Source organism: Populus alba, chromosome 3 (genome assembly GCF_005239225.2).
Source record: "Populus alba chromosome 3, ASM523922v2, whole genome shotgun sequence".
In the NCBI taxonomy this organism is placed as follows: domain Eukaryota; kingdom Viridiplantae; phylum Streptophyta; class Magnoliopsida; order Malpighiales; family Salicaceae; genus Populus; species Populus alba.
The window spans coordinates 8144961-8217049 of NC_133286.1; the positions used below are offsets into that span (position 1 = coordinate 8144961).

The 72089-nt window shown below is 33.5% G+C and overlaps 1 long non-coding RNA gene across 1 annotated transcript; it reads left to right on the forward strand.

Moving 5' to 3' along the window:
• The first annotated feature begins 12818 nt into the window (after positions 1-12818).
• Positions 12819-16456, forward strand: LOC118033824 (uncharacterized). The gene is made up of 3 exons (XR_004684930.2): positions 12819-12884; positions 12995-13087; positions 16381-16456. It is a non-coding gene; the product is annotated as an uncharacterized lncRNA (long non-coding RNA).
• Positions 16457-72089: the final 55633 nt, after the last annotated feature.

Here is a 72089-nt window from a genome sequence, read left to right on the forward strand (position 1 = left end):
TTCAGAATGACAAAGTTTAATGACATTACTTACCTCATTGTTGGGAATGCATTTTTGAAATATTTGATTAGGACAATTTTTGAATAAGTAAGGGTCATCTAAGTAAAAGTTCTTCACTTCGTTCAAAAACTTTCCTTTGTCTTCGGTACTCCAGTGAGCTGGCAAATCTCCTGTTGCAAGAAAATTGATATTTTTAGCAAACCAAGGCATTGAACTGAGAGAAAGTAAGGATTCTTCAGGAAAGTAATCATCGATTGGTGGGATGTCAAATGTCAAATCTGTTGTCACTTTTGACACAAGATCAACATCAATATTTTTGGTGCCTTTTTCATCCGTGATTTCTTCCTGAGAATAAATCATTTGCAAATCTTCAGATTCATCCAACTCAGTTTTACTCAAAGTAGATTCAAGTTGATCATGAACTAATTCTTCAATAAGATCTACTTCTTGTAAATCATTATCATCTCCAGGTTGCTTGCAAATGTTGAAAATATTCATCTCCAATGTCATGTTTCCAAAAGATAACTTCATGAGTCCATTCCTACAATTAATCAATGCATTAGAAGTTGCAAGAAACGGATGTCCTAAAATAATAGGAAATGAATTACATGCTTCAACAAGTTGCGTGTCCAAGACAATAAAATCCACAGGATAAATGAATTTATCGACTTGTACTAACACATCTTCGATTATTCCTCTAGGCACTTTTACAGATCTATCGGCAAGTAAAAGAGTTACTGAAGTTGGTTTTAACTCACCTAGATTGAGACTTTGAAAAACTGAATATGGAAGTAAATTCACACTAGCTCCAAGATCAAGTAAAGCTCTTTCAATTTTATGTTCTCCAATAAAGCAAGAAATTGTAGGACAACCAGGGTCTTTATATTTCAAAGCATTATTGTTCTGAAGAATGGCACTTACTTGTTCGGCTAAAAAGGCTTTCTTTTTCACATTCAATTTTCTCTTCATAATGCACAAATCTTTCAAAAATTTAGCATAGGAAGGAACCTGTTTAATAGCATCCAACAAAGGTATATTGATCCTTACCTGTTTGAAAATTTCAAAAATTTCAGAGTTGTGATTGACTTTCCTTTGTTTGGTCATGGCATGAGGAAATGGAAGTGCTGGCGGGGAATCAATCTTTTCTTTGCAATGTTCAGGTTCAACCCCTTCCTTACCCTCAGAGATAGACTCATCATCTTTCTCACAAGGTTTAAGAATGGGTTTTTCAATAACCTTACCACTACGAAGAGTGATGACTGATTTGACTTGATCCATGTGTTGGTTTCCAGAACCACTTGCATTTGCATTGTATTGCCCCTTTGGATTTTGTTGTGGTTGAGATGGAAACTTACCTTTTTCTTGGAAACTGAGAGCAGATGTTAACTTTGCAAGAGTATCTTTAAAATCTGTCATGCCTTGAGCAAGTTGAGTGTTGATTGTCTCTTGCTTTTGAATGAATGCATGCAATGTTTCCTCAAGATTTCTTCTAGGAGGTGGAGCATAAGGAGGTGCATATCCATGAGAATTTTGAAAATTATGGTGTGCTTGAAACGGTGGCTATGAAGTTTGTGCATTGTTGCTATCACTCTTCCAACTAAAATTTGGGTGATTTCTCCAACCAGGGTTATACGTTTGTGAGTATGGGTTATGGTTGGGCCTTTGAAAACTGTTTAAAGCATGGGCTTGTTCATGGAGGCATTCCTTAAAAGAAGGCAAAGTTGGACAATCATTTGTTGAGTGTTCCTTGGTTTCACAGATTTGACACACAATGTCTTGAACAGATTTTAATTGACCATTCTTTTTCAATTCTAGTGCCTCGACTTTTCTAGCTAAAGATGCAAACTTGGCTTGGAGATCATGATCTTCCCTAAGGTTGTGCATACCTCCACTAGATGTATGAGGTTGAGTTTTACTTAGTGCCTCATAAGTACCTGTGGTGTCCCAATTTTAAGCATTTTCGGCTAGCAAGTCTAGGTACTCCATTGCTTCATTAGGGTCTTTATCTTCAAAGGTTCCATTGCACATCAATTCAACCATTTGCCTATCTCTAGGTGTTAAACCTTCATAAAAATGTGAAACCAATCTGCATGTTTCAAAACCATGATGAGGGCAAGTATTAAGCAAATCTCGATACCTATCCTAACATTGGTAAAATGTTTCTCCTGGTTTTTGAGTGAAAGTGATGATTTGTCTTTTGAAAGAGTTTGTTCTGTGAGACGGAAAAAACTTCTTTAAAAATTGTTGTTGCATTTCATCCCAAGCACGAATGGATCCTGGTCTCAAATTTTGTAGCCATGTTTTAGCTTTATCTTTTAATGAAAAAGGAAAAAGCTTTAATCGAATGGTGTTCATTCTACAATTTGAGTCATTATATGTATTACAGACCTCCTCAAATTCCCTTAAATACAAGTATGGATTTTCTAAGTCTAAGCCATGAAAAGATGGTAAAAGTTGAATAATGCCTGGCTTAAAATTAAAATGAGATGCATCAGGAGGGAAAACTATGCATGAGGGTGCACTTGTTCTTGTGGGATTCATGTGGTCTCTAAGTGTTCTCATACGGTTATTCTCATTATTCTCATTATGAAGCGATTGATTATCTTCTTCGACCATATTTTCTGAAAATGATGAGGATACCCTACAAAGTCGACCACTTAATGTACGTGACCAAACTCGCATGCACGTGTAAAAAGAGAATAAAAAGAAGAAAAGAAAATAGAAGACAAAGAAAACAAAAGTTAGATAAAATGAAAAGTGAAAAGAGAAAATAAATTAAATATTATAATTTATACAAGAATTTACCTCCCCGGCAACGGCGCCAAAAACTTGACACGATCAAAAGCTTGATGTCTTCTCCCAAGTGCAGGAGTGTCGAAGTAATAAATAACCCGGCAAGACCGGGGTCGAACCACAGAGAGGTTAATTGTATAAATTATACACAACAATAACAACAATAACAATAATAATAACAATAGTAGTACTAGTAATAGTAATAATAATAATAATACTCAGTACGTGGCGTTGTTATACCTGAGAATGATCTAAAAGATCGGGTCACAGGTTTCCAGCCTATATACTGAGTTTATGAACAGATAATAATAATAATAATAACAACAACAACAACAACAATAATAAAGAAGAGAAGGAAGAAATTAATGAGAACTTTGAGTTGAAAGATTAATGTAAGGATTAAACAACGATAAAAATAAATGTCAAGGTTAGAGGATCCACTAATGGTACTTCAAACAAGTATAGTATAAACTCTTATTACTCAATTGGAAACCACACATAAAGGAAGTTCCAATCAGATTATAAATTGTTAACATGATTACATTAGTTATCTTATTCGAATAAAGCTAATACTTGTAAATGTTGGCAGGCATTCATGATTATAACTTATGTTAACAACAAATCAAGTTCCTTTCATAGCTCAGGTGTCGGTTATACCATACAGTATGGGCTATGAAAGTACCAAGTATTTGTTGTACCAAGTGTTATACAACATAAATCTAGATTAACCATTTAACAAGCAAAGTATTAAAAGTGAACAAGATAACAAATATAAAACATGTTAGTATCCAACGTTAAGGTCCATGTTAAGTTTATATTATACTTATTCTTACACCATTAGTGTACCCTTTTCACCTTGACATAATTAACTTAGCTAAACATAATGAAAGAAAGAAACATAAATGAACAAGATAAGAACATAAATGAGAAAGAAGTTAACTAAGTAAAGGAAAGGAAATGAAGTGCATAAACTTGATATTAATGAAAGCAAAACATAAGCAATACAAAGCATGATCTTGATCTGGAAACCAAGATGCCTCAATACATGGTAAGTGCCTCCTTTTATAGGCCAAAATTTGGAACTATTGATTTGTTAATTAATTGATGAGTGGGTGGCCACATCTTGACTTGGTGACAATCCTTATCTTCTTGTCTGAACAAGACGTCATTGCTAACATCATAATTTGCCCAGAATCCTCAGGAATGTTCTAGGAAATTGTCTCAGCTTTCCAACAAAAAAAAAGATGAGGTCATTTGGACTTCTAGAACTCAAGATATGGGCTGAACACTAAATAGTGTCTAGGTTGCAGGACAGCTTCGGACTTCTTTGTTGTTCCTTCAGTTTGGACTTCAAAACGGCCTTTTTAAATCTTGGGCTCCCATGAAAGTTGTAGGCCTTTGTCTTACCTTTCCATCCATATAAAATGGACCTAAATCCGAGATCTAGAACTCCAGATATGATCCAATTACCGAGCAATGTTCCAGTTTGGACTGCACCGGCATCTCTTTTCTAAGTTTGGCCATCTCTTTGTCCTTTCACTTTCAATACTTAAACTCATCAATCAATCCTTTTATTTATGTGATAGGCCTGCATTTAAGATGAGCATTTACCATAAATTAAGGTATCTTATAGTATCAAACTTGTTATTATAAAACATGCTTTAGTTAAGGAGTTATTGATACTTCAAGTGCAAAATGATGATATAAAACCTTGATAAACATGCACTTTTAAGTACTAATCAAATACCTTTGGTTTTTTGGTATATAGTTATCTCTGAGTTATGGTTTCAGACTTTATATTTAGTTTTTAAATTGATTTTTAATTTTATTATGGATTGTGTGACCACATAATCAAGATATTCTCATGGAATGGATAATTAAGACCTTATTCTTTTATTGTGTAGGAGAGGATAGTAATTGAAAAGGCTAACCACAAATGAAAATCTACTTTCATTTGCTACAGAGAAGCAACTTATAAAAGTAGCGGAATGAATTTAGAGGCTGGTAAATAAAATTTGAAAAAAAAGAAGAAAAAGCCCCCATAACTTTTGAAAATTTATAGGGTATTTTTACAAAATAGTCTCCCCACAATCAAAGTTATAGGTGTTGCTCTCCCGTTATGACAAGTTTGGATTCATCCTTACCAAAGAGAGCATGGATTGTTACAAGTACATATTTTCTGATAAGAAAAAAACTTTTATAGTTTTGCATGCAAAGCTAGTTCTTCAAAAGATAATTAAATATTTTATAACAATGTGTAAACATCTCCTAGCAAAACAAGGGTACCAATTAGTTAATATTATTTAGTGTATTGAGTAACTCGTTGAAATGATTAACAACCTTATTTGTAATTATGTTCAAGATTGATATAATAATGTTTGGTATTTTATCTTTTGAGATGCCTAACTGCCTATTTAAATTAAAGTGTATTTTGGGGATTAATGATATGCATATTTTTAAATATTTTTCTAAAATATAATTGTCAGGAATAAGATATTTGTATGTAGTTAAATTTTTTTTCTTCTGATAATGTGTTTTTATTATGTTTGATTTATACATACTACTTCACGAGTAATTTAATCAAAATATTACTTTACTCCTAAAACTTAAAATATTTAATTTAACAATATGATGTTTTTTTTTCCAAGTAATTATGCTCCTAAGAAGATGCATATTACATTAATAATTTTTTTATTAAGTCTACAACACTTTTTTTATTATTAGAAAAAAGTAAGGATATGTTAATTCATTTAATGTGAAAAGTGAAGATATTGTAATCATTTTATTCTATTTTTTCACATTTTAGAAGGAAATTACATTTATTGGTTTGTGGGATGTCTCAAAGAATATTAAATTTATGAAAAATCTATAAATTTTAGCAAACCAAACATACTGTAGAGGAAATTTTTAATATGCAGATTCTTAAAAAATCTTTCTAGACTGTGATTGTCGAGAATATAAGTGATGTAATAGCTGAAAAAGTGATATTTGTGTTTAGTTGAAAACAAAAGGTCTAAGTAAAATGTTTTTATTTTGTTTGATTTATTCTTGAGAATTTCATGAGAAATTCAAACAAAATTATTTATTTTTTAATTTAAAATATTTAATTTGAAAATAACATATTTATTTTTTAATATAAATACTTATATTACTTGATTTTTAAAACTAATATATTGAAATAAATCCGACAATGAGTTTAATTTTATAAAATCATAATTATTGAATAAAATAATATATCTATAAACAAATTACATAACATACATAATATATTAATTATTTTGGTATTGAATTAAATTCTCCAATGTCATATCGTGATGAATACAAGATTCTCAAAATTTTTTTTTTAAAAAAAAAACTAAAAATAATAGACTCGTTACCTGGCAATTAAAAAAAACTAAAAATTCTAAAATAGATGCTAGTTTTAGAGATTCTGATATTGGTTTTGTTATATTTAAAAAAGATCAATGTCACTCTTATTGCATCATTTCGAATGAAAGATTACATTCGCTATATGTTTTCTTCAAAATTTATTCTAGGAAAGCTATTAATTGTATAAATCTATTTCTGAGCATATTTCTTTTTTATTTTATGATTTATATTTTTAAAAGGAATGTTGAAAGCTCATCAAGAAATTTGGTGTTAGTCCCTAAAAATAAAAGATTTAATCTATCTTTTTTTTTAATGAACACTTTGACATTAATCCTTAAAATAAGAGATTTCATCATTTTTTTTGAATTTCAACGAAAATCTTGAAGTTAATCTCTAAAAGTAGAAGATTTCATTGATTTTGAATTTTTAACAAAAAACATTTTGAAGTTAATCTCTAAAATAGAAGATTTCATCAATTTTAGATTTTTTTTTAAAACATGATATTAATATCTAAAAATAGGAGATTTTATCGATTTAGAAGATTTAATGAAAAAATTTGACATTAATCCATAAAAATAGGAGATTTTATAGATTTTTGGATTTTGACAAAAAAATTATGGTGTTAATCTCTAAAAAGAGAAGATCTCATCGATTTTTGACTTCGACAAAAGTTTTTCACATTATTTCCTAAAAATAAAAGATTGTTTTCTATTTGGACTTGAATGAAAAAAAAATTGATGTTAATCTCTAAAAATACAAGATTTCATTGATTTGAAGAAAACTTTGATTTGTTTCTTTTAAACAAAACATTTAATTTTGATATGGACTAAAATTAACTTAAAAACACAAATCTTAATTAAGCTAATTTTTTAATCAACAAACTCTCAATAAACAAATTTAAACCCTAATATAAAAAGTTCCAAGCCTCTTGTTATTCATTCATTCATTATTTAAGAAAACAAAAAACATGCATTTAGCTCATGATTTTCACATTTATTATAATAAAGGATACTTAGCCTAAACTCTAACAAACTAAGCAAAGAAAACATGTAACATTAAAATTAAAGCACAAAGAAACTTTAAAGAATTGAAGTTTTTAAAACATCTATTTTCAAGTTAAGTAACTTAAATTAGATTATAAAAACCCTAGATTGGAAGAACCCTAAATTGTCATGTTCTCCAAATCGAAGGACACGCATGCCTTCTAACCACAACAATAGATTGGAACCCTAGAAAAACAACATCTTTAGGATTCAAGTGACATCCCCACACCTAATATTTCATGTCCAAACCAATTCAAAAAAGAAAAGAAAAGAAAAGAAACTTCACATGCCATGTAACAACATTTCATGTTTGAATGGGATCAACTTTCTCTATTCAAAAACCATACATTGCTTCCAAAAGAGTTCTATGAACCCTAATAATCCTTGTTTCTTAATTTTTATAGTAATAAAAAAAATATGGAAAGGTCTTCATTGCTAACCATAATGACAAAAACCTAGTTCAGATCACCTAACAAAATTTAAAATACATCTTTTCTATGGTTTTCATAAAAAAAAAAAAAAAAAACAAATTGTAAGGATCTCTCATTTTTCATGATTATTTGTTCCCAACTAGATTTCTTTTGCTTATATTAATAGAAAACATGAACTAAGAATAATAAAAACACAATCATGGAACAACCTTCCAACAAATGTTCATTTTGGTGGATTTTTTTTTTATCATAGATAACTAATGTTTTGCATTTCATATCTTAAAAAATTATTAAATCGAATTACACTGACACTAGAACTAGGAAAGGACCAAATGATATATATTTAGCATAAAAAAAAAAGCTCAGAAACTCACTTGATGTTGTTATGGTTGTTATTGCTAGTGTTCCTTGGGTATGTTTAGAAAACCAATTGTTGCAACTATTTTTAATGATATTAAAGCCTTTTGAAGTCTCTACTATTTTCCAGGACTCTTTGCATTGTCCTAGAACTCCTCCAACTTGATAAGTATGCTAAAAGAAGCCTTAATCAAAAGACATTTTTCACTATACCTGGTTTCTGCTTTTTCAAAACAAGGACTATTTTGCTGACTGGAAATGATGTTGTGGTGTGCAAACTACTACCAAGGCCTTTTGGGTATGCCTTTAGAGTCAATAATTGTCTTAATAAGGTCTATAAGAGATGTTATGATAGGTTTCCCTTGTAGCAAAAGATGAAGGTCCAAAGTTCCTATTTTACAAGAGGTTTTTTCTTATATGTTATGATAGGTTTCCCTTGTAGTAGAAGATGAAGGTCCAAGTTTCTATTTTACAAGAGGGTGAAAATCAATTACACGAAATGATCTAAAATAAAAAAAATAGCAATTACAAGAATGATGGTGAAAATTAAGATAAAAAATAAATTAGAGAGCAAAGAACAATCCTTTCATTGGAGGGTTTAACTGAAAAAAGAAAAAGATAAAGGACAAATAAATCAAAAAGTATAATGTCTAAATTAGAAAAAAAAAAACAACAAACTTGGATTAAAGGGTGAAATTAAAAACAACCAAAATCTTGATAAAAGGGTCAAAGTAAAAAAATAGAAAGAAGAAGGACCAAATTAAAAAAACATTATACATGACAAACTAGAATTGAGGATTAAATTGAAAATAAATAAAATTTTACAAAAGGGTGAAAGAAAAAATTTAGAAATTAAAGCAATAGGAACCAAACTAGAAATAATGAAATATTGCTTTTACAAAAGGATAAAAAAATAATTGAAAATTAAAAGAATAAGAATTAAAATTGAAATACAAAAAGAAGAAGAAGAACAAACCTGTATTTTTAGGGGGAGGAGAGAGAAAAGAAGGAAAAGAAAGTCCACCAACGATAAACTATCTCACCGCTACTGACATGCACCCTACTAAAAGGAAGGGGAGGCGACGACGCATCCAATGACACAATAAAAGTTCTGGTTTGACCATCGGGAAGCGCCCACAGGCCAATAACTTTTAATTTTTTTTTAAATTTATTAATCAACATTTAAAGATCATATTGCCCTTAGTTGTCATGAAATTAACATGAAAGTTATAATGAAAAGACCAAAATAACCTTGGATGAATATTTTAATTTTATGAAGCCAATGAAAAACTTGTTTTTTATCGGTCTTTCAGAATTGAAAAGAAAAACACACCCTCGATGCAAGCTAAAAAAATATATCTTGAAGAGTAATGAGATTATTTTACAAAGCAAAAATACATCAAATAAATGTTAAATAATTAACAAACCATATAAAAAAATAAAAATATCTCCAATACCAAGTTATATGGTTTTTTTAAGGATGAAAACATAATTATATTATTGTAGTGAATAATGATTATGTGTGAGTGTACAGTGAAAAAACCTGGTGTTTATTTGTTTTATCTTTGGATTCGTGTAATAAATTTGGAGTAGTTTCCTAACATTTGAACAGGAGAAAGGGACGTTATTAAGGAATAAAAAGAAAGATTAAACATAAATGGACTTCTAATTAACAATTATGCCGCTTCTGATTCAAGCATTGAAAGATTTGAACAGGAGAAAGGGACGTTATTAAGGAATAAAAAGAAAGATTAAACATAAATGGACTTCTAATTAACAATTATGCCTCTTCTGATTCAAGCATTGAAAGATTTGAGTTTTATATGCCTTTAGTTGTCTTTAAATGAGTCTCTTCATTCCTACCAGGCCATAGAGCTGCCATGTGTAATGGTTCATTACATCGGGTTTTTTTTTTTTTAATCTAACACTTGCAATATATTGAGTTATTACTATTGTAATTCTCTTTTACTTTATAATTTTAAAAATTACACAACCAAATATAGAAATGTAATATTCTAATTTGTTTTATTATGATTGTAATTATTATATGATACATTACATCCAACCAATGTTGCTAACACTTAACTTTCTTTTTCTGAGATAATCATCATCCCTCTTTTAATCATGTAGGTTTTATTTATTTATTTATTTATCTAGCACTTGCAATATAGTGAGTTATTACTATTGCAATCTTTTATATTATAATTTTAAAAATTACACAACCAAATATAAAAATGTAATAATTTACTTTTTTTTTTTTATTATTATGATTGTAATTATTATATGATTCATTCTGAGATAATCATTATCCCTCTATTAAAATTGTAGGGTAACGAATGAATTAACATTTTAATGTACAAAATATTCCTAAAATTAATTGACATAAATCAAACAATATTTTTATTTTATAATATGATGGTAAGATATTTTCTTATAGTCACTAAAGTTTAAATTAATCTCATAATAAATTGGGAGAAATAAAATTTTGAGAAACCTCTTAATTTTGAATCATTTATTTATGATTGGATTAAACAGATGAACTAAGTCTAGATATATGAGAGATGACCCAAAAATACCTTTGGTCATAAGGGATAAAAAGAAGAACAAAAGGATTTCTTAGAGCAAGTAACCTTTCAGGAAACGGCATCTTCATAAACTAAGTATTAATCCAGGATGATGTCCGGCTGCAGTTCAAATGTAATCTAGTTCTTGCTGCTGGGTCTTTTTTAATTGGATACTTTGAATCTTTGAAAGAAGTGCACGTGGATTTGGTCACAATAGAATTTGAAAGTGTTGTTCAAGTAGTCAAATTAGAACATTAATCCAAGTGCTACTACGAGTTTCCATTCTTTTGGCATCGTTCCCATGACATTATCGTTGTTTTGGAGGGAAAAAATTCGAACAACACTAATTGGAAAGTCCCATTTTGACCTTCTCGGAATGTGGCTTCGGACACTTTGAGGATGGCCTTTACTGGAGTTTTCTTTGATCACAATATTGGACTTGTTGGACACCTTCTTCCTCACGTGATAAGCACTAAATAAGACTAAAGCAATAATATAATCACTCTCCCCGTCACAGGGTTTTTTTCTTTTCTTTTATCATAAACACCCTCTGTTTTGTCAAAGGTTTGGTTTTTTAAAAAAGTTGCGAGAATAACAATATTTTAAAGAAATTATAAAATATTTTATTGAATGAAAAAAAGATTGAATCTAAATAAAGTAAAAATTTCTAAACATAGCAACTGAAGGATGAGAATTTAAAATATTATAATTTAAAATAGATTTAAATTTAAATTTGAAAAGATATTAGCTATTTTGACTGAAGACTTGATAATGGCTTTAACCTTGAAATGTTGCTGTGCTACATGTTGAAGTCTCATGGATCAGTGAACATCCTAAACATTATCCTTACCATAATTCACTTGGTTTTTTTTAGTTATTTTTTCATCCATGGTAAAAAACCAAACCCCAGATCCATTACACTCCCTTCTCATTTAAAAAAACCTTGTCTTTAAGGTGAGGGCAGCAGAATATCATCCTTCATCTTCCTCACCAACTTCTTCAATTACGAACAATTTTGGACCTCCATTTTTATGGCGTAGGATCCACTTTTTGTTGCATTTAAAAAACAAACCGTTCTCCCTCTTTTCCTTCAACTGGATCGACGATAATTTCTGAAGTGATAAGTTGGTTTCGAAATCAGTTCTAGGTAGGCTTTCAACTTCTTCTTACCACCAAAATGTTCTCCCTTTGCATCCAAGAAAGCCCATAAACAACCACTAGATTTTAAGGATTTAGCATCCTAACCTCAAATCTTTTATCTCCTCATTTAGTCTTCACAGGAAACAACTTAAATGGTAAGAATTTGAAAGACCTCTAACTCCGTTTGAAAATTTTCAAAGTGAGTAATTTTTTCTGTCTTAAGTTAATAAGAGCTTCCATAAAATCATTATAGGTAGATGTCCCAAATCCAATTTGTAAGGCATTCACGAATGATTCCTAGCTGGTGATAGTTCCAATTTTCTCTATCTCCTGAAACCATACAACGGCCTACCTTTCCATATGAAAACTAGCCATGAATATATTTGTGTTACGAGGGAGTGTTGTGATGATTAAAAAATTAATTTTCTTTGTATACCTAACTAATTAGGTCATCCCTATTGAATAAGAGAAAATCCAATTTCATTCCTCTTAATTCAGTATGTTAATCCCCAATGTAATCTGGTTTTGCACAGTGATGGTTATTAACCAAAATTATAAGGATGTTTGGGGTGAGACTCAATAGACCTTTTTTCTAGTAGCATAGCTAACGAGCCCACCTTGCTAGATATGTTTTGTAATTGTTAGGGGTGTGCAAAAAAACTGAAAAACCAAGTAAACCGATAAAACCGACAAAAAATTAACCGAAAAAACCGAACCGAATAATAAAACCGAGTAAACCGATTAGATTATATAGAAAAAACCCCGGTTCGGTTCGGTTTTTGGTTTTGCAATGCAAAAACCGGGTAACCGGACCGGACCGAACCGATTTAAAAAAAAGGGGTCTGTACTCTGTAGCCCTGATTTAAATAGAAAAATTTGTTCATTTGTTGCACGCTGCTCCCCTCTCTGGCTCTCTTCTCTCCGCTAAGTCTAACCCTAAACAGCGAACAGTAATCTTCAATTTCAATTTTCAATCTCTCAATTCTCTTTCTCTCCTCTCAGGTCTCAGACTCTCCTCTTCTCAGACACAGAGTAAACGGCTAAACGCCCCCCGTCCCCTCACCCCCCGTCCCCCTCGCCCCCTCGCCTCTCCTCTCCCTCTCCACTCTCCACTCTCCACTCTCCTTAGATCAACCACTGGCGACCGACGTTTCCTCAACGGCTCAACCTCTCAAAAGTCAAAACCAGTGAGTTTTAGTTTTTTTTCCCCTTTTCTAATTAATTAATTCGGTTAAGGTTATTGTTAATTTTAATACTATTAACTGTTAAGCTAATTTTTTTGACGTTTCTTCCTTAGTCTCCAGACTCTCCACTGGATCACGATCAACACAGTCGGTGACTCGGTGTTTGAGTGTTTCTTCCTGATCAGCCTCTCAAAACCATTAAACCAGTGAGTTTTAATTTTTTTTCTCCTTTCTAATTAATTCATACAGTTAAGCTTATTGTTAGTTTTAATAAATTTTGTTGGGTGTTAAGCTTATTGTTTGTTTGAATTCTGGTTTAGGTTTAAATTAGAATTTAGAGTAATTTATTCAATGTTGTTTGCTATTTGCTCGATTGACTTCTACCTTCTGGTTTGGGGAGAAAATTGAAAAAAAGGAAGGAAAAAAGGTTCCGTGCTTTCATTGGATTAGCTATTCAATTATTAGTTTTTTAAGCTAACACTTTGAATTACATATCCTTAAAATGTGAATTTCCAATTGATTAGATTAGACTGCAGGCTTCTGCAGTGACCCAGTGTCTTTTATTGCCCATTTCCTTTCTTGTTTATGCATGTCCATTTCCAGTGGCTTCCCAGCCTTCTATTGTCCATTTCCTTTCTTGTTTATGCATGTGAATGCTCCTTTAAGGCCTGGAAACAAAATGAAAAATTATTACTTATACTAGTTTCACAACAGCACCCTTAAGGCCATAAATTAAACTCCTAAGCATATTTATTATAACATTTGTGTCATTTTACATGCACCTAAAAAGAGATGTCTATCTATTTCAAATTGTTATAATAAAACTGTGTCAAATACCTATGTCCTGATTTTGGGTTAAAATCTTATTGATTTCTGTCTCGGGGGATTTTATTATGAATTTGTGTTTGCTCTGGTTCCTTGTTTTGGGGGCTGCATGTTTAGGACCTATCCTTTTATTTGAAAAAACATTGTCTAATCTGTAATGTGGAGTTAAAGAAAGCAGAATAAAAGGTTGTTTTAATACTGAATTCTCAACTTTAATGCCTTGGTGTTTGTGATTTTGGCTCTTGGACAATTCTATTCTGTCTTGGTTTCATGTCTACTGAATTTTGCAGCCATGGAACATCATTCCAAGATGGCATTTTGCTGTCTTGTTTATCATGAGATTATTTGATTTGAATTTGATTTGGGTAAACTGCTCTTTGAATGGAAGTATTCATTATTCTGTTTGCATTTGATTCTGTAAACTAACCAAGTAGTTTGCATTTGGTAATGACAGATGGAAAACCTTCAAATCAAAATGCTTCATCCACTGGCACTACCCCAATATCAACCAATGCCCCATCTTCAAACACTAACCCAACATCAACTACTGTAGGATCCACCATGGATACTAAAGGTAAACAACTTCAAGTCCTTGCATCTAGGAAAAGAAATGTCGATGATAAAAAAAAGTCACAAATTTGGGATCATTTTACAAAACTTGATGGTGATCCTAAAACCCCTAGAGCTGAATGTAATTATTGTGGAAAGGATTATGCATGTCATACTATTATTAATGGGACAAGTAATATGTGGAGTCATTTGAAAGTATGCAAAAAGTTTCCTTTTGTGGTTGATAAGAAGCAAAATTTTTTGATATTAGAACCTAATAAAGTAGGGGGTGAATTAGGAGATCGAAGTGTGGGAACTCTTAAGGCAATAGGTTATGATTATGATGAATGCAGAAAGACACTAGTGAAATTGGTTATAATTGATGAGTTGCCTTTTAATTTTGTGGAGGGTAAGGGGTTTAAATTATATTCTAGGACCATGCAGCCTAGATTTGACATTCCTTCTCGTTTCACTGTTATGAGAGATTGTTTGAAACTTTATGTTGAAGAGAAGGAAAGATTAAAGAGAGCTCTTAAGGGTTAACGATTATGCTTAACAACAGATACATGGACATCAATCCAAAACATTAACTATATGTCCTTAACGGCTCATTGGATTGATAATGAATGGAATTTGCATAAAAGAATTCTGAATTTTTGTCAAGTTTCCAATCATATGGATGAGACAATTGGTCAAGTTATTGAGAATTGTTTGTTAGATTGGGGGATTGATAAACTTTTAATTGTTACAGTAGACAATGCAAGCTCTAATAATGTTACTATTTTATATTTGAAGAATGTGATGAAAGATTGGCCAACTAATATATTGTCAAATGAACATTTGCATGTTAGATGTTGTGCACACATTGTCAACCTCATTGTATGTGATGGTTTGAAAGAGATGAATGTTTCAGTTGTTAAGATTCGAATTGCAATTAGGTTTGTGAGATCTTCACCCTCTAGGATACTTGTATTTAAAAAGTGTGCAGAAAAGTTGCATATAGAGTGTAAGAAATCATTGTGTTTGGATGTTGCAACTCAATGGAATTCAACTTATCTTATGTTAGAAGCTGCGTAAAAGTTTGAAAAGGTCTTTATGAGGTTAAGTCAAAGTGAATCTAGGTATATGAGTTACTTTTTGGAGGTTGATTCAAAGGGGAATAAAAAAAACATGGGACCGCCTAGTTTGGAGGATTGGGAAAATGCTAGAACTTTGCTGAAGTTTTTAAAGATCTTTTACATGGTTACATTGAAATTTTCTGGCTCATTGCATGTTACATCAAATTCTTTCTTCAATGAATTGATTTACATGCTTACAAACTTGTTGCAATTGTGTAAAAGTAGAGATAATCTTTTGAATGGAATGGCGATGAACATGATGAGTAAGTTTGAGAAGTATTGGGGTTATGGAGCAAATCAGAATTTTTTATTGTATGTGGCTAATGTTTTGGATCCTCGTCTTAAGTTGAAATATGTGAAATTTTGTTTTGGTGAGTTCTATGATTATGACAAAGCACAATTGCTAACAAAAAAGGTGAAAGATAATTTGGTGAGCTTGTATGAGTTTTATTTGTTGACCAATGAAGTGGTGGATGATAATAGGCATAAACAAGATGATAATGATGCTATTGATGAAATGGAGGTAGATGTTAATACTTTAGCTCGGTTCAAAAGGCACTTACAAGAGGAAGATAGTGTGGAAAATAGAAATGAGGTTGAGAAGTATTTAAGTGATGGTTGTGAGGATCCTAATGATGATAAATTAGATATTTTGGGTTGGTGGAAAATTAATGCTTCAAAATATAAGATACTTTCGAAAGTTGCACAACATGTTCTTGCTATTCCAATATCCACAGTGGCTTCCAAATCAGCCTTTAGCACAGGTGGTTGTATACTCGACCAATTTCGAAGTTCTCTATCTCCAGCAACAGTTCAAGCACTTATTTGTTGTCAAAATTGGTTGCATCATGGTCCAATTTCAACTTATAATACAACCTTGATGAATGATTTGGAAACCTATAAAAACCTTGAATCAGGTAACGTTTCTTAAAAACTTACACCTTTTATTTTATTATTTATTAATTAACACATTTTTATTCTAACATGTTTAATATTTTATTTTGTAGAATTTGGTGGAAAGTTGCATTTAGCAACGGATGATAATTAGTTCACAAATTGTGATGCATGTATTGAAAATGTATGGTATAAATATTTTTTTTTAATTTTTATATCTTCTGATTTAATTTATCATGTTATAATTCTAGATTATGAATTTCAGGAATCAAAGTGCAATGCTCTTAAAGTGCTTTTAAATTGAGATGATGTGCACATGAAGATTTATTTTTTGTGGCTTGGAGTGTTTTATGATAATGTTATTTGTTGTTTTTTTGTTAAGCCCTTTGAAGGCAATGGTTTGTATTTTGTAATTTGGATTTTAACTTATTGGTGTGTGATTGTGAGTGTGTTATTTATTTAAACTTTTCGGAAGTAGAAAAATATTAGTAAGTTAAAAAATATATTGAACACAAGATTGACACTAATAATTTCATATAAATGAATATTTAATGGCAAAAAAATTAATAAACATAAGATTGATAATAATAATTTAATACAATTGAATATTTAAGGGTAAAAAAATTAAATATATTTGGAATCTTCAAAGGAAAATGAGATAATAGCAAAATTAATTGTAAGCCCACTAGAAATCCATTAGAAGCCCATTAAAAAGCCCATTAAAAAGCCTATTAAAGGTCCAAAAAAAGCCCAAAAAATGTATATAGGTTTGTCCGGTTTTTTGGCTAAAAAACCGGAACCGAACCGAACCGGAACCGGCCGGTTTGGGCCGGGTCCGGTTCGGTTTCGGGTCTCATTTTTTTTTCCCGATTTGGTTGCTTTTTTTGAAGAAAAACCGAACCGAACTGGAAATGATCACCACTAGTAATTGTTGAACATGCTCGTCTAATACCTGCTATTGATATTGTTGATGTTGTTATTGTTGTTGTTATTATTTCATGTCGTCTACTTTACAGACTCTAGTATTATTTTGTAAGAAATCCAAAAATTAAAGCATTACATTAAAATTTTTTTATTTAATTAAAAAAATATTGAATTACAAAGAAGTTGGATCTAAATAAAATAAATGGAAAATTACCCTGACCATCATGCAGTTTGTTTTTATTTCACTTTGCAACTAATTTTTTTAAAAAATTACATCTTGCATCCTAGATCAAAGCATATTTTGAAATTTGATGAAATGACCATAATGCCCTTATATATATAAAATAAAAAATCTTACCATTACCACACCACTCATTCTCTCTCTTCAACCTCACCTTATCTCCTCTCTTATGTTCTCTATATCACTTTCTCTATCAAACATAAATCTAGAAGGAAAAATCAAACACAAATTCTCCTTTAAACACCTTTTATATCACTATCTCTTCTCGTGTTTTGGTGTTAGAATTGATTTCTCGTCTAGAACTCAACAACAAAAAATATGTTCCAATTCTTTTCTTGATAATGAGAACCAGCCCAACACCAAGCATAATCATCCCAAAGACATCCTATTGGAGGTGCTAATTAGGCCAATCATAAGAGCTAGGGAAAAGATGCTTAAAGAAGTATTGAATGAGCTTGTGCAGAATATATAAAGTAAGATGGACCTAAAGGAGCTTGGGACATCTAAGGAGCATGAATGACAACCTATAATTCATCTAATTTATGTTTAAGAAGAGCCCAATTCATGTTGAACAACGGACTAATGTGTTCGACCGCATACTAGCCTTGTTAGGCTTGTTTTTCCTAATGATACAAGGATAAAAAGTCAACAATTTATTTTCCTAAACAATCAAGGAAGTTTCGGCAGATCTGATTTCTAAAGAGGGAAGGTCATTTTAATGCTTTTCCTAGCCTAGGAAGGAAAGTAATTAAACCAGCAACAAATAGAGAAATTTGTTTTCTTATTTTTCTAAGTTAAACAAGAAAATCTAAGCTAATCAAGGACCTAAAGGGGATGACAACACAAATTTTTTAAATCATATTTCTCCTAGCTTATGTGAGACTTCTATAGGGTAGCACATCTGATCCTATCATATTTAGGATATTAAATTTGGATTTATTATTGTTATTATTATTATTTTTCTTAGTTTAGGGTTTTATTTCTATTATTTAGATTTAATTGTAAGTGAGCCTCATATAAGTCTATATAAAGGGTTCATTAGGGTTTGTTTCAGTCTAGAGCCAATATAAATAAAGAATAAAACAAACATGTAAGGGTTACACAATTTTCAGATCAATAAATATTTTTTGCCACACTTGTTGTGTGTTGGTGGGATAATCTCCCTTCCTTAGTTCTCTAAAGAACTGAAAAACAACTTATTGAAAAATAATTGATTTTGTGATGTCATCCTTATACTTCTCGTTCGCGAATCAATATTTTTTGGGTGTGGATTTTCATTTCCAATAGTGTTGGTGCCTAGGTACAAGTTATTTTTGTATCACACTCCTATTAAACCTGATTTACTTGGCTTTTCAGGAATTGATGTCTTTACATATGGTTTGCATGACCACATGATCACGAGGCACACATCATTTTCTTGAATCAAGATTTTGACATATGCTAGTAGTGTGTTTTGTTATTACTAAATAATTAGAATATAGGTTATGTTTCCTCGATTTAATGAAAAATAATAAATCTATTGCTTAAAATTTCAAACATATTAAATGTATAATAGACCTAAATAATTCGAGTTTTTTTGTTAAGTCAATAAATTTGAAACTCCCAAACACACTTTAGAGAGCGGGGAAGCAATTCATTAAGTTTTTATGAAAAAAACCACAAATTAAAAAAATTAGGGTTGGTATTCATAGAACCCTAATATTTAATTCATTATTCAATTTGTATGTAATTATTAAACATTATAAAATTTGTTCAGATTAGCTATAGTCTCCTTAATCTTAGGATTCAATGTATTTAAGGTCCAATGTCTTCAAGCTCTACATTCTGAATGTAAGTGATAATTCAATAGCTAGTAACCTTTGTGATTGCATGTTCATTTTCCAAGCATTGGGAATACAAAGTAATAGCAGGACATTATTTAAGTCAAACATATTATTCCCTTGTATATATGTTTAATTATCATATTTTGGATTTCATACTTCAAATATATGCCTCTTTCAAAGCTTGTGTGCCTCGTTTCATTTTATGATCAAAGCATGCCTATCATCCTTGAGTGATGCATACAGGTTTGTCATATGTCTATTTGTTTTGTATTATTACCTGTTATTATCTCTCTGGTGTATATGAAAACACCTAAATTATAAGGTTTCTATTATTTAAAGCAGTTCCATATTGAATATGCATTTTTTATGATGGGAAAATTATATGACCAAGGTCATTTTTCTTTGAATGCTACAACTTTTATATGCTATTTAAATTAATTCATGTGTTTGGAATTCTTTTGAGAGTGTTGATTTGAATTTCAGATAGAATTCAAAACATGAAAAATAAGCAAAAACAAATCAAAGGGAAACACTTAGATTTGCTACTATAATTCCAAATAAAAAATATCTTTATTTCTTCTCTTTAAAAAACCCTACAACTTCTCTTTATTATTATCCAATATACAATGACAGAATTAGGATTGATGTTTTTCTTCGTATATGCTTGCTAATTTTGTAAGAATTATGTAATTTGTAGCGGTCATGGATTGAAAACAAAGAAATCATAAAGTAGAAAATGTTCCTACTCTGCAAGATCACACAGAAGAATAGGTGTTGGCCAGGGCCTAGATTAAACCAAAATATAAGCAAATTTTATTATTATTATCATCCAAGATACAATAATATAGTAAGGGAATTATTGTAGCTTGAATTTACTGACATTATATACATCTATATAATGATTTGGTCACTTGGAGCAACAATGCTAAATGTTTTCATTGCGCAGGTTTACTAGGAGAAATTTGCAAGGTACTTTGAAGTTGAGCTGAAAAAGGTGAATATGATAGAAGGGTATATGTTACGATCCTAGTCTCCTAGTCTATTGATGGGGAAATCTGTTGAAGATATTGTTTTACGCATCTTTTGTTTGAATTAGTCAATAATGTTGCTGTTAAATTCCTTATAAGCAGGAGTCAAAATAATTAGTTTGTTAAGTAACAAACTATGAGTACAAGTAGGCATAAACTGAGGAAACAACTCCTCTGATTCTCTGTATTTAAATCTTTGTTGGAAATGAAATAACATGCAGAATTCAATCCTTAAGAAAAGACCAATTGTCTTTTGGAGGCCAAGCTATCCTCGAAGTTAGTTTACATTCTTTTCTATATTTATTAGCCAGCTCCAGCTAAGAAATATAACAGTGGTATCAGAGCCAAACTTCCTCTGCCATTTTCATCAGTAACCTTTAAACCCAAAACCCCTCCCCTTCTTATAAATATGGCTAACCAAGACGCCCCAGGAACCCGTTTTAATGTCTTATCAGAAACAGTTTCCAGGCAAGGTTCCATGTTGCAACAAATCAACACCCATATGACCGATATTCAACAACAAATTACAGCCCTCACCTTATCCATTGAAAAGCTCTCCAAAGAACCACAACCTGTGAGAGAAGAACACAGTGTTGGACCTTCAGTAAGGCATTCACTGGCTTCTGATTCCAGCGGGTTACCAACAAAAGGGCTAAAGATTGATCTATTCAAATATGATGGCACTGAAGACCCTTCTGGCTGGATTTTACTAGCTGACCAATACTTCCTGCTACATCAGATCCATCCAGCACAACGTCTCCTCTATGCTTCTTTCCACTTGAAGGGAGCAGCACTTCAATATTACAAATATTTACAACATGCAGGTGAGCTTAATGATTGGGTGTCGTTTATCCAAGCCCTTGAAAAGCGGTTTGGACCTACAGAATATGAGGATCCAGAGGGCGAACTGTCAAAACTTCGTCAAACTTCCACAGTTGCAACTTATCAAAGTCAGTTTGAGAATTTGGCTCAACGAATCGATGGTCTTCCTGACAGATTTCTCACACGCACTTTCATTAGTGGTCTCAAAGATGACATAAGGACAAATGTTAAGTCATTCCGTCCCACTTCTTTAAAAGATGCCATCGGTCTCGCTCGTCTCCAGGAGAAGAGTTATTCAAGAGATCGTAGAAGTTTTCCAAGACCCCAAGCATCCACCCATGCAGTTCCAGACCCAAAGGTGAAAAAGATATCTTTTGAAGAGATGAAAGAGCGCCGGGAAAAAGGGCTGTGCTACAATTGTGATGAGAAATTCAAACCTGGCCATAAATGTAAATCTCTTACTCTCTTCCTTATTGATGGAAACGATTATTGTGATGAAGATATGGACTGCTCTCCTGATAGCGATGTTGTTCCACATCCAGAGATATCTCTTCATGCAATTGCAGGTGCTGCTAACCCCCAGACGATGCGTGTCACTGGTTATTATCACAATAAACCTCTTTACATATTACTGGACTCTGGTTCTACTCATAATTTCTTGGATCCTTCAGTTGCATCAAAGCTTAATATTCCTATATCTTGTAAGACCTCCTTTAATGTCATGGTGGCTAATGGAGATCGCTTATATAGTGAGGGGCAATGTCAAAAATATATTCATTGACATCAAGGAGTTCCAGTTACCTCAGATTTTTATCTCCTTTCCCTCGGAGGATATGATGCTGTTTTGGGTGCACATTGGTTGCAGACCCTCGGTCCTATTTTATGGGATTTCTCCAAGCTGACCATGGAATTCTGTTCCCAAGGGAAAACACATATGCTGGCTGGTATACCTACAAAGGAGTTGTCCGTCCTCTCATGTCATCAACTGGAGAAACTTTTTCGAGTCAGATCACCAAGTCTGCTTCTAAATGTTTCACAGATTTATGCCATCGACAACGTTTATCAGGTTCCACCCACCATTCAGGCAGTCATTGATGTTTTTTCTGATCTGTTTTGTCCACCATCAGGTTTGCCTCCTACTCGGTATCATGATCATCGCATAATACTTCCTCCAGGCACATCGCCTACTAATGTGCGCCCATACCGGTACCCGATGCTTCAAAAGGCTGAAATTGAACGCATGGTCAAAGAGATGCTCCATGAAGGAATAATTCGTCCCAGTCGCAGCCCATTCTCATCTCCTGTCCTGTTAGTTCGCAAACATGATGGCACTTGGCGATTATGTGTTGATTATCGTGCTTTAAATGCTGTCACAGTCAAGGATCGATTTCCTATACCTGTGGTAGATGAGCTTCTTGATGAGCTTCATGGCGCAACCATTTTCTCCAAATTAGACCTGAGATCAGGTTTCCACCAGATCAGGGTAGCTGACGAAGATATTCCTAAAACTGCATTTAGGACCCATGACGGCCATTACGAGTTCCTCGTTATGCCTTTCGGTCTCACAAACGCACCATCAACTTTCCAAAGCCTCATGAATGAAATCTTTCGTCCATTTTTAAGACAATTCATTCTGGTCTTCTTCGACGATATCCTGGTTTACAGCCATTCAGAGGAAGAACATGTCATTCATCTTCAGAAAACTTTGGAGATTCTTCGTCTTCATAAGTTGCATGCTAAACTATCTAAATGTCGTTTTGGGTGCTCAAAAATTGATTATTTGGGCCATGTGATTTCTGCTGCCGGGGTTGCTGTTGATAAGAATAAGATTGAATCCATTCTTCAATGGCCTTTTCCATCTTCGCTGAAATCCTTACGTGGATTCCTTGGCCTCACTGGATATTACAGAAAGTTTGTGCACGGGTATGGACAGATTGCAAGACCTCTTACAGACATGCTCAAGAAGGGGGCTTTTCAGTGGACTCCTACATCTGAATTAGCTTTCAACGAACTTAAATTGGCTATGACTCGGCCGCCAGTTCTAGCACTTCCTGATTTCTCAAAAAAATTTGTTATCGAGTGTGATGCATCAGGAAGTGGGATTGGTGCAGTTCTCATGCAGTCAGGACGTCCCTTGGCTTATTTCAGCCAAGCCTTGCATGGTAAAAATCTCCAACTTTCTACTTATGAAAAAGAGCTGCTTGCGCTTATTCTTGCTGTTCAGCGATGGCGTCCTTATTTGCTGGGTAGCTGTTTTATAGTTAGAACTGATCATCACAGCCTGAAATACTTGCTTGAGCAAAGGGTGGGAACTCCTTCTCAACAACGTTGGTTGTCCAAGCTTCTGGGATACGACTTTACTGTTGAATATCGCAAGGGATCACTGAATGTGGTGGCAGATGCACTCTCTAGGCGTGATCCTGAAGTTGCTATCCATTCAGTTTCTCAGCTGGAACCAATTTGGATTGAGGCAATTGACAAAATGACTCATACTGATCCAGATATTATTGACAAGCTACAGTCTTATGCAAATGGCCAGCTTGATCAATCCAAATTTTCTGTTCACAATGGCAGGGTGTTCTATAAGGGAAAATTGTACATTGGGGCAGATTCATCTTTTCGCAGCTTGATCTTAAAGGAGCTCCATTCCAGTCCAGTTGGAGGTCATTCTGGTTTCCTTCAGACACTACAACGAATTCGACAGAACTTCTACTGGCCTCACATGCGCTCCTTTATAAAACAGTATATTCAGGAGTGTGAAACCTGTCAACGCAACAAGTCAGAAAATGTTCATCCTGCAGGTCTTTTGCAGCCACTTCCAATTCCACACCAGATTTGGGAAGATATATCGATGGATTTTATCGATGGGTTACCCAAATCCAGCGGTAAAAATGTCATTTTTGTTGTTGTGGACCGCTTGTCCAAATATGCTCACTTCATCGCGTTGTCCCATCCTTATACAGCCTCCTCTGTTGCACAAGCCTTCTTTGATAATGTGTTCAAAATCCATGGTATGCCTAAAACCATAGTAAGTGATCGTGATCGTGTTTTTCTTAGTGACTTTTGGCAGCAGTTATTCAAGTTACAAGGGACAAGTCTCCATTTCAGTTCTTCCTATCACCCTCAAACGGACGGCCAGACAGAAGTAATCAACAGGTGTCTTCAGAATTATCTTCGGTGTTTTGTTAGCCTTCGGCCTAAAGATTGGATGCAATTCCTCACATTGGCAGAGTATTGGCATAATACTAACGTGAACTCCTCTACTGGCTATACTCCATTTGAAGCAGTTTATGGATGTAAGCCTCCAAAGCTAATCCCATATATTGAACAGTCCTCTTCTTTACCTCAGCTAGATGAACTCCTAAGGACTCGTTCATCTATTCTTCAAATGTTGCGACAAAATCTGCTTGAAGCTCAAAACCGCATGAAGACTTTTGCTGATAGAAAACGCACTGACCGTGAATTCGAGGTTGGTGATTATGTTTACTTACGCCTACAGCCGTATCGCCAATGCTCAGTTGCACTAAGAAGATCTCTCAAGCTTTCACCTCGATATTATGGTCCATTTCAGATTAAAGAAAAGATTGGGGCAGTGGCTTACAAGCTCATTTTGCCTTCATCTGCAAGAATTCACAATGTTTTCCATGTATCCCAGCTAAAGAGGAAGTTAGGTACTGCAGACGTATCACAAATTTCCCTTCCAGATATTTCAGATGAGGGAATCCTGAAGCCCAAACCAGCTCATGTGTTGGATGGTCGCATAGTTCGTCGGGGTCGACGCAATGTTACTGAAATCCTAGTTCAATGGGAAGGCACTTCTCGAGCTTCTGCAACCTGGGAGCGATTATTTGATATGAAGAGGCAGTTTCCTGAACTTAACCTTGGGGACAAGGTTAGTTTTGAGGGGGAGGCATTGTTACGATCCTAGTCTCCTAGTCTACTGATGGGGAAATCTGTTGAAGATATTGTTTTACGCATCTTTTGTTTGAATTAGTCAATAATGTTGCTGTTAAATTCCTTATAAGCAGGAGTCAAAATAATTAGTTTGTTAAGTAACAAACTATGAGTACAAGTAGGCATAAATTGAGGAAACAACTCCTCTGATTCTCTGTATTTAAATCTTTGTTGGAAATGAAATAACATGCAGAATTCAATCCTTAAGAAAAGACCAATTGTCTTTTGGAGGCCAAGCTATCCTCGAAGTTAGTTTACATTCTTTTCTATATTTATTAGCCAGCTCCAGCTAAGAAATATAACAGTATATTATATGATGGACCCAGTCAAAGCGGTTGAGAAGGTGGACAAGAACACAATATGTGTTGTAACCATTTTGGGAAGCTGGGGTGATAAGTGATTGAATCTTCGATAGAGATTGCGCTGTTATACTTTAATGTGTTCAAATATGGAGGCATTGTGAATTCGTTTTGTTTGGATACACATCCAACTTAAAATACATCATTTTCTTTTATACTTTTCTTTCAAACCTAAATTTAAGAAAAATACTTAACCTTATTTTTTTCAAAGGCAGCAATGCTAAAATAAGATTTGGGGATCAAATTTTTCTAAAGTAATTGAATGGATAATAGATCGTTCTAATCTTATTAAAATATTTCATTCTAATTTTATTGAAATATTTTTTGGATATCTAAAAAAGCTATGTTTTTGAAAGTGTACCATGAAATTCTGAATTAAGAGCAAAATAATCAAGATTGCTAATTCAATTCAATTCCACATGTAGTCCAAATAATATAATTGAATTTAATTGTATGATTTAATATTTTATTTCAAATATAAAAAAATTATAATAGGTTATCAATTGAACTAACACATGTATAGAATTGAATTCAATTTTATATGTGATTTGGTTCTAAATATGCTGATAAGAAATAAGAAATTAGTTATGCATGGGTTTAAAGTTTGGATTGTATGATTAAGGTTTCTTTGATACCCCATTGTGTCCCACAATTTTGTCAATATGGTGTTCCAACTTCTCTAGAGGACATCTTAAATTTTCTTTTCATTCACTTAATTTCCTAGCCTCCGTTTGTTTGCAGGAAAGTGAATTTCTTTTGGAAAGTGAATTCCTGGAAAGTGAATTCCGGGAAAGTATTTTTCGATGTTTGGTAGTGTTATGGAAAATGAACTGGAAAACACTTTCCAGTGTTTGGTTATGTCATGGAAAATGAGCTGGAAAATAACTTATTAATATTTTATTTTTTTCAAGTTTATTAAAATAATGAGGAACAAATCTTACAAATTAAAAAGTTGAATGATAATGAAATTGAAAAAAAATATATAATTTCATAAAATTATCTCAAATAAAACAAATAATAATCAAAATAATAGGGATCAAATCTAAAAAATTAAAAACAAATGAAAAATGAAGAAATTAAAATAATAATAATCAACATTTCATAAATTATTTCAAATAAAATAAGTAACAATCAAAAGAATGAGGATCAAATTTGATAAATAAAAAATTTCAATAAAAAAATGATAAGAAAAAAGCAAATAGCAATTATAAAAATAAGGACCAAAGTTAATATAAAAATAAAATTTTAAGAGATGAAATTGAAAAATAAATATTCAAAACAAAATATATATAGTAATCAAAAGTTTGAGGATCAAATTTGATATAATCAGCAAATAATGACATTTCTAAATTTTTCACAACTCCCGGAAAGTGTTTTCCCCTCAAATTTTTCAGGAAAACACTTTCCTGAAAACCAAGCTAAATTTTCCTTTTACTGGAAAGTGTTTTCCATTGACCAACTTTCCTACTGGCAAACAAACACAAGAAAGTTTGGAAAGTGCTTTCCCGGAAATCACTTTCCGGAAAACAAACACAACTAAAAGGAAAACACTTTCCTGAAAACCAAGTCAATTGTTTTTGACTAAAATTGACTGGAAAGTGTTTTCCGTTGACCGGAAAGTGTTTTCCGTTGACTAGAAAGTGTTTTCCGCTGACCGGAAATTGTTTTCCGTTGACCAACTTTCCTAATGACAAACAAACACAGGAAAGTTTGGAAAATGGTTTCCCGGAAACTACTTTCCGAGAAACAAACAAGGCCCTAGTATTAATGGATTTTCTAGGGTTAATGATGATAATTAATATGAGCTTGAAGGGTAAAATGATGAGAATCATCAAGCAACATCACATGAATAAACGAGTTCAAATTACATTCCAAAGCATCTAAATTGATATCCAAGTTTTTATTTCAGAAATTTAGCTCCTCTAAGTCAAAGCTTGAAGATTTCTGCAAGGCTATTTCTTCTTCTATAGGAAAATAGTTATTGAAGTACTTAAATGTAAACTGTCTACTTAAGGGAGGACTATTTTGTAAAATAGAGACTAGGGTTTCCTAGTATATAAAAAGAATGAGAGAAGAGAAGGGGAGGCAGCCAGCCAAGAAGAGAAAAATGCCCCCTTCCTCTAAGAAACCCAAAATCATGCATCCTTCCTTCTTTTTGATTAGTTGTTCAACAAACATGCAAGGCTAAACTTTTTTTCTTGGTTGCATGACACGAAAACTTTCAGATTTCAAGAATTGTGAGATACTTAAGGGAGGACTTTCACGCCATTGATGAAAGTAGACTTTATATAGATTTCAAAGAAATTGGATCAGTAAACCATACTCTTCCAAAGTGTGACACATGTCTACATTACTAAAAGTGAAGTACCGATACTTGAGGTCCTAAAAATACATCAAGGCTTTAATAGTTGAATTCTGCACAGATAGCTTTGAGATTTTTACTATCCTCTCATACTTTTTCGAAAACCCATACTCACTAATGCTTTTCATGTATGAGATGAGCTTCTTCAAGTCATTTCTGGAGCAACTCACATTTCCAATGAGTGGCAATTTACTCTCATTTAGTCTTAGGCAATCCCTTTCAAACATCTGTAGGAATTCAAAATCCAACCCATATTCAACATAGGTCATCTTTTTAATGGTAGCCATTTTATCAACCCTAAGTCTTGCAATTCAAAATGCTTTTTAGGGTTAGCATGTCTTAATGCAACAATGTTTATTTGTGGAACATATATCCTACAGGTAGGCACTATCTAGTTTCAAAAGGGTCTTTTATTATTCCAGTGATTACCTTAGTGAAGGTAATATGGGGGCTAAGTAGGTAGTGATATGGTATGTATACCAATCACTACTAGTCTAAGCACACTGCAAAGGGTTGGATGGTTTCACGAACTTAAACCTTAACTAAAAGTCATAGTGTAAGTCGTTACTCCCCCACCTAACCAGAATTTTCCATGTGTGTGCATTCCAAAGTGATATATCACAAATAGACTAGTGATGCATGAAGACATTCATCTATATCCAACATACATGCATGAGGAGGATAAAACATTCTAAAGCATAAGTAAATAAATAAAAAGAAGTAAGCCAAATGTGAAAATTTAAACACATCAAATCACATAAAACACACTAACAGTTCAATTTCTAGACAGTAACAGTTGGATAGTAACAATCCAATGTTCGTTGATGAGCAATTTTGACTATCTTAGGGGCAAAACTGGGTACTTCTTCCTACATAGAACTTGTAGCCTTGTGTCTTAGCTTTCCAACGAGATCAATCTCACTTGAAATGGAGTTCTATAACTCAAAATATAGTTAAAAATTAGAGAAGAGGTTGAACAACTACAGTTCAATTTCTAGACAGTAACAGTTGGACAATCCGTTATGTTGAGCCACCTAAAACTTGTAAATTGGTCACTTCTATTTAGAATTATTTTTTATTATAAAATGTTGAATTATAAAGGTAGGATGTATATGTGTGTATGTGTGGTCAAGACTTGAAATTTAAATTAGTGTAACTATTGATACAAGTGAAATTGTGAAAAATAGACAGAAGTAGGGGACGACTAGCGAAGCACATTTTTCAGGTAGGTGTCTGACACTTGGAATTCTAATTCAAAGTCTGGTGTAATTCTTTAACTTAGTCCCTAGTAAGATGTAGTTCAAATTTTTGTATTTATATGTAGTGTATGAATGATGAATAAACCAGTGTCCTGGTTTGGGACTGGTGCCCTGTGAATGAGCTGATGGTTGGGTCAGTGTCCTAGTTCGGGACTGGTGTGCTGTGAATGGGCTAAGGAATGGACTAATGTCCTGGTTTGGAACTGGTGCCCTATGAATGGGCTGATGGTTGGACCAGTGTTCTGGTTTGGAATTGGTAGCATACGAAAGGGCAATCAATATTATTAGTTATTATTGGATAAGATTGGTGTGTTGGTAGTTGGGAAACTATAGAAATTGATGATAAATGAATTAAAAAGCAATTTGTTTGTGTAATGGAAATATACTAGATCATCTTAATTAATTTCATCATGTTTATGCAAATTACTATACAGGTTCATCTCAGCAGCGTAACCCTTAGTTGATGCTTAGGTGTTCCCTCTGTAAAGTCACTTAAATTAATAGGAAGATGGAAGAAGTTTTCCTTTTGGGTTTTATATAACTTCTAAATTGTATGTATAAAGTTATGTAGTGTTATTTTTGTTAAAACTATAAGTAGTAAATTAAATTTAGAATCTTTATTATGATAACGTTTGATTGCAATTACAATGGTTAATTAATGGCTACCTCTTAAATCCTAGGATTCTTCTCATTTTTATAACTTAATAATTGTGTGAATTTTATCCTAAAAGTTTACAATTTGAGACTTGGAATGATTGGATTGTGTATGAACAATGAATACAGGATGTGTACAAATTATTTATTGATAACTTAGGACCTCCTAGCATAGGAGAAACTCTGCTGAAATTTTGATAAAAATTTCAAGAAACAGTGTATGAGTTTAATAGAGAAAAAAAATTTACCTTGTTTCTTTATGCCCTATGAATGGGCTGATGGTTGGACTAGTGTCTTGGTTTGGGGCTGATGGTTGGACTAGTGTCTTGGTTTGGAACTAGTACCATGCGAAAGGGTGATTGATAAAATTAGTTATTATTGGATAAGATTGGTGTGCTAGCAGTTAGGAAACTATAGAAATTGATGATAAATAAATTAAAAAGCAAATTATTGGTGTAATGGAAATATAGTAGATCATCTTAATTAATTTCATCATGTTTATGTAAATTGCTATACAGGTTCATCTCAGCAGCGTAACCCTTAGTTGATGCTTGGGTGTTCCCTCTGTAAAGTCACTTAAATTAATAGGAAGATGGAAGAATTTTTCCTTTTGGGTTGTATATAATGTCTAAATTGTATGTATAATAATGTAGTGTTATTTTTGTTAAAATTGTAAGTAGTAAATTAAATTTAGAATCTTTATTATGATAACGTTTGATTGCAATTACGATGGTTAATTAATGGCTACATCTTAAATCCTAGGATTCTTCTCATCTTTATAACTCGATAATTGTGTGAATTTTATCCTAAAAGTTTATAGTTTGAGACTTGGAATGATTGGATTGTGTATGAACAATGAATACAAGATGTGTACAAATTATTTGTCGATAACTTGGTACCTTCTAGCATAGGGGAAACTCTTCTGAAATTTTTATAAAAATTTCAAGAAATACTGTATGATTTCAATAGAGGAAAAAAAAAATTATGTTGTTTCTTTTTATGGTTGATGCTTTGGTTTCGCTATGGGGAATGTCATACCATTCCTAGTTTTGGGTTTCATCAAGCCCAGTTAAAACCCTTGGTCACCCGTGTCCCTACACCTGTAACATCCTCCAAAAATATATGCATTCATACTTAATTTCTCATAATTATTACAATTTTGAGAGTGATTTTTTTTAATCCATCAAAATTTTGGTAGAGTCTATTATACTGGGAGATCTCAAGTTATCGACTAAAATTTATTGCACTTCAATATAGTCAATTACATTTTATGCCTCGTTCAATCATCCTAGACTCATTGCATCACAACTCAACATAAAAAATTTATTATTTGTCAATTGCTTAATAAATCATTCTTTTCCTGGTATTTATTTTCTAAAACTCAATTTTTCCAAGTAATACCCAATACCGGGTGTTAGCCCCAATACTGAAACAATTAATCCTCTTATGCCTATTACCAGCATTAGTCCCATCACTGGGAAGCTAATTTCATCACCCCTTATCGGGCATTAGTTTCCATCACTAGGAAACTAATTCCTTTACCCCTTATCGGGTATTAGTTTTCATCACCAGGAAACTAATTCCTTCGCTATAAATCACAAATTTAAATATGATATAAAAAAATATTTCCAACATATTTTATTATAAGCTAAGGAAGATAATACCAAGGTGCATGACACTTACCTGTTGTTATACAGCTCACGTATTCTCTCTTATATCAACAAGTACATTATTACTCATTACAAGCTCATTCCACACACACACATGGATGTTTAGATTTCTTCTTATATTCATTTTTTGAATAAGTTCCACAACAAGATAACTTTCTTTACAAAAAATAGAACTAACCAATTCAAGTCAATTTAGGGTATCTAGTCAATGATGTCGTCTCTCATTTATTTCACAATTATAATTACAAAAATATGATTTCATTCCTAACTTATCTTCTCCAACAATCATACTACATTTAAACAAAAATAATGAAGATTTTATTCAACCTTAACGCACCTAAAATCAATATCGTTACTAGGCTAAACTATCCATTACAATTTTTCAACCCGTCGACTCTCATATTTTTGTCTATATCCAGAGATTTATAACTCTAAATTATGCACGATCAATTTTGTTGTAAATTTAACACCCTTATTTATAACTTTTATGAGAAACTAATTTCAAATTCCATCATTTTCATACCCCCAAACTCCTTCGAAAAATGGGTGATAAAGTTGTTCAATTTTATATATATCCAATTTCAACTTTCTAAGTTTTTCCAATCCCATTTCATTTTATTTAAAATATTTAAAAACATGTCATGGAAAACATATGCATTAACATAATTAACAAATATACTACGCTTCATATACCATAAATCATAATCGTATTTTCATTCAAATATTTCTTTTTAGGCCGGCACTACCACATAATGTCTTATCATAAATCATTCTTAAAATTCAATCAACTCTTCTTTACATCAAAAGTCAACACCATGCAATGGTTCTTCACCCATTAAAGGCATCAATTTTCCTCAATTCTAAATTTATCAACATTATAGCAATTTAAGCACATTTTATAATATAACTTAGTTCTTTTAAGAATTATTTTCCTCACATAATTACACACTAATTTATCACAATTTCAGATACTTAAACACAATTCTATTTCAAGAAATAATTTCTTATCATTGGCAGACCATTGAGTTTTAAGGGCCACATGATTTTCTTAATTATTTCTTTTTAATTTAACACCCAATACAACATAATCTAACCCAAATTAATCAGTTTATAGTCAATTTACATTTTCCCTAAAAATCCACTATAAACCCTAACATTAAATTCATGATTTCTACCTCAATTGTTATTCGTTTCTTATGAAATTGCTAGATTAGATTTAGAACAACTTACCGAATGATAATCTAGTCTTTGAATCCTAACTAGATAATATTTTTTTAGTCTTTTTTTTTATATCTTTATTCTCGTCAACGGTGCTGTGTTTCCTCATGGTTTCCTTCTCTTTTCTCTCTTGTTTAGATGTTTGAAGTGTGGTGGTGAGTAATTCTTTCAATCTCTCTTAAGTCCTTTTGGTTTTCTAGTGACTTTGCTTGTAATTGTTTTGAAGAAAATCAAGTTTTTTCTCCTCTTCTCTACCTTTGTTGCTACCAGCCATAAGAGAGAAGACATGAGTGTTTTATATTAATGTTTTTTTGGTTATTTACAATCAACCCCTCACTATTACGTAACCCTAATTTTCCCCTGCTATTCTAATTGATTTTTCTCCTCTTTTAACAAGTGTCTCACCACTTTATTTATTTTATTTATTTATTTTACTTTTCTAAATCTTAATTTAACCCATTTTATTTTCGAGTTAAATTTATTTTTAAATTGAGGTTTACACAACTCGCCATATAAGGTCTAATAATTATGCATGTAGATATTCATATCATGATGGTAAGTTGACTGGTCAATACTCTTTAGTCTAAATGTACATAAAGCAGTTCTAACATCATTCAAAATTCATGATGGTTACTATAATTGTACCTGATTTGGAAACAATATGCATACGCTAAGACTAATCTATAAGATATATTCAATAGTTTCTCTTGGTCCTCCATGATTTATTAATTGATCAGCCAACCATCCTAATTTAGAGGAACATTATTAACAAAACATTAAAGGGTGGCTAAATCAGAAAATCTGCGCGGCATCAGCTGGCGATTTTTATCGTTATGCGTTGCTTTGATTGGTTTGTTGGGAGTCGCCACCTAGTAATTTATTGAGGCTACTAGGAAACCGAATGTGCTGGTCTTGTCAGAGATTCGCGGGTAAGGGACTGGTTGTGGTTATGGAAGGTATTAGCACCCCTAACGCACCCTACCTGAGGTAAGTTGCTTCGTGATCTTTACGTGTTAAAGAAGTTTTCAAATTTTGTCTTTTCCTCGGATATTAGAAATACAACTTATGTATAAGTTAATAATTCTTGACTGTGATCCAATCAAAATATTAAATTCTTCTTTAATCTTTGCAATTTCATCAAAAATAAAAAGAAACATCCATAAAACAAATACAAACACACACATACCCTTTCACTATATTTGTTTTCTTTTCTTTTCGTTTTCTTTTCTTTTCTTTTCTTTTCTTTTTGTTACATTCACAATACAAATAATAAAAAATGCAATACTAAACAAAAAAAAAATTACATCAAACAATTTAAAATTACAAAACATCCCCCCAAAACATCCTGGAATTGCTGGGAACGGTGCTGTGAAAACTCATGGACAACAGGACAGTGGTGGCGCGTTGTTCCACGTGCCACCGCCACTGGCAAAGCGTGGGTTCACGCGCCGCCGCGGGGAAAGAACTTGGATGCAGTGGATCATGAACGACTTCTCCTTTTGTCTTCCTAAACCATCTGTGACTTGTGGAACAAGAAGAGAAACGCACACAACATTCGATTTTAGTTTTTATTTCCTTTTGTTTCACTTATGTTTTCTGTCTTCCTTTTGGTTCGTTTCTTCTTTGTTGGTTGCAGATCCGGTGATGGCCGGCTTTGGTGGCTGCTGCTAGGCAGTTCTGGCGGTGGATCTGTGGGTGCCGTGTGTCTCAGCTGCAGTTTGCGACTGCTGAAGTGGTCGGCGGTGAGGGAATGGACGGATGGTAGATCTGTAAGCTACTGGATCTCTAGTGATGGCAGCGCTGACAGATGAGGAAGGGACGACACCTGTGGGCGCGTCGTTGGAGAAAAGCTGTTGCTGGAGGCGACTATTCACGGTGGCTGAGAAGGCGACCGCGAGTTTGTGGCCGATTGAAGAGAAGCTAGGAGTAGCCGGGTCTGTGAGGGAGGAAATCTCTGGTGAACAGCAGCTTGGAAGAACAAAATCAAAACCGGGGGAAGGGGATTGGGACGCCTCTCCGTAAGGCTGAATTAACAGCTGTTTCGGGGTTGGTCTTTGGTGGGGGTAGATCGGAGGCAGGGAGAAGGAAGGCGGTTGGAGAAGGTGATGGGCTTTTTTGGTTAGTGAAGATCACTGTGGGGAACGGCTAAGGTTGAAGATGGGGATGGTCTGGAAATGAGGGAGAAAAAATTCAAGCCGAGGGGCTGCTCTTTTACTGGTGTGGAAAAATCAAAGGCCCGGGGTAGGGGGCGGCTGTGTTTGGGTTTTTTAGGGTTTAGGGTTTTCTTTTTTTGTATTTTTCTGATGTTTCAAAATTGCCCCCCCTTTTTTTTGTGAGTTGAAGACCAGTATTTATAGGCAAAAATGTTGCTAGGTTTCCAAACTTGGTCTCTCAACTTCTTTCTTTTTGTAAATTTGATTTTTCTTGATTTTTTTTTGTATTTTTTGAAAATGAGCAATATCAATGTTGTCTCGATGAGGAAAATCAATGATTTAAAAAATGATGCATGAAAAGTCGAACGCGTTCGAAAGACCCTTAAAAATTTAAATGCTTTTTAGACGACGCTGAAAATGCTAAAAACGACGCAAATATATTAAAAAAGTATTGTTTTGGATTTTCGATGTTTTTCTCTATTTTTGGATTTTTCTGAAAATTTATCAAAACATGGGTCAAAAATTGGGTAGCAACAGATGCCCCCTCTTTACAATGCTTATGAAGCAAAACTCCTCAATGTTTTGCATAGTAAGCTTTGTAAAGAAAACTTGTCTTCTTATCTTAACTTGTTCAATACCCACTCATCGAAAGACATTACTCTTTTTTTTTTCTCTTGTCTTTCTTTCTTTCTCTTTTTTTTTTTTTTTCGTTAACCTAAGATCCCATCTGGCGACCTCCTTTATCAAAACCAAAGAATGTGTGTAGCTCGGTCAACCTGAAATCCTATATGGAGATTTCCTTTAACCAAAGCTACATGAGATCCTATCTGGCGATCTCATTCAACTGGAACTAAAAACTGTATGTAGCCCGGTCAACCTAAAATCCCATCTGGCGATTCCCTTTAACCAAAGCCACCTGAGATCTTATCTGGTGACCTCATTCAACTGGAACTAAAAACTGCGTGTAGCTCGGATAACCTGAAATCCCATTTGGTGATTCCCTTTAACTAAAGCCACCTAAGATCCCATCTGGCGACCAACTGGAACTAAAAAAACTGCGTGTAGCTCGGTCAACCTGAAATCCCATTTGGCGATTCCCTTTAACCAAAGCTACGAGATCCCATCTGGCGACCTCATTAAACCAAAAATAACAAAAAAAATATGTGTAACTCGGTTAACTTGAAATCCCATCTGGCGATTCCCTTTAACCAAAGCTACATGAGATCCCATCTGGTGACCTCATTAAACAAAAACCAAAAAATGTGTAAAAAATGGTCTATTGTAATGGGTGACCTATCTATGTGGAAAGAATATGAAAAGCGGTCTCATTGTGATGGGTGACCTACCTAGATGGAAAGAATGTGAAGTGCGGTCTTATTGTAATGGGTGACCTACCCAGATGGAAAAAATGTGAAAAAGAGTCTCATTATGATGGGTGACCTACTCAGATGGAAAGAATGTGAAGTGTTGTCTCATTATAATGAGTGACCTACCTAGATGGAAAAAATGTGAAAAACGGTCTCATTATGATGGGTGACCTACTCAGATGGAAAGAATGTGAAGTGCGGTCTTATTGTAATGGGTAACCTACCCAGAGAAAAAAAAAAGAAAAGGAAAGAGTGGTCTCATTGTAATGGGTGACCTACCCAGGTAAAAAAATATGGAGAATTGGTTGCGTTGTAATGAGTGACCTACCCAGAAAAATATTGGTCTCATTGTAATGGGTGACCTACCCAAGAAAAAGAAAAGAGCGGTCTCATTGTAATGGGTGACCTACCCAGGTGAAAGAATGATTTCATTGTAATGGGTGACCTACCCAGATAAAAAAAAAAAAAAAGATGGAGAATGGGTCGTGTTGTAATGGGTGACCTACCCAGAAAAATGTTGGTCTCATTGTAATGGGTGACCTACCCAAGAAAAAGGAAAGAGCGGTCTCATTGTAATGGGTGACCTACCTAGGTGAAAGAATGGTCTCATTGTAATGGGTGACCTACCCGATAAAAAAAGAAAGATGGAGAATGGGTCGCGTTGTAATGGGTGACCTACCCAGAAAAAATGTTGGCGAGGGCTCAAAGGCGCACTCGAAATGAGGTAGGGTTAGAAAACGCACTACCCGAGAAGTGAGGGCTCAACGGCGCACTTGAAATGAGGTAGGGTTAGAAAACGCACTACCCAAGATGTGAGGGCTCAAAGACGTACTCAAAATGAGGTAGGGTTAGAAAACGCACTGCTCGAATGATGGCAGCTCAAAGACGCACTCGGAATGAGGTAGGGTTAGAAAACGCACTACCCAAATGGTGATGATGAAACACCGATCTGACAATGTTGAAAGCAATACATTATGGTCAATATACATGTATACTTACCTGAAAAATATAGGTCCCCATTTCTTCATGGTGTCTTTCTTTTCTCAAAAGTTGGAGTGTTGGTAGTGAACTTCGATGGCTTTTTCGCTCTTGCTTACTCGAGTCATCTCTTGTGATTTTGACATCTAGGAAAGACTTGATATCATCATACTTCTTTGTCCTCCACCCCTTTATCTTAAGGGTTGCTAATTTTGCTCGACATTTTCTTAGAATGGGAATCATGGAGCCAACCCTATCATATTTTTTTATTGCCCCCTAGCTTGATCATGACCCCAAGTGTTCAATTCGGGTTTAAGGATAAGGCTATGTGAAGGAAGGTTTGACAAGGAGTTGTTTTCATGCAGAATTTTTGGAATTTCAAAGCTATTCCAAACATAGAAATTATTTTGATATCAATTCAAAGCAAACTCATTCTGAAGATATTCAAGTGCTTCCTATGGAGAGGTTATCAGAAGTGATGAAAAGTTTATGTTTTGGCTTTTGGTGAAAAATATGAAGTGACATTTGGCTGGTCAAAATGATTCAAGATTTAATATGAGAGTTTCAAAGATCCAGTCTTGAAAGCATCATTTTATTTGCATGATTAATGATTTAGTTCACATAAGAAAGCATTGCCTACCGATCCAGATTGCTTGCCTTTGATCAGAAAGGGCTTGATTAGGCACGTAATATAGGCTTGGGCTCTTGGTTATGAAGAAAATGATATTTGTAGGCTCAAAAGGTGTTTAAGGGATTTCAAAACTAAGGATTACTTGTGCTTGTTTCTTGACCTTTTATCATTTAAATGTCTTTAGAAAATTGTCTATTGTGCCCCCTAGTGATGGGCTCGAGCTCTTTCTCTTTGCTTTTGTTTTCTTCATATGGTTTTGAGCATCATCATATTATTATTTTTTCTTTTCTTTTTTATGCTCAAAACTTTTGGATCCTTTGAATTTTTCTTCATGCCCCCTAGCTTTGTTTGGGCACCTTTGATGATTAAGAATTTTCTTTTATGTCCCCTAGTATTGCTTGGGCATTTTCGATCATTGAGGTTTTCTCTATGTCATCGCACTTGCCCCTAGTGTGTGGTGTGATCCTAGCCAAGGTTATTTATCTCAAGAAAAACATTAGGCTCAAAAAGGGATTGCAAATGATATATTTAACCTCGTGAAAAGATTATTAAAGATGGCCTTTCTTCATTTCAAACTCATGCATTTATGATCGGTAAGCCTTGCTTTCATGCGAGTATACAATGTGATTTCTCATTATTCATTCAAATAAAACTCAACTTTTAGAGTCACTTCATGGGTTCGTTTTTTTTTTTTTTTTTTTAAGGTGTATGGTTACCTTTCTAAGGAATCACCTGAATTTTCAGAACTCGTTTGTTTTGGACAAACATCAACATGATTTCTGTTTTTGTACTAAACTTTGAATTCCTAAAAATCCTTGTGAACATGTGCGATCATGCATAGTTTTGGAAGAAAAGGGAAACACACCCAAAGATTCTTGGTGTGATGGTTTCATGCTTAACGGTTATGTTCAATGTGTTATTTGCATAAAACAACAACAAAAATGAAGGTATGTTATAAGCACATGATCTTATTAACAATAAAGGCTCATTTGACAAGGAAAGTGTTGTGGAATTTTAAGCCAAGTTACCAAAAAAAACTGGAACAAGTTGAAACAAAAATCAAGAAGTTTTGCAGGCATGATCAAACAGAGGTTTTTTTTTTTTGCAGAACAAGAATAGGCTCCATTATGCACCGGTGGTGCAATTCCCCTTCAGTCAGCCTTCTCACCAAAGCTTTTGCAGAAATACATGATTGTGTCGAGGCTCTTAACCATGTTTGCCCCCAATTTCTTAAGGTGAGTCGTTGTTGGGTTTTGAACAAAGATGAACGGTCAAATTGGAAGGAAACTTCACTAGAGTTATTTTTCAGTAGTTGCTCAAGTAAGCTAGCGGCGAGTCACACTTGTCTTCAGAAACTCCAACTCTTCTTAAAAATAGACATTACGACGAGCACACTCTTCATCTTCTGTGTTTTTTCTGTTCAAAGCCGGGTGTTATAGACTCGCAGGGGACCTTCTTTTCATTCCGGTGCATGCATGACAAATATATGAACATGTAATCTATATGATGAACTCGCCCTTCGAGGGGTGACAATATGGTCGTAACTCTTGTATGATGGAACAAGAATCGTGATTTTTGCCCAAACTCTATAATGAAAATTTTCGAAGTGACGGCCAATATATCACCCATAAGTCTTGAGTTCAAGATGCTTCAAGAAGGGTTTGTCCTTATGCAAATAACGATAGAACATACATCATAAGGACAACTTCTATTCATTATGTGAACATGGGTAGGTTTTCTATTTGGTCTCAAAAGGGTCTCATATTTGTCCAGTGATGTTCTTCGTAAAAACAGTATGGGGGCGTTGCAAGAAATAGTTAAGGCACGTATACCCACCATTACCAAGCAGGCACTCAGATATGAGTTGGGTGTTTCACGCATCTAAACTCTGACCAATAGTCTTAGGGCAGATCGTTAGTTCCTGACACGACCAAAAGCTTGATGTCTTTTCCCAAGTGCAGGAGTGTCGAAGTAATAAATAACCCGGTAAGACCGGGGTCGAACCACAGAGAGGTTAATTGTATAAATTATAAATAACAACACAACAATAACAATAACAATAATAATAACAATAGTAGTACTAGTAATAGTAATAATAATAATAATACTCAGTACGTGGCGTTGTTATACCTGAGAATGATCTAAAAGATCGGGTCACAGGTTTCCAGCCTATATACTGAGTTTATGAACAGATAATAATAATAATAATAATAATAATAATAACAATAACAACAACAATAATAAAGAAGAGAAGGAAGAAATTAATGAGAACTTTGAGTTGAAAGATTAATGTAAGGATTAAACAACGATAAAAATAAATGTCAAGGTTAGAGGATCCACTAATGGTACTTCAAACAAGTATAGTATAAACTCTTATTACTCAATTGGAAACCACACATAAAGGAGGTTCCAATCAGATTATAAATTGTTAACATGATTACATTAGTTATCTTATTCGAATAAACCTAATACTTGTAAATGTTGGCAGGCATTCATGATTATAACTTATGTTAACAACAAATCAAGTTCCTTTCATAGCTCAGGTGTCGGTTATACCATACAGTATGGGCTATGAAAGTGCCAAGTATTTGTTGTACCAAGTGTTATACAACATAAATCTAGATTAACCATTTAACAAGCAAAGTATTAAAAGTGAACAAGATAACAAATATAAAACATGTTAGTATCCAACGTTAAGGTCCATGTTAAGTTTATATTATACTTATTCTTACACCATTAGTGTACCCTTTTCACCTTGACATAATTAACTTAGCTAAACATAATGAAAGAAAGAAACATAGATGAACAAGATAAGAACATAAATGAAAAAGAAGTTAACTAAGTAAAGGAAAGGAAATGAAGTGCATAAACTTGATATTAATGAAAGCAAAACATAAACAATACAAAGAGAGAAAGCAAGAGCATGATCTTGATCTGCAAACCAAGATGCCTCAATACATGGTAAGTGCCTCCTTTTATAGGCCAAAATTTGGAACTATTGATTTGTTAATTAATTGATGAGTGGGTGGCCACATCTTGACTTGGTGACAATCCTTATCTTCTTGTCTGAACAAGACGTCATTGCTAACATCATAATTTGCCCAAAATCCTCAGGAATGTTCTAGGAAAGTTTCTCAGCTTTCCAACAAAAAAAAGATGAGGTCATTTGGACTTCTAGAACTCAAGATATGGGTTGAACACTAAATAGTGTCTGGGCTGCAGGACAGCTTCGGACTTCTTCGTTGTTCCTTCAGTTTGGACTTCAAAACGGCCTTTTTAAATCTTGGGCTCCTCATGAACGTTGTAGGCCTTTGTCTTACCTTTCCATCCATATAAAATGGACCTAAATCCGAGATCTAGAGCTCCAGATATGATCCAATTACCGAGCAATGTTCCGGTTTGGACTGCACCGGCATCTCTTTTCTAAGTCTGGCCATCTCTTTGTCCTTTCACTTTCAATACTTAAACTCATCAATCAATCCTTTTATTTATGTGATAGGCCTGCATTTAAGATGAGCATTTACCATAAATTAAGGTATCTTATAGTATCAAAACTTGTTATTATAAAACATGCTTTAGTTAAGGAGTTATTGATACTTCAAGTGCAAAATGATGATATAAAACCTTGATAAACATGCACTTTTAAGTACTAATCACACCCCCCAACCAGCTTATTACTAGTCCCTAGTAATCTAAAGCGTTAAAATAGAGAAACAATTTGCAAGTATCACAAAGCAAGGTATTCATCATTCAACTTCTATTAATCTATCCAGATAAACAAACTCTCACTAAATTTATATTACTGCTTCATACTTCTTAAACAAGATATTAATAAACCTTCTTTTTATGTGCTCAATATATGAAAACATAGATGATGGGGCTTTTGCTGGAAGAAAACAATATTATGTTCAAATGTTTAAGGTGAACTTCCTTGGGTTGGGATTATTATTATTATTACTCTTTTTTTTTCTCTTCTTTTTTTTTTCTCTTTTTTTTTTAATTTTATTTATATACACATACAACTTAAAATATAATGTATCTTTAACCCATGTAACGAGTTTTTAGGCTAATGACTCCCAGACCAGTTGGTCTTAGGGCATTAGGTGTTGAGACACCCCTACGAGCTTAACAACTCGGGTTGCAGATACTGATACGTAGATAGTGCAATGTTTGATTCCCTTAAGCTTTTCTCCTTAACCCATGTAACAAGCTTTGGGCCAATAACTCCCAAGTCAGTTGACTTTAGGGTATTAGGTGTTAAAACACCCCTTCGGGCTTAATTGCTTAGGTTAAGGAGGCTACGAAACCAAACTTATCATCAATATTATCATCTTTTTTTTTTGTTTTTTTTTTGCAAATTATATACTAACCCTTACCCTTAGTTGTTACCTTCAACAAAAGAACATAAATAATGTAATAATCCAATGTGCAACCCACAATCATATGTTAAAGTGTGTGTGTGAAAATGAAGGTTTAATAATACTTGTTAAATGAGTATATGAGCAGAATCAAGTGATAACAATGCGAGAGTTTGTAAACCTGAATATTTCAAGAAGTATTCTAAATAGGCCTTGTTATGAATATTGCAAATAACCATTAGAAAATTTTTACTACGATGCGTCTCAAGAATAATTCCTCTTTACTCTGCCATCCTAGTAATAAAAGTTTTGCCAAATGGTTTTTAAAAACAACAACAGTTTAGTTGGTTAGTTTTTTTTTTTTTTTTTTTTAAACTACTACCCTCTCCCCCTAACCAAAACGAGACATTGTCCTCAATGTCCTAAGGTAGAAAGATAGAGTATAGAAGACATCACCTGAAACAGCAAACAATGACAAACCTGAAACACACTTAAACAAATATAAGAAGTAACAAAACAAAATAATATGCTATTAATAACACAAAAGACACAAGGTTTCACAGATGAAGGCTCAAATCTAATCTAAGATTTTTACGGCTTTCCTTAGCTGACCAATCTAGGCGACTCATGCAAGGATCAATGACAGGGATGAAAGATTGTAGTTGGTCAATCAATTGTTCAGCAGTAGCAGCAGAGATTATGATTTGTCGTGCCGAAGATGTTAGAAATTCCTGTTCCACAGCTTGATCAAGGAAAGATAGCAACTTATCATAAAAACCATTAACATTTAACAAACCTATAGGTTTATGGTGAATGTGCAGTTGGGCCCAAGATGAAATATGAAAGATCTCTTCCAATGTGCCCAGACCACCTGGTAAGGCAATGAAGGCATCAGCATGGTTAAACATGGTATTCAGTCGGTCAGACATTGTTGCGACCTGTAGTTCCTCTCCAATTGTTTTTCCAATGATGTCCCCATTTGCTAAAGCTTTGGGGACAACCCCCAAAACTTGACTGCCTCCTAAAAATGCAGCCATTGAAACACCTCCCATTAACCCAAGGCTGCCTCCCCCATACACTAAATAAATCTTTCTCTCAGCTAGTACCTGACCAAGATGATTTGCTGATTCTAAAAACTCTTTTTCTTTCCCAGGACTGGATCCACCGAAAACACAAATATTTTTTATGTGATGACTTGAGGAACCTGCCATTTCTACACACTTCTATATTTGATGAATGTATGGGATGAGTAGAAATGAAGGGAAGGAAGAGAAGAATTTATAGATGAAAAAGTGAAAATGCAATCATACCACCTACATGTAGGCCAGCTGTAGTCTCACACTCTCTCTCTCTGTATTTATTTATTTTGACAAAGCATGTATGTACAGGTAGTTGTGATTGTGGCTCACATCTTCCCTTGGTTTTACGTCCAAGAATGGCTTAAAGGCCCTCTATGGGTCGGGGATAGGCTTCCCATCCAGTTTTCTTAAAAACTGGCAAACAGGGTCTTTTTTAGTCAGATTCCCAAGACTAAGTCGATCATGCACATCTCCACTAGGATGCGTCTCAAGGGTCAATAAAAGATTATCTAAAGACCCCTTACTCAGGCCATCCTTAATGAATTGTATTTTATCTTCACGGTTTACAGATACCATTCCTAAAGAACGACATGTCGCATTACAAGTCCATCTGGCACATCTGTGACAGACTTTCAGTCGTTTTGCACGACGTTTCTTTGCAAAAGTGCTTTTACCTGTTCCAGGCATGTGTGAAATGAAAGAATTGGAGGACTCACCTGATAATCGGACCTTTGCTTCAATCAGCCAACGAATATCTTCAGGAATTCCATGGTTCATTAACAACCTCAATCTTTCACACCTAGCACGGTAAATTTTTGTAATCGCATTCTGAGGCAGAGCGGGAAAATACTTTTTCAATTTTTCAAGAGTGGTGTCCATCTTCAAATGAGAATTGGATGGGAGATTCAAAGAAAGAAGAAAGAGCAGAGAATTGTACAATTATATACACAGATATCAGTTATCATGGGAAACTGAAAGAACTGACTTAAGAGTCACAGAGTACCGTTATCCACCATTTGACTAGGGTGAGAGAAACTAGCAAAACAAAAGATACACCAAAACAAACACAAAACAATGTGAGAAAAAGAATCAATCTTTATATACAGGATCACTCAATTCAGTAGAGTCATTTTCAACTGAAAAATTATCAAAATAAACTTTCAACCGATGCCCATTTACCTTGAAAACATTGCCATTCTTTGGATTCTCGATATCACAGGCCCCATATGGATACACATGTTTCACAATAAAAGGACCGCTCCATCTTGATCTTAGTTTTCCAGAAAATAAATGGAGTCGAGAATTATAAAGCAAGACTTTTTGACCAACATTGAATGTTTTTCTCAGTATTTTCTTGTCATGAAACTCTTTGATTCTTGCTTTATGAATTCTTGAATTGTCATATGCATCATTTCTAATTTCCTCAAGCTCATTTATTTGCAATTTTCGCAGCTGACTAGCATCATCAATGTTTGAATTGAAAGCTTTAATAGCCCAATAAGCTTTATGTTCAATTTCCACAGGCAAGTGACAAGGTTTTCCATAGACTAGTCTATAAGGTGACATACCTAATGATGTTTTATATGTAGTTCGATAAGCCCAAAGTGCATCATTAAGTCTTAAAGACCAGTCTTTCCGATTAGGGTTCACCGTTTTCTCCAAGATCTGTTTGATCTCCCTATTAGCAAGCTCTACTTGTCCACTTGTCTGAGGGTGATAAGGGGTGGCAACTTTGTGTGTGATTCCATATTTCTTCATTAAAGAAGCAAATGGCTTGTTGCAGAAATGTGTTCCACCATCACTTATTATGGCTCGAGGAATTCCAAATCGACTCAAAATATTGTCTTTCAAAAACTTTATCACTGTTTTGTGATCATTGTTTCGACTTGGAATTGCCTCTATCCATTTTGAAACATAATCTACTGCGACTAATATGTACACGAAACCAAATGATGGAGGAAATGGACCCATGAAATCTATACCCCAACAATCAAAGATCTCAATGACAAGAATAGGATTTAAAGGCATCATGTGATGTTTTGAAATAGATCCCAATTTTTGACAATTTTCACAAGTCTTGCAGAATGCATGTGAGTCTTTGAACATGGTGGGCCAATAAAATCCACTTTGTAAGATTTTTGCAGTTGTCTTTCTTGATGAGAAATGACCCCCATATGCCTCAGAATGACAAAATTTAATGACACTACTTACCTCATTGTCAGGAATGCATCTTCGAAATATTTGATCAGGACAATATTTGAATAAATAAGGGTCATCCCAATAAAAGTTCTTCACTTCGTTCAAGAACTTTCTTTTGTCTTGGGTACTCCAATGAGCTGGCAATTGTCCTGAAACAAGAAAATTAACAATATTAGCAAACCAAGACATCGTAGAAACGAAAAATAAAGATTCATCAAGAAAGTAGTCATCGATTGGTGTGATGTCAGATTTCGAATCTGTTGTCAATCTTGACAAATGATATGCAACAACATTTTCGGTGCCTTTCTTGTCTTTGATTATGATATCAAATTCTTGAAGTAACAAAATCCACCACACCAATCTAGCCTTAGAATCTTTCTTAGAAAGAAGATATTTCAATGCTGCATGATCACTAAAAACAACAACAGGTGAGCCAACAATATAAGATATGAATTTATCACAAGCAAATACTACTGCAAGTAATTCTTTTTCAGTGGTGGTGTAATTCATTTGAGCACTATTTAAAGTTTTACTTGCATAGTAAATCACATAAGGTTTCTTATCTTTTCTTTGTCCCAAGACAGCACCCACGGCATAATCACTAGCGTCACACATTATTTCAAAAGGTAATGACCAATCAGGAGGTTGAATGACAGGAGCAGAAGTAAGCAAGTTTTTAAGTTTAACAAAGGCTTCTTCACAATGTTCAGTCCATTCAAAAATATTATCCTTTGTTAGAAGGTTACTCAAGGGCTTAGATATTACACTAAAATCTTTGATGAACCTTCTGTAAAAACCAGCATGTCCTAAGAATGATCTAACATCTTTAACAGATTTTGGTGTTGGTAAGTTGGCAATTAACTCGATTTTAGATTTGTCAACCTCAATTCCTTTCGATGAAACAATGTGACCAAGTACAATGCCGTTTGTTACCATAAAAGTGACATTTTTCCCAATTCAATACAAGATTCTTCTCTTCACACCTGCTCAAAACCTTTTCTAAGTTAGTCAAACAATCATCAAATGAATCACCAAAAACAGAAAAATCATCCATAAAAATTTCAAGAAAACGTTCAACCATATCACTGAATATGCTAAGCATGCATCTTTGAAACGTGGCTGGTGCATTACATAACCCAAAAGGCATCCTTCGATATGCAAAAGTACCAAATGGACATGTGAAAGTAGTCTTCTCTTAATCTTCCAATGCAATTTCAATTTGATTGTAACCTGAATAGCCATCTAGGAAACAATAAAATTCATGACCTGCAACTCTTTCTAGGATTTGGTCTATGAAAGGTAAAGGGAAATGATCTTTTCTAGTCATTGAATTAAGTTTCCTATAGTCAATGCACATGCGCCAGCCAGTAACAGTCCTAGTTGGAATTAACTCATTTTTCTCATTCGTTATCACAGTGACTCCAGACTTTTTGGGTACAACTTGGGTAGGACTTACCCATTTGCTGTCAGAAATAGGATAAATGATTCCATTATCTAGAAGCTTAATGACTTCATTTTTCACTACTTCTTTCATATTAGGATTAAGCCTTCGTTGCATTTCTCTAGAGGGTTTAGCATTTTCCTCCAAATAAATCTTGTGTGTGCAAATCAAAGGGCTAATTCCTTTTATGTCAGCTATGTTCCATCCTAATGCATTTTTGTGCATTTTCAGAGTCTGTAATAACTTACCTTCTTGATGTGCATTAAGTTTGGAAGAGATTATTACCGGAAAAGTTTCATTTTCTCCCAAAAATGAGTATTTGAGATTAAATGGTAACGGCTTCAATTCAGGTTTTGGTGGTTGAACACTTGAGGGTATGGGCTCAATTGATCGTGGTGGCAATTCTTCAATTTGTGGTCTCCAATTGCATGCCTTTGATTCCTGAAAGTAGACCATTTGCAAATCATCAGATTCATCAATCTCAGTTTCACTAAAAGTGGTTTGAAATTGATCATGAACTAATTTTTCAATAAAGTCCACTTCCTGTAAATCATTATCATCTCCAGGTTGCTTGTAAATGTTGAAAATATTCATCTCCAATGTCATGTTTCCAAATGATAGCTTCATCAGTCCATTCCTACAATTAATCAATGCATTAGAAGTGGCAAGAAATGGACGTCCTAAAATGACAGGAATTGAATTACATGCTTCAGCAGGTTGTGTATCCAAGACAACAAAATCCACAGGATAAATGAATTTATCAACTTGTACTAACACATCCTCAACTATTCCTCTAGGCACTTTTACAGATCTATCGGCAAGTAAAAGAGTTACAAAGGTTGGTTTTAACTCACCTAGATTGAGACTTTGAAAGACTGAATATGGAAGTAAATTCACACTAGCTCCAAGATCAAGTAAGGCTCTTTCAATTTTATGTTCTCCAATAAAGCAAGAAATTGTAGGACAACCAGGGTCTTTATATTTCAAAGCATTATTGTTCTGAAGAATGACACTTACTTGTTCGGCTAAAAAGGCTTTCTTTTTCTCATTCAGTTTTCTCTTCACAGTGCACAAATCTTTCAAAAATTTAGCATAGGAAGGAACCTGTTTAATAGCATCCAACAAAGGTATATTGATCCTTACCTGTTTGAAAATTTCAAAGATTTCAGAGTTGTGATTGACTTTCCTTTGTTTGGTCATGCCATGAGGAAATGGAAGTGTTGGCGGGGAATCAGCCTTCTCTTTGCAATGTTCAGGTTCAACCCATTCCTTACCCTCAGAGATAGACTCATCATCTTTCTCACAAGGTTCAAGAATGGGTTTTTCAATAACCTTACCACTACAAAGAGTGATGACTGATTTGACTTGATCCATGTGTTGGCTTCCAAAACTACTCGCATTTACATTGTATTGCCCATTTGGATTTTGCTGTGGTTGAGATGGAAACTTACCTTTCTCTTGGAAACTGAGAGCAGATGTTAATTTTGCAAGAGCATCTTTAAAATCTGTCATGCTTTGAGCAAGTTGAGTGTTGATTGTCTCCTGCTTTTCAATGAATGCATGCAATGTTTCCTTAAAATTTCTTCTAGGAGGTGGAGCATAAGGAGGTGCATATCCATGAGAATTTTGAAAATTATGATGTGCTTGAAACGGTGGCTGTGAAGTTTGTGCATTGTTTCTATCACTCTTCCAACTGAAATTTGGGTGATTTCTCCAACCAGGGTTGTACGTTTGTGAGTATGGGTTATGGTTGGGTCTTTGGAAACTGTTTAAAGCATGGGCTTGTTCATGGAGGCATTCCTTAAAAGAAGGCAAAGTTGGACAATCATTTGTTGAGTGTTCCTTGGTTTCACATATTTGACACACAATGTCTTGAACAGATTTTAATTGACCACTCTTTTTCAATTCTAGTGCCTCGACTTTTCTAGCTAAAGATGCAAACCTGGCTTGGAGGTCATGATCTTCCCTAAGGTTGTGCATACCTCCACTAGATGTATGGGGTTGAGTTTTACTTGGTGCCTCATAAGTACCTGTGGTGTCCCAATTTTGAGCATTTTCGGCTAGCAAGTCTAGGTACTCCATTGCTTCATTAGGGTCTTTATCTTCGAAAGTTCCATTGCACATCAATTCAACCATTTGCCTATCTCTAGGTGTTAAACCTTCATAAAAATGTGAAACCAATCTCCATGTTTCAAAACCATGATGTGGGCAAGTATTAAGCAAATCTCGATACCTATCCCAACATTGGTAAAATGTTTCTCCTGGTTTTTGAGTGAAAGTGATAATTTGTCTTTTGAAAGAGTTTGTTCTGTAAGACGGAAAAAACTTCTTTAAAAATTGTTGTTGCATTTCATCCCAAGCACGAATAGATCCTGGTCTCAAATTTTGTAGCCATGTTTTAGCTTTATCTTTTAATGAAAAAGGAAAAAGCTTTAATCGAATGGTGTTCATGCTACAATTTGAGTCATTATAGGTATTACAAACCTCCTCAAATTCCCTTAAATGCAAGTATGGATTTTCTAGGTCTAAACCATGAAAAGAAGGTAGGAGTTGAATAATGCCTAGCTTAAAATTAAAATGAGATGCATCAGGAGGGAAAACTATGCATGAGGGTGCACTTGTTCTTGTGGGATTCATGTGGTCTCTAAGTGTTCTCATACGGTTATTCTCATTATTCTCATTATGAAGCGATTGATTATCTTCTTCGGCCATATTTTCTGAAAATGATGAGGATACCCTACAAAGTCGACCACTTAATGTACGTGACCAAACTCGCATGCACGTGTAGAAAGAGAATAAAAGGAAGAAAAGACAATAGAAGAAAAAGAAACAAAACAAAGAAAACAAAAGTTAGATAAAATGAAAAGTGAAAAGAGAAAATAAATTAAATATTATAATTTATACAAGAATTTACCTCCCCGGCAACGGCGCCAAAAACTTGACACGACCAAAAGCTTGATGACTTTTCCCAAGTGCAGGAGTGTCGAAGTAATAAATAACCTGGTAAGACCGGAGTCGAACCACAGAGAGGTTAATTGTATAAATTATAAAAACAACACAACAATAAATATAATAATAACAATAATAATAACAATAGTAGTACTAGTAATAGTAATAATAATAATAATACTCAGTACGTGGCGTTGTTATACCTGAGAATGATCTAAAAGATCGGGTCACAGGTTTCCAGCCTATATACTGAGTTTATGAACAAATAATAATAATAATAATAATAATAATAACAATAACAACAACAATAATAAAGAAGAGAAGGAAGAAATTAATGAGAACTTTGAGTTGAAAGATTAATGTAAGGATTAAACAACGATAAAAATAAATGTCAAGGTTAGAGGATCCACTAATGGTACTTCAAACAAGTATAGTATAAACTCTTATTACTCAATTGGAAACCACACATAAAGGAGGTTCCAATCAGATTATAAATTGTTAACATGATTACATTAGTTATCTTATTCGAATAAACCTAATACTTGTAAATGTTGGCAGGCATTCATGATTATAACTTATGTTAACAACAAATCAAGTTCCTTTCATAGCTCAGGTGTCAGTTATACCATACAGTATGGGCTATGAAAGTACCAAGTATTTGTTGTACCAAGTGTTATACAACATAAATCTAGATTAACCATTTAACAAGCAAAGTATTAAAAGTGAACAAGATAACAAATATAAAACATGTTAGTATCCAACGTTAAGGTCCATGTTAAGTTTATATTATACTTATTCTTACACCATTAGTGTACCCTTTTCACCTTGACATAATTAACTTAGCTAAACATAATGAAAGAAAGAAACATAGATGAACAAGATAAGAACATAAATGAGAAAGAAGTTAACTAAGTAAAGGAAAGGAAATGAAGTGCATAAACTTGATATTAATGAAAGCAAAACATAAACAATACAAAGAGAGAAAGCAAGAGCATGATCTTGATCTGCAAACCAATATGCCTCAATACATGGTAAGTGCCTCCTTTTATAGGCCAAAATTTGGAACTATTGATTTGTTAATTAATTGATGAGTGGGTGGCCACATCTTGACTTGGTGACAATCCTTATCTTCTTGTCTGAACAAGACGTCATTGCTAACATCATAATTTGCCCAAAATCCTCAGGAATGTTCTAGGAAAGTTTCTCAGCTTTCCAACAAAAAAAAGATGAGGTCATTTGGACTTCTAGAACTCAAGATATGGGTTGAACACTAAATAGTGTCTGGGCTGCAGGACAGCTTCGGACTTCTTCGTTGTTCCTTCAGTTTGGACTTCAAAACGGCCTTTTTAAATCTTGGGCTCCTCATGAACGTTGTAGGCCTTTGTCTTACCTTTCCATCCATATAAAATGGACCTAAATCCGAGATCTAGAGCTCCAGATATGATCCAATTACCGAGCAATGTTCCGGTTTGGACTGCACCGGCATCTCTTTTCTAAGTCTGGCCATCTCTTTGTCCTTTCACTTTCAATACTTAAACTCATCAATCAATCCTTTTATTTATGTGATAGGCCTGCATTTAAGATGAGCATTTACCATAAATTAAGGTATCTTATAGTATCAAACTTGTTATTATAAAACATGCTTTAGTTAAGGAGTTATTGATACTTCAAGTGCAAAATGATGATATAAAACCTTGATAAACATGCACTTTTAAGTACTAATCAGTTCCCTACCTAACCTAGAAGCTTGGGTGTGCTTTCAAAAATAAATACAGGTGATGCATGAGACAATTTTATAAAATGCATGGAAAAAAATATTAACAAAAAAAATAAAAATGCAAAAACTTAAACACGTCAAATACACAAAGCTTAGTCCAATAATGTCAAAAATAGTACCTTCCCCAGCGGAGTCGCCATTCTGTTGCACGTCAGAAAATCCCCGCGGCATCGGCTAGCGATTTTTATCATTATGCGTTGCTTTGATTGGTTCGTTGGGAGTCGTCACCTAGTAATTTATTGAAGGCTACTAGGAAACAGAATGTGCTGGTCTTGTTAGAGATTCGCGGGTAAGGGACTGATTGTGGTTAGGGAAGGTATTAGCACCCTTAACGCACCCTACCTGAGGTAAGCTGTTTCGTGATCTTTACGTGTTAAAGAAGTTTTCAAATTTTATCTTTTCATCGGATATTAAAAATACAACTTACGTATAAGTTAATAATTCTTGACCGTGATCCAATCAAAATATTAAATTTTTCTTTAATCTTTGCAATTTCATCATAAATAAAAAGAAACATCCATAAAACAAATACAAACACACACATACCCTTTCACTATATTTCTTTTCTTTTTTTCTTTTTTTTTTGTTACATCCACAATACAAATAATAAAAATGCAATACTAAACAAAAAAAATTACATCAAACAATTTAAAATTACAAAATAGCCCCCCAAAACATCCTGGAATTGCTGGGAACAGTGCTGTGAAAACTCATGGACAGCAGGACAGTGGTGGCGCGTTGTTCCACGCACCATCGCCACTGACAGCGCGTGAACCCACGCGCCACCACAGGGAAAGAACTTGGATGCAGTGGATCACGAACGGTTTCTCCTTTTGTCTTCCTAAACCGTCTGTGACCTGTGGAACAAGAAGAGAAACACACACAACATTCTATTTTAGTTTTTATTTCCTTTTGTTTCACTTCTGTTTTCTGTCTTCCTTTTGGTTCGTTTCTTCTTTGTTGGTTGCAGATCAAGTGATGGCCGGCTTCGGTGGCTTTGCTAGGCAGTTCTGGCAATGGGTCTATGGGCGCCGTGTGTCTCAGCTGCAGTTTACGACTGTTGAAGTGGTCGGCGATGAGGGAATGGACGGATAGTAGATCTGTAAGCTACTGGATCTCCAATGATGGCAGTGCTGGCGAATGAGGAAGGGACGACACCTGTGGGCGCGAGGCTGGAGAAAAGCTGTTGCTGGAGGCGGCTGTTCACGGTGGCTGAGAAGGCAATCGCTTGTTTGTGGTCGATTGAAGAGAAGCTAGGAGTCGTCGGGTCTGTGAGGGAGGAAATCTCTGGTGAACGGCGGCTTGGAAGAACAAAATCAAAACCAGGGGAAGGGGATTGGGACGCCTCTCTGTAAGGCTGAATTAACAGCTGTTTCGGGGTTGGTCTTTGGTGGGGGCAGATTAGAGGGAGGGAGAAGGAAGGCTGCTGGAGAAGGTGATGGGGTTTTTTGGTTAGTGAAGATCACTGTGGGGAGTGGCTAAGGTTGAAGATGGGGATGGTCTGGAAATGGGGGAGAAAAAATTCAAGCCGGGGGGAGAGGAAATTCAAGCCGGGGGCTGCTCTTTTACTGGTGTGGAAAAATCAAAGGCCCGGCGTGGGGGTCGGCTGTGTTTGGGTTTTTTAGGGTTTAGGGTTTTCTTTTTTTGTATTTTTTTGATGTTTTAAAATTGTCCCCCTTCTTTTTTGTGAGTTGAAGACCAATATTTATAGGTAAAAATATTGCTAGGTTTCCAAACTTGGTCCCTCAACTTCTTTCTTTTTGTAAATTTGATTTTTCTTGATTTTTTTAAAACGAGCAATATCAACGTCAACTCAATGAGGAAAATCAATGATTTAAAAAATGACGCATGAAAAGTCGAACGCGTTCGAAAGACCCTTAAAAATTTAAATGCTTTTTAGACGACGCTGAAAATGCTAAAAACGATACAAATATATTAAAAAAGTATTTTTTTGGATTTTCGATGTTTTTCTCTATTTTTGAATTTTTCTGAAAATTTATTAAAACATAGATCAAAAATTGGATAGCAACAATGTACATAAAGCAGTTCAAACATCATTCAAAATTCATGATGGTTACTATAATTGTACCTGATTTGGAAACAATATGCATACACTAAGACTAATCTATAAGATATATTCAATAGTTTCTCTTGGTCCTCCATGATTTATTAATTGATCAGCCAACCATCCTAATTTAGAGGAACATTATTAACAAAACATTAAAGGGTGGCTAAATTACTGCAGTCACACCTACAAAATTTATTGGAATAGTATTTTTATATTTTTAAGTTATGTTTTTTCAATTTCACCCTTCACCAATCCATTTTTTTTTAATTTTATCCCTTAATATTATGTTGTTTTAGGAATTGAGCTTCATAATGTTTTTTTGATTTCCTTTATATTCAGTTTTATACCTTTCTCACCACTTTATTTATTTATTTTTTAATTTTACTTTTCAAAATATTAATTCAACCCATTTTATTTCCAGGTTAAATTTATTTTTAACTAGAGGTTTACATTCTCCCCTTCTTTAAGAGAATTTCATCCCCAAAATTTTGAATTTTCATACCTAGTTTCTCAAATAATTTTGGGTATTTCTTTTTCATCTTTGATTCTCTTTCCTAAGTTTCTTCCTCGACTTGAGAACTTTTCCATAATACTTTCACCATAGAAATCTTTCCATTCCTCAATTCTCTTTCACTTTGGTACATAATCCTTATTGGTTTTACCTTTATGGTTAAATACTCTTTAACTTCCCACAGAACTTATGGATCTTTTCTAGTCATTGAATTAAGTTTCCTATAGTCAATGCACATGCGCCAACCAGTAACAGTCCTAGTTGGAATTAACTCATTTTTCTCATTTGTTATCACAGTGACTCCAGACTTTTTGGGTACAACTTGTATAGGACTTACCCATTTGCTGTCAGAAATAGGATAAATGATTCCATTATTTATAAGCTTAATGACTTCATTTTTCACTACTTCTTTCATATTAGGATTAAGCCTTCGTTGCATTTCTTTAGAGGGTTTAGCATTTTCCTCCAAATAAATCCTGTGTGTGCAAATCAAAGGGCTAATTCCTTTTATGTCAGCTATGGTCCATCCTAATGCATTTTTGTGCATTTTCAGAGTCTGTAATAACTTACCTTCTTGATGTGCATTAAGTTTGGAAGAGATTATTACCGGAAAAGTTTCATTTTTTCCCAAAAATAAGTATTTGAGATTAAATGGTAACGACTTCAATTCAGGTTTTGGTGGTTGAACACTTATGGGCTCAATTGATCGTGGTGGCAATTCTTCAATTTGTGGTCTCCAATTACATGCCTTTGATTCCTGAAAGTAGACCATTTGCAAATCATCAGATTCATCAATCTCAGTTTCACTAAAAGTGGTTTGAAATTGATCATGAACTAATTTTTCAATAAAGTCCACTTCCTGTAAATCATTATCATCTCCAGGTTGCTTGTAAATGTTGAAAATATTCATCTCCAATGTCATGTTCCAAATGATAGCTTCATCAGTCCATTCCTACAATTAATCAATGCATTAGAAGTGGCAAGAAATGGACATCCTAAAATGACAGGAATTGAATTACATGCTTCAACAGGTTGTGTATCCAAGACAACAAAATCCACAGGATAAATGAATTTATCGACTTGTACTAACACATCTTCAACTATTCCTCTAGGCACTTTTACAGATCTATCAGCAAGTAAAAGAGTTACAGAGGTTGGTTTTAACTCACCTAGATTGAGACTTTGAAAGACTAAATATGGAAATTCACACTAGCTCCAAGATCAAGTAAGGCTCTTTCAATTTTATGTTCTCCAATAAAGCAAGAAATTGTAGGACAACCAGGGTCTTTATATTTCAAAGCATTATTGTTTTGAAGAATGGCACTTACTTGTTCGGCTAAAAAAGCTTTCTTTTTCACATTCAGTTTTCTCTTCACGGTGCACAGATCTTTCAAAAATTTAGCATAGGAAGGAACCTGTTTAATAGCATCCAACAAAGGTATATTGATCCTTACCTGTTTGAAAGTTTCAAAGATTTCAGAGTTGTGATTGACTTTCCTTTGTTTGGTCATGCCATGAGGAAATGGAAGTGCTGGCGGGGAATCAGCCTTCTCTTTGCAATGTTCAGGTTCAACCCATTCCTTACCCTCAGAGATAGACTCATCATCTTTCTCACAAGGTTCAAGAATAGGTTTTTCAATAACCTTACCACTACGAAGAGTGATGACTGATTTGACTTGATCCATGTGTTGGCTTCCAGAACTACTCACATTTGCATTGTATTGCCCTTTTGGATTTTGCTGTGGTTCAGATGGAAACTTACCTTTCTCTTGGAAACTGAGAGCAGATGTTAATTTTTCAAGAGCATCTTTAAAATCTATCATGCTTTGAGCAAGTTGAGTGTTGATTGTCTCCTGCTTTTCAATGAATGCATGCAATGTTTCCTCAAAATTTCTTCTAGGAGGTGGAGCATAAGGAGGTGCATATCCATGAGAATTTTGAAAATTATAGTGTGCTTGAAACGGTGGCTGTGAAGTTTGTGCATTGTTGCTATCACTCTTCTAACTGAAATTTGGGTGATTTCTCCAACTAGGGTTATACGTTTGGGAGAATGGGTTATGGTTGGGTCTTTGGAAACTGTTTAAAGCATGGGCTTGTTCATGGAGGCATTCCTTAAAAGAATGCAAAGTTGGACAATCATTTGTTGAGTGTTCCTTGGTTTCACAGATTTGACACACAATGTCTTGAACAGATTTTAATTGACCACTCTTTTTCAATTCAAGTGCTTCGACTTTTCTAGCTAAAGATGCAAACTTGGCTTGGAGGTCATGATCTTCCCTAAGGTTGTGCATACCTCCACAATAACAATAACAATAATAATAATAATAATAATGATAATAATAACAATAGTAGTACTAGTAATAGTAATAATAATAATAATACTTAGTACGTGGCGTTGTTATACCTGAGAATGATCTAAAAGATCGGGTCACAAGTTTCCAGCCTATATACTGAGTTTATGAACAGATAATAATAATAATAATAATAATTAATAACAACAACAACAACAACAATAATAAAGAAGAGAAGGAAGAAATTAATGAGAACTTTGAGTTGAAAGATTAATGTAAGGATTAAACAACGATAAAAATAAATGTCAAGGTTTAGAGGATCCACTAATGGTACTTCAAACAAGTATAGTATAATCTCTTATTACTCAATTGGAAACCACACATAAAGGAGGTTCCAATCAGATTATAAATTGTTAACATGATTACATTAGTTATCTTATTCGAATAAAGCTAATACTTGTAAATGTTGGCAGGCATTCATGATTATAACTTATGTTAACAACAAATCAAGTTCCTTTCATAGCTCAGGTGTCGGTTATACCATACAGTATGGGCTATGAAAGTGCCAAGTATTTGTTGTACCAAGTGTTATACAACATAAATCTAGATTAACCATTTAACAAGCAAAGTATTAAAAGTGAACAAGATAACAAATATAAAACATGTTAGTATCCAACGTTAAGGTCCATGTTAAGTTTATATTATACTTATTCTTACACCATTAGTGTACCCCTTTCACGTTGACATAATTAACTTAGCTAAACATAATGAAAGAAAGAAACATAAATGAACAAGATAAGAACATAAATGAGAAAGAAGTTAACTAAGGAAAGGAAATGAAGTGCATAAACTTGATATTAATGAAAGCAAAACATAAGCAATACAAAGAGAGAAAGCAAGAGCATGATCTTGATCTGGAAACCAAGATGCCTCAATACATGGTAAGTGCCTCCTTTTATAGGCCAAAATTTGGAACTATTGATTTGTTAATTAATTGATGAGCTTCAGACTCCTTCATTGTTCCTTCAATTTGGACTTAAAACGGCCTTTTTAAATCTTAGGCTTCTCATGAAAGTTGTAGGCCTTTGTCTTACCTTTCCATCCATATAAAATGGACCTAAATCCGAGATCTAGAGCTCCAGATATGATCCCATTACCGAGCAATGTTCCGGTTTGGACTGCACCGGCATCTCTTTTCTAAGTTTGGTCATCTGTTTGTCCTTTCACTTTCAATACTTAAACTCATCAATCAATCCTTTTATTTATGTGATAGGCCTGCATTTAAGATGAGCATTTACCATAAATTAAGGTATCTTATAATATCAAACTTGTTATTATAAAACATGTTTTAGTTAAAGAGTTATTGATAGTTCAAGTGCAAAATGATGATATAAAACCTTGATAAACATGCACTTTTAAGTAATAATCATTGTTAAATGTTAATGGTTTTTATGATACGTTGTTGTCTTTCCTTGATCAAGCTGTGGAACAGGAATTTCTAACATCTTCGTTACGACAAATCATAATCTCTGCTGCTACTGCTGAACAATTAATTGACCAACTACAATCTTTCATCCCTATCATTGATCCCTGCATGAGTCGCCTAGATTGGTCAACTAAGGAAAGCCGTAAAAAGCTTAGATTAGATTTGAGCCTTCATCTGTGAAACCTTGTGTCTTGTGGTTTTATTAATAGCATATTATTTTGATTTGTTACTTCTTATATTTGTTTAAGTGTGTTTCAGGTTTATCATTGTTCGTTGTTTTAGGTGATGTCTTCTATATTCTATCTTTCTACCTTAGGACATTGAGGACAATGTCTCGTTTTGGTTGGGGGGAGAGGGTAGTAGTTGAAAAAAAAAAACTAACTGTTTTTGTTTTTAAAAAAACCATTTGGCAAAACTGTTATTACTAAGATGGCATAGTAAACAGGAATTATTCTTGAAACGCATCTTAGTAAAAATTTTCTAATGGTTATTTGCAATATTCATAACAAGGCCTATTAGAATACTTCTTGAAATATTCAGGTTTACAAACTCTCGCATTGTTATCATTTAATTCTGCTCCTATACTCATTTAACAAGTATTATTAAACCTTCATTTTCACACACACACTTTAACATATGATTGTGGGTTGCACATTGGATTATTACATTATTTATGTTCTTTTGTTGAAGGTAACAACTAAGGGTAACAGATAGTATATAATTTGCAAATAAAAAAAAATGATGACAATATTGATGATAATAAAAACGTAGATAAGTTTGGTTTCGTAGCCTCTCTAACCTAAGCAATTAAGCCCGAAGGGGTGTTTTAACACCTAATACCCTAAAGTCAACTGACTTGGGAGCTATTGGCCCAAAGCTTGTTACATGGGTTAAGGAGAAAAGCTTAAGGGAATCAAACATTGCACTATCTACGTATCAGTATCTGCAACCCGAGTTGTTAAGCTCGTAGGGGTGTCTCAACACCTAATGCCCTAAGACCAACTGGTCTGGGAGTCATTAGCCTAAAACTCGTTACATGGGTTAAAGATACATTGTGTTTTAAGTTGTATGTGTATATATAAAAAAAAAATAATAATAATAATAATAATCCCAACCCAAGGAAGTTCACCTTAAACATTTGAACATAATATTGTTTTCTTCCAAACAAAAGCCCCATCATCTATGTTTTCATATATTGAGCACATAAAAAGAAGGTTTATTAATATCTTGTTTAAGAAGTATGAAGCAGTAATATAAATTTAATGAGAGTTTGTTTATCTGGATAGATTAATAGAAGTTGAATGATGAATGCCTTGCTTTGTGAAACTTGCAAATTGTTTCTCTATTTTAACGCTTTAGATTACTAGGGACTAGTAATAAGCTGGTTGGGGGGGTGATTAGTACTTAATAGTGCATGTTTATCAAGGTTTTATATCATCATTTTGCACTTGAAGTATCAATAACTCCTTAACTAAAGCATGTTTTATAATAACAAGTTTGATACTATAAGATACCTTAATTTATGGTAAATGCTCATCTTAAATGCAGGCCTATCACATAAATGAAATGATTGATTGATGAGTTTAAGTATTGAAAGTGAAAGGACAAAGAGATGGCCAAACTTAGAAAAGAGATGCCAATGCAGTCCAAACCGGAACATTGCTCGGTAATTGAATCATATCTGGAGCTCTAGATCTCGGATTTAGGTCCATTTTATATGGATGGAAAGGTAAGACAAGGGCCTACAACTTTCATGGGAGCCCAAGATTTAAAAAGGCCGTTTTGAAGTCCAAACTGAAGGAACAACGAAGAAGTCTGAAGCTGTCCTGCAGCCCAGACACTATTTAGTGTTCAGCCCATATCTTGAGTTCTAGAAGTCCAAATGACCTCATCTTTTTTTTTTTTGAAAGCTGAGACAATTTCCTAGAACATTCATGAGGATTATGGGCAAATTATGATGTTAGAAATGACGTCTTATTCAGAAAAGAAGATAAGGATTGTCACCAAGTCAAGATGTGGCCACCCACTCATCAATTAATTAACAAATCAATAGTTCCAAATTTTGGCCTATAAAAGGAGGCACTTACCATGTATTGAGGCATCTTGGTTTCCAGATCAAGATCATGCTCTTGCTTTCTCTCTTTGTATTGCTTATGTTTTGCTTTCATTAATATCAAGTTTATGCACTTCATTTCCTTTCCTTTACTTAGTTAACTTCTTTCTCATTTATGTTCTTATCTTGTTCATTTATATTTCTTTCTTTCATTATGTTTAGCTAAGTTAATTATGTCAAGGTGAAAAGGGTACACTAATGGTGTAAGAATAAGTATAATATAAACTTAACATGGACCTTAACATTGGATACTAACATGTTTTATATTTGTTATCTTGTTCACTTTTAATACTTTGCTTGTTAAATGGTTAATCTAGATTTATGTTGTATAACACTTGGTACAACAAATACTTGGCACTTTCATAGCCCATACTGTATGGTATAACCGACACCTGAGCTATGAAAGGAACTTGATTTGTTGTTAACATAAGTTATAATCATGAATGCCTGCCAACATTTACAAGTATTAGCTTTATTCGAATAAGATAACTAATGTAATCATGTTAACAATTTATAATCTGATTGGAACCTCCTTTATGTGTGGTTTCCAATTGAGTAATAAGAGTTTATACTATACTTGTTTGAAGTATCATTAGTGGATCCTCTAACCTTGACATTTATTTTTATCGTTGTTTAATCCTTACATTAATCATCCATCTCAAAGTTCTCATTAATTTCTTCATCGTCTTCTTCTTTTATTACTACTGTTACTACTACTACTACTACTACTACTACTACTACTATTATTATTATTATTATTATTATTTACATTCTGTTTATATTATATAATATATCTCTTTGATCTTTTCATAAACTCAGTATATAGGATGGAAACCTGTGACCCGATCTTTTAGATCATTCTCAAGTGTAACAACGCCACGTACTGAGTATTATTATTATTATTATTATTATTTTATTGTTATTGTTGTTGTTGTTGTTGTCTTGTTATTTATAATTTATACAATTAACCTCTCTGTGGTTCGACTCCGGTCTTGCCGGGTTATTTATTACTTCGACACTCCTGCACTTGGGAGAAGACATCAAGCTTTTTGTCGTGTCACCTAGTGCTAATTTTTCTATCATACCTTAGCTACCTTAAATACATCATATCTCCAACATTAAACTCAAGAGGCCCTTTTCTGATATCTGCATAACTTTTCTATTGATCATAAGCAGCTTTTTATTTTGTCTTATCGATTTTGGTGCCCCATACAATCTCACCACTTCGTTCACATACAATTTAGTCAACTTGTCCACAGAGTCTATCATTTTCATGAGCAAGAAAAGTGCTAATTTAGTCAAACAATCCACTATAACCCAAAATAATGTCTCTGACTTTTCCCCCCTAGGCTAACCTAATAATAATATCTTCTCATTTCCATTCAGGTATTAATTAAAAAGGCCGTTTTGAAGTCCAAACTGAAGGAACAACGAAGAAGTCTGAAGCTGTCCTACAGCCCAGACACTATTTAGTGTTCAGCCCCATATCTTGAGTTCTAGAAGTCCAAATGACCTCATCTTTTTTTTTTTTTGAAAGCTGAGACAATTTCCTAGAACATTCATGAGGATTATGGGCAAATTATGATGTTAGAAATGACGTCTTATTCAGAAAAAAAAGATAAGGATTGTCACCAAGTCAAGATGTGGCCACCCACTCATCAATTAATTAACAAATCAATAGTTCCAAATTTTGGCCTATAAAAGGAGGCACTTACCATGTATTGAGGCATCTTGGTTTCCAGATCAAGATCATGCTCTTGCTTTCTCTCTTTGTATTGCTTATGTTTTGCTTTCATTAATATCAAGTTTATGCACTTCATTTCCTTTCCTTTACTTAGTTAACTTCTTTCTCATTTATGTTCTTATCTTGTTCATTTATATTTCTTTCTTTTCATTATGTTTAGCTAAGTTAATTATGTCAAGGTGAAAAGGGTACACTAATGGTGTAAGAATAAGTATAATATAAACTTAACATGGACCTTAAACATGGATACTAACATGTTTTATATTTGTTATCTTGTTCACTTTTAATACTTTGCTTGTTAAATGGTTAATCTAGATTTATGTTGTATAACACTTGTACAACAAAATACTTGGCACTTTCATAGCCCATACTGTATGGTATAACCGACACCTGAGCTATGAAAGGAACTTGATTTGTTGTTAACATAAGTTATAATCATGAATGCCTGCCAACATTTACAAGTATTAGCTTTATTCGAATAAGATAACTAATGTAATCATGTTAAACAATTTATAATCTGATTGGAACCTCCTTTATGTGTGGTTTCCAATTGAGTAATAAGAGTTTATACTATACTTGTTTGAAGTATCATTAGTGGATCCTCTAACCTTGACATTTATTTTTTATCGTTGTTTAATCCTTACATTAATCATCCATCTCAAAGTTCTCATTAATTTCTTCATCGTCTTCTTCTTTTATTACTACTGTTACTACTACTACTACTACTACTACTACTACTACTATTATTATTATTATTATTATTATTTACATTCTGTTTATATTATATAATATATCTCTTTGATCTTTCATAAACTTAGTATAGGGATGGAAACCTGTGACCCGATCTTTTAGATCATTCTCAAGTGTAACAACGCCACGTACTGAGTATTATTATTATTATTATTATTATTATTTGTATTGTTATTGTTGTTGTTGTTGTTGTCTTGTTATTTATAATTTATACAATTAACCTCTCTGTGGTTCGACTCCGGTCTTGCCGGGTTATTTATTACTTCGACACTCCTGCACTTGGGAGAAGACATCAAGCTTTTTGTCGTGTCACCTAGTGCTAATTTTTCTATCATACCTTAGCTACCTTAAATACATCATATCTCCAACATTAAACTCAAGAGGCCCTTTTCTGATATCTGCATAACTTTTCTATTGATCATAAGCAGCTTTTATTTTGTCTTATCGATTTTGGTGCCCCATACAATCTCACCACTTCGTTCACATACAATTTAGTCAACTTGTCCACAGAGTCTATCATTTTCATGAGCAAGAAAAGTGCTAATTTAGTCAAACAATCCACTATAACCCAAAATAATGTCTCTGACTTTTCCCCCCTAGGCTAACCTAATAATAATATCTTCTCATTTCCATTCAGGTATTAATTAAAAAGGCCGTTTTGAAGTCCAAACTGAAGGAACAACGAAGAAGTCTGAAGCTGTCCTACAGCCCAGACACTATTTAGTGTTCAGCCCATATCTTGAGTTCTAGAAGTCCAAATGACCTCATCTTTTTTTTTTTTGAAAGCTGAGACAATTTCCTAGAACATTCATGAGGATTATGGGCAAATTATGATGTTAGAAATGACGTCTTATTCAGAAAAGAAGATAAGGATTGTCACCAAGTCAAGATGTGGCCACCCACTCATCAATTAATTAACAAATCAATAGTTCCAAATTTTGGCCTATAAAAGGAGGCACTTACCATGTATTGAGGCATCTTGGTTTCCAGATCAAGATCATGCTCTTGCTTTCTCTCTTTGTATTGCTTATGTTTTGCTTTCATTAATATCAAGTTTATGCACTTCATTTCCTTTCCTTTACTTAGTTAACTTCTTTCTCATTTATGTTCTTATCTTGTTCATTTATATTTCTTTCTTTCATTATGTTTAGCTAAGTTAATTATGTCAAGGTGAAAAGGGTACACTAATGGTGTAAGAATAAGTATAATATAAACTTAACATGGACCTTAACATTGGATACTAACATGTTTTATATTTGTTATCTTGTTCACTTTTAATACTTTGCTTGTTAAATGGTTAATCTAGATTTATGTTGTATAACACTTGGTACAACAAATACTTGGCACTTTCATAGCCCATACTGTATGGTATAACCGACACCTGAGCTATGAAAGGAACTTGATTTGTTGTTAACATAAGTTATAATCATGAATGCCTGCCAACATTTACAAAGTATTAGCTTTATTTCGAATAAGATAACTAATGTAATCATGTTAACAATTTATAATCTGATTGGAACCTCCTTTATGTGTGGTTTCCAATTGAGTAATAAGAGTTTATACTATACTTGTTTGAAAGTATCATTAGTGGATCCTCTAACCTTGACATTTATTTTTATCGTTGTTTAATCCTTACATTAATCATCCATCTCAAAGTTCTCATTAATTTCTTCATCGTCTTCTTCTTTTATTACTACTGTTACTACTACTACTACTACTACTACTACTACTACTATTATTATTATTATTATTATTATTTACATTCTGTTTATATTATATAATATATCTCTTTGATCTTTTCATAAACTCAGTATATAGGATGGAAACCTGTGACCGATCTTTTAGATCATTCTCAAGTGTAACAACGCCACGTACTGAGTATTATTATTATTATTATTATTATTATTTTATTGTTATTGTTGTTGTTGTTGTTGTCTTGTTATTTATAATTTATACAATTAACCTCTCTGTGGTTCGACTCCGGTCTTGCCGGTTATTTATTACTTCGACACTCCTGCACTTGGGAGAAGACATCAAGCTTTTGTCGTGTCACCTAGTGCTAATTTTTCTATCATACCTTAGCTACCTTAAATACATCATATCTCCAACATTAAACTCAAGAGGCCCTTTTCTGATATCTGCATAACTTTTTCTATTGATCATAAGCAGCTTTTATTTTGTCTTATCGATTTTGGTGCCCCATACAATCTCACCACTTCGTTCACATACAATTTAGTCAACTTGTCCACAGAGTCTATCATTTTCATGAGCAAGAAAAGTTGCTAATTTAGTCAAACAATCCACTATAACCCAAAATAATGTCTCTGACTTTTCCCCCCTAGGCTAACCTAATAATAATATCTTCTCATTTCCATTCAGGTATTAATTAAAAAGGCCGTTTTGAAGTCCAAACTGAAGGAACAACGAAGAAGTCTGAAGCTGTCCTACAGCCTAGACACTATTTAGTGTTCAGCCCATATCTTGAGTTCTAGAAGTCCAAATGACCTCATCTTTTTTTTTTTTTGAAAGCTGAGACAATTTCCTAGAACATTCATGAGGATTATGGGCAAATTATGATGTTAGAAATGACGTCTTATTCAGAAAAGAAGATAAGGATTGTCACCAAGTCAAGATGTGGCCACCCACTCATCAATTAATTAACAAATCAATAGTTCCAAATTTTGGCCTATAAAAGGAGGCCACTTACCATGTATTGAGGCATCTTGGTTTCCAGATCAAGATCATGCTCTTGCTTTCTCTCTTTGTATTGCTTATGTTTTTGCTTTCATTAATATCAAGTTTATGCACTTCATTTCCTTTCCTTTACTTAGTTAACTTCTTTCTCATTTATGTTCTTATCTTGTTCATTTATATTTCTTTCTTTCATTATGTTTAGCTAAGTTAATTATGTCAAGGTGAAAAGGGTACACTAATGGTGTAAGAATAAGTATAATATAAACTTAACATGGACCTTAACATTGGATACTAAACATGTTTTATATTGTTATCTTGTTCACTTTTAATACTTTGCTTGTTAAATGGTTAATCTAGATTTATGTTGTATAACACTTGGTACAACAAATACTTGGCACTTCATAGCCCATACTGTATGGTATAACCGACACCTGAGCTATGAAAGGAACTTGATTTGTTGTTAACATAAGTTATAATCATGAATGCCTGCCAACATTTACAAGTATTAGCTTTATTCGAATAAGATAACTAATGTAATCATGTTAACAATTTATAATCTTGATTGGAACCTCCTTTATGTGTGGTTTCCAATTGAGTAATAAGAGTTTATACTATACTTGTTTGAAGTATCATTAGTGGATCCTCTAACCTTGACATTTATTTTTATCGTTGTTTAATCCTTACATTAATCATCCATCTCAAAGTTCTCATTAATTTCTTCATCGTCTTCCTTCTTTTATTACTACTGTTACTACTACTACTACTACTACTACTACTACTACTACTATTATTATTATTATTATTATTATTTACATTCTGTTTATATTATATAATATATCTCTTTGATCTTTTCATAAACTCCAGTATATAGGATGGAAAACCTGTGACCCGATCTTTTAGATCATTCTCAAGTGTAACAACGCCACGTACTGAGTATTATTATTATTTATTATTATTATTATTTTATTGTTATTGTTTGTTGTTGTTGTTGTCTTGTTATTTATAATTTATACAATTAACCTCTCTGTGGTTCGACTCCGGTCTTGCCGGGTTATTTATTACTTCGACACTCCTGCACTTGGGAGAAGACATCAAGCTTTTTGTCGTGTCACCTAGTGCTAATTTTTCTATCATACCTTAGCTACCTTAAATACATCATATCTCCAACATTAAACTCAAGAGGCCCTTTTCTGATATCTGCATAACTTTTCTATTGATCATAAGCAGCTTTTATTTTGTCTTATCGATTTTGGTGCCCCATACAATCTCACCACTTCGTTCACATACAATTTAGTCAACTTGTCCATAGAGTCTATCATTTTCATGAGCAAGAAAAGTGCTAATTTAGTCAAACAATCCACTATAACCCAAAATAATGTCTCTGACTTTTCCCCCCTAGGCTAACCTAATAATAATATCTTCTCATTTCCATTCAGGTATTAATAATGGTTGAAGAGCTCTAGTTGGTTTCTAATGCTCCACCTTTACTTGTTGGCAAACTCTACATTTGGCCATAAACTCAACATTTTCTTTCTTCATGTTCGACTACCAATAAAATTCTTTTAAGTCTTTATACATCTTAGCACTTCCTGAGTGTACCACGAACATCGATTCATGAACTTTTCTTAGTACTTTCTTTTTCAAAGCTTTATCTTCAGACAGATACATTCAGTTTGACTACCAATAAAATTCTTTTAAGTCTTTGTACATCTTAGCACTTTCTGAGTGTACCACGAACATCGATTCATGAGCTTTTCTTAGTACTTTCTTTTTCAAAGCTTTATCTTCAAATAAATACATTCATCTACCCATTACTACCATCCTATTCTCCAGAATCCAAAAGGGGGTCTTAACCCTTAATTCCACCTTATTCCTCATTTTATCTACTTCAACATCTATTCGTTGAGTTTCTAGGACTCTATCCAATATCTCCAATATGGTCTGTTCTTATGACTAAGGGCATCAACAACAGTATTTTTCTTTCCTAGGTGATAATCCATTACATAATTAAAATCCTTAATTAATTATATCCACCTCCTCTGCCGCGTATTTAATTCTATTTGTATTATCAAATACCTTAGAATTTTATGATCTATAAAGATCTGAACAAGAGACCCATACAAGTAATGTCTCCACACCCATAACGCAAACACCACTACAGCTAACTTTAGATCATAAATAGGATAGTTGACTTTGTGAGACTTCAATTGTCTTGAGGCATAAGCGATGACCTTTCCATGTTGCATTACTATAAACCACTATAAACCACAAATCCCTTGGTTCTCGAAAGAAGTGTCAATATTGGAGCGGTAGTTAATCTTCTCTTTAATTCCTAAAAGCTTTCTTCACACTCTCGACCACTCTTATTTTGTCCCATTTCTAATCAACCAAGTCAATGGAGTTGTAATGGTCCAAAAACCCTCAATAAACCTCCTATAATACCTGTCAACCTTAGAAAATTATGGATTTCGGTTACATTTACAAGATTTTCCCATTTCAGCATCGCTTCAACTTTTCTTGGATCTACAAATATTCCCCCTATAGATATAACATGGCCCGGCAAAAACCACCTCTTTCAGCCAAAATTCACATTTACTCAATTTGGCATATAGTTAGTAATCTCTCAAGGTTTGCAGTACTTGCCTTAAATGTCATTCATGCTCTAAATAGGAGCTAGAATAGACCAAAATATAATCTATAAACACTACCACAAACTTATCCAATTAAGGTCAAAAGACCCGATTCATCAAATCCTTAAACATTACTAGTGTGTTGATTAACCCAAAGGGCATTACTAGGAACTCATAGTGTCCATAATGAGTCCTGAATTGCATTTTTTTGGCATTTTCTTTCCTTGATCCTTAACTAGTTGTATCATGATCTCAAGTCTATTTTTGAAAATACCCTGACCCCTTTTCAATTGGTCAAACAAGTCATCTATCCGTAGAAGCAAATATTTGTTTTTCATTATTACTCTATTCAGTTGTATATATTTTATGTAAAGCCTACAGTCTTGTAAAACTTCATTAAAAAAAAATGAACAGGTCAATACTAAGAGGAAAACATGAAAAAATCAGTCCAAGAATAACCAAAAGGATACTAAGATAAGAGCATCCAGCATCCTAACACAACTACCTAATTTAAGGAGTATAAATGCATTTAAAGGAAAAATAGGTGACTTTTCCTCTCCCCAAAAACCGGCAACACAACCCTAACTGCAGCCCTCTCTTTTGTAAAACCCCATCCAAACCACCCTTTACATGTCATCCTCCTTGAATACTTAAGTGAGAATAGAGTTGACGAGTGAATAGAGAACCAAAAACATACAGAGATGAAGAGAATAGAGGGTTGGCTGGAATAATAGAGAGAAAGGAGAGAAAAACCAGAGGGATGAGAAGAAAACCACCAAAACCTCCCCAAATTCTGCCTAAAAATCATGTGGTAAGAATAACCTTACTCTCATATTTTGAGATTGTGAAGCAAAATGAGAAAGAAACCCCAAAATAAATGACATAGGGCTCTTACACCCTTAATTATGAAAAGAATTAAATTGAGAGATTGGAAAATTAGGATAAGAAGGGTGTGATTACATATTCTATTACAAAAAAAAAAAAAAAAACAACATTGATGCATGTTGAAGAAGAAACCCTAACTAAGGTTGGCTTGTTAAAGGGATGAGAGAAGGATGGAATGGGATGATAAAATGTGTAAATTGTGACCTTGATAAGCACTTAGGAAAATACTTGCTGAAAAAGAATTTTACATATGCTAATGCCTTGTTTTGCATCATGAATTGAAGAACTTGCTTGATTATGAACTTAGAATATTGATGTGTGTTTAATACATAATAACATAAACATATTTATAATGGAAATGATACTTTACATTAAGTAAACTAGAAGAGAAGGAAATGATATGTTCGGCCAAAAGGAAGAACAATGGAGGGAACTTTTGTATGATGAACAAAATAAATGGTAGAAATTGAACTTGTATGTAATGTGAAATTGATTATTAGCTTATGTTTTTGTGACTTGGAATGATGTAGTTAAGAATGATGAAATGAACAATTAATGTTAATACCCTATGTTTTGGCCTATGAAAGTTTAGATAGGAGAATCCTTGAGAATGTGCATGTTTGAACTTAATTCTATACTACTTGACAACATTGTGATGAACTTGATGAGATTATGAAAAGAAATATGATCTTTGTACATGTGTAATACTATTTTGTAAATTGAAATGAGTGGAACACCTTTTGTCATACGATAATGAATGAGAATTTGATGTTGTCATATGAAGAACACAAAAATATACTTATTAGGGGAGTGATATAGGCTTCAGCCATCTTAAAAAAAGAATAGTAAACAAAGACCCTCATGAAGAAAATAGTGAGTAATAGATCCTTTTTGAACAATGTTTGATGAATGAGTGAGATTATAATGGAATGGAGACATTACATGTTACCCTTGCTTCATAAACTTTGGAAGTGAATTTGGTTTTGGTCTACGTCCAAAACTAGGTTGAAGTATAGTCTATAAAAGGAAAACTTGGTATTGATCTTATACATGAACTTGGGGAAAAGAAAATGTCAGAATAACTTGGTTTTCGTTGGTTATTTTCAGTGTTAGAATGACTTAGTTTTTATTGATGATTTTCAGTGTCAAAGTGACTTAGTTTTCACTGATGATTTTTAGTGTCAAAATGACTCAGTTTTTGTTGATGATTTTCAGTGTCATAATGATATAATTTTCGTAGATGACCTTCATTAAAGTTGGGAATGAATGTCTTGTTATGATATTATTATTATACAATTATACAAACACGGGAGATGTTGAATGAATGTATACATGTACTAGTTAGTATATGTGTGAAATGATCTTTGACGTCACCTAAATAAATAAAAAAATATACTAAGTAATGGTCATTTTATGTATCACGAGGTGCAACTAGGATCGAATCTTCAATTGGGCAAAGACACACTACAGGAGGAGCAGATAGGTGGTTTCCTTATTCAGTTAATTATTATTAAATTCTCAAAGTATTTATACATAATGTTGCTACCCGGTTTCAATAAGTTAAATTACTCATGAATTGCAATGAATAATGAAATTGACCTCAGTTAATGGTATCCATATTAGATAATTGAAATTAATTGATGGGATTAGCTTCAATTAATGGTATCTATATTGGATAACCGAAAATGAATAATGAGATTAGCTTTAACTAATGGTATCTATGGGATAACTAGAATTAATTTATGAGATTAGCTTCGGTTAATAGTATCTATGTTTGATAACCGGGATTAATTGATGAGATCATCCATATTGGATAATCGAGATTAATTGATGAGATTGACTTCGGCTAATGATATCAATATTTGGATAACCAAGAATTAATGATGAGATTAGCTTCAACTAATGGTATCTATATTGGATAACAGGGATTAATCGATGAGATTAGCTTCGGCTAATGGTATACATATTGAATAACCAAGAATGAATTATTTGATAAGTTTCAAATAATGGTATCTATATTGGATAACTGGAAATGAATTGTGAAGTTAGCTCCAACTATTGGTATCCATGTTGGATAACCAGGATGATTGAATAAGATTAGTATTAGTTAATAATGATAACAATAATTGCTTTTTGATAGTATTTATGCTTAAGTAAGAGTAATAACGTATCAATTACAATTGCAATTAATATTTATCATAGACAAATTGATCATAATCAAGAAAGAATAATCATCATAGCAGGATGTCAAACGTACAAGGGTTTCTAGACCATAATACACGTTGTTTATTGATATTATATATAGATCAAAGAAAATAATACAGCATAAGGTCGCACGAAGATGTGAAGTAAAATGTTAAGGATAGACTTAATATGAAGTTATTAATGAGAATCTACCTATTTAAATTGTTAATACAATTACAAGTATATGTCCATTGTCCAATTATATTATATGAAATTGTTTATATAGTTACATTGAATTTGGTTGTAATAGGGACGTCTTATAGCCATGACGCTTAGAAACTTCATCTTAAGTATTTTGTTATAATTATGTAATCGTATGAATAGGCAACCTGCATTTTATAACAACCATGTAATAGCTATAAATTATCATTTTGCATTTTTGTAAAAACTTATGATGATGACTTTCAAAGTCATGGATGTGGATTATAGCATGTATTAACACTTCATGTTATAGATATAATAAGAATGTGTCTTCTTTGTAATGCTATTATATGTTATATGTATGTGTGATCTAATGGATCATTTAATGATGTTTAATGGTTGAAATGATATATGGTATCACACAATACATCAATGGAACATGATATATGGTATCACACAATACATCAATGGAACATGATACTGTATAAAAACAAATTCACCTAATTTCCAACATGTTATGAATAATCAATATATCATGAATCTATTGAATTTTATGAGATATTACAAGTCCCTTCCTTCTCTTTTTTCTCTTGTTTAGATGTTTAAGATGTGGTGATGAGTAATTCTCTCACACTTTTTTTAATCCCTTTGGTTTTCTATTGATTTTCCTTATAATTGTTTTGAATAAAATCAAGTTTTTCTCTCCTCTTCTCTACCTCTGCTGGTGTCGGCCATAAGAGAGAAGAAATGTGTTTTATATTAATGTGTTTTGGTTATTTTCAAATGTAACCTTAATTTTTTCACATTATTCTAATCAATTTTTCTCCTCTCTTAACATAGTCTCACACTTTATTTATTTATTTTTCTAAATCTTAATTCAATCCATTTTATTAGGTTTACACAACCTGTCAGGTAAGGTTTGACAATTATGCATGTAGATATTCATAATATAACATACACAAGTTTAGTGGTCAGTACTCCAAAATAAAAAATGTTACTCTTGCTAGTCTAAATGTACA